Source organism: Entelurus aequoreus, linkage group LG01, assembly GCF_033978785.1.
Source record: "Entelurus aequoreus isolate RoL-2023_Sb linkage group LG01, RoL_Eaeq_v1.1, whole genome shotgun sequence".
Taxonomy (NCBI): Eukaryota; Metazoa; Chordata; class Actinopteri; order Syngnathiformes; family Syngnathidae; genus Entelurus; species Entelurus aequoreus.
This window is the reverse complement of record NC_084731.1, coordinates 98,977,341-99,049,429: the sequence shown is the minus strand read 5'-3', so window position 1 is coordinate 99,049,429 and position 72,089 is coordinate 98,977,341. Positions and strand designations below refer to the sequence as shown.

At 39.9% G+C, this 72,089-nt stretch overlaps 2 protein-coding genes across 9 annotated transcripts in view; both read left to right on the top strand.

The window, feature by feature from the left end:
* Nucleotides 1-7,656, top strand: part of LOC133660024 (nck-associated protein 5-like) — a 254,191-nt gene extending 246,535 nt beyond the window's left edge. For 7 of the 8 annotated variants that reach the window (XM_062063058.1, XM_062063050.1, XM_062063084.1 and 4 more), the window contains 2 exons: nucleotides 536-708; nucleotides 6,803-7,656. In XM_062063058.1, the coding sequence (XP_061919042.1) occupies nucleotides 536-708; nucleotides 6,803-7,057 (428 nt within the window). In that variant the 3' untranslated portion in view covers nucleotides 7,058-7,656. The remainder of the gene's footprint in view (nucleotides 1-535; nucleotides 709-6,802) is intronic. The other variant, XM_062063066.1, reaches the window with a different exon arrangement.
* Nucleotides 7,657-35,525: 27,869 nt separating this feature from the next.
* On the top strand, nucleotides 35,526-59,784 carry LOC133645647 (ly6/PLAUR domain-containing protein 1-like). Its single transcript, XM_062040494.1, has 3 exons — nucleotides 35,526-35,624; nucleotides 56,559-56,693; nucleotides 59,127-59,784. The coding sequence occupies exons 1-3, from the start codon at nucleotides 35,573-35,575 to the stop codon at nucleotides 59,345-59,347; spliced, it is 408 nt and encodes a 135-aa protein (XP_061896478.1). The 5' UTR covers nucleotides 35,526-35,572; the 3' UTR covers nucleotides 59,348-59,784.
* Nucleotides 59,785-72,089: the final 12,305 nt, after the last annotated feature.

Sequence of the window (72,089 nt, the reverse complement as noted above, 5' to 3'; positions counted from 1 at the left end):
TAAATATGTACATAAAGTGTTGTAATTATATTGTAAAATGGATGGATGGATGGATGGACGTTTAAAACAAAACTGTTATTATTAATTAGTAAGTATACATTTTTTGAGCCTTTTTAGAGAAAATCATATCATTGTAGTAAATTATGCAAATTGCTCGATGATGTCATGGTGACCACGCCCCCCGCCACAGGTATCTTGACAGTTTATGGGAAACACTGCATAGTAACTAATTAGATGACCATAGTAACTAGTCTATCATGCAAAAGCACAGATTCTAACCATTGAAATACTTTGTATAGTTGAAGACTTCCGGTCATTAGAAAACATGAGTGCACATCATAATGGCAGCTACACTTTCCATCTTAAAGATCTAAAAAAAATATTTGGGAATGTCCGACGGGCCAGATTGAAAAGCTTAACGGGCCGCATGTGGCCCCCGGGCCTTCATTTGCCCAGGTCTGGTCTATATTCTGTCTGCATGAAGTTATTCTGCAAAATGCAGACTGCATAGCTTCATAGTTTCCATCCCCCACAGCAGCCGAGCAGAGCGGGAAGACGCTGAGGAGCAGCAGCATGGACAGTTCCCTCTCCATCATGGACTTCTACCAGCATGAGATGTTCTCTCACCGGGAGAAGGACGGCAACAGGATCTGCGACTACAACCTGTTGCACAAAGACTCGCCCCTCCAGGCAGGAGACCGACTCAGTGTGAGTGCTTAAGCCCCCCCGAGTCTGTCTTTCGTGAGGAGATTTTCATAGCAAAAGCTGGCTAATTGCTTTCGATCGGCTCCCCATCTCGTGTCAGCGTGTATTTGCCTACCCATATTTAACAACGCCCAATGACAAATGAGGACCAGAGACCGTGAAATGGCCTCCAGCCGCTGCCACGGGACTACCCAGCTCCCCTCCGCTGCCCACATGCCGGATGCCTGACATAAAAATCTATATGGCGACGGGAAAAAAAAGAAAAAAAAGGCTCTGACTCAACACTCGTGTACATTTGAGTTTGTTCCGCGAGTTTTACTCTTGACCCTCCGCGAACTCAAAGGAAATGATTTGAAATCAAATCGATGGTATCGTCATTTTAGCCGGACAGAGCAGTGATGTGGGCATTTTCAAGTGATCGCTGAAAGTGCAGTGCCAGTATTATTTTTATTTATTTTTATCGTAAAACCCACAAATACACTGCAAAAAGTCAGTGTTCAAAAACAAGAAAACAAAAAACAAAAATTAGGGGTATCGTATTTTTCGGAGTATAAGTCGCTCCGGAGTATAAGTCGCACCGGCCGAAAATGCACAATAAAGAAGGAAAAAAACATATATAAGTCGCTCTGGAGTATAAGTCGCACCGGCCGAAAATGCATAATAAAAAAGGGAAAAAACATATATAAGTCACTCTGGAGTATAAGTCGCACCGGCCGAAAATGCATAATAAAGAAGGAAAAAAACAAATATAAGTCGCTCTGGAGTATAAGTCGCACAGGCCGAAAATGCATAATAAAGAAGGGAAAAAACATATAAAAGTCGCTCCAAAGTATAAGTCGCACCGGCCGAAAATGCATAATAAAAAAGGAAACAAACATATATAAGTCGCTCCGGAGTATAAGACACAACGGCCGAAAATGCATAATAAAGAAGGGAAAAAACATATAAAAGTCGCTCCAAAGTATAAGACGCACCGGCCGAAAATGCATAATAAAGAAGGGAAAAAACATATATAAGTCGCTCCAAAGTATAAGTCGCACAGGCCGAAAATGCATAATAAAGAAGGGAAAAAACATATATAAGTCGCTCCAAAGTATAAGTCGCACAGGCCGAAAATGCATAATAAAGAAGGAAAAAAACATATATAAGTCGCACTGGAGTATAAGTCGCACCGGCCGAAAATGCATAATAAAGAAGGAAAAAAACATATATAAGTCACTCTGGAGTATGAGTCGCACCGGCCGAAAATGCATAATAAAGAAGGGAAAAAAATATATAAGTCGCTTCAAAGTATAAGTCGCACAGGCCTAAAATGCATAATAAAGAAGGAAAAAAACATATATAAGTCGCTCCAAAGTATAAGTCGCACAGGCCGAAAATGCATAATAAAGAAGGAAAAAAACATATATAAGTCGCACCGGAGTATAAGTCGCACCAACCGAAAATGCATAATAAAGAAGAAAAAAAAACATATATAAGTCGCTCTGGAGTATAAGTCGCACCGGCCGAAAATGCATAATAAAGAAGGAAAAAAACATATATAAGTCACTCTGGAGTATGAGTCGCACCGGCCGAAAATGCATAATAAAGAAGGAAAAAAACATATATAAGTCGCACTGGAGTATAAGTCGCACCGGCCGAAAATGCATAATAAAGAAGGAAAAAAACATATATAAGTCACTCTGGAGTATGAGTCGCACCGGCCGAAAATGCATAATAAAGAAGGGAAAAAAATATATAAGTCGCTTCAAAGTATAAGTCGCACAGGCCTAAAATGCATAATAAAGAAGGAAAAAAACATATATAAGTCGCTCCAAAGTATAAGTCGCACAGGCCGAAAATGCATAATAAAGAAGGAAAAAAACATATATAAGTCGCACCGGAGTATAAGTCGCACCAACCGAAAATGCATAATAAAGAAGAAAAAAAAACATATATAAGTCGCTCTGGAGTATAAGTCGCACCGGCCGAAAATGCATAATAAAGAAGGAAAAAAACATATATAAGTTGCACTGGAGTATAAGTCGCACCGGCCGAAAATGCATAATAAAGAAGGAAAAAAACATATATAAGTCACACTGGAGTATAAGTCGCACCGGCCGAAAATGCATAATAAAGAAAGAAAAAAACATATATAAGTCGCTCCGGAGTATAAGTCGCACCGGCCGAAAATGCATAATAAAGAAGAAAAAAAACAGGTATAAGTCGCTCTGGAGTATAAGTCGCACCGGCCGAAAATGCACAATAAAGAAGGAAAAAAACATATATAAGTCGCTCCGAAGTATAAGTCGCACCGGCCGAAAAAGCATAATAAAGAAGGAAAAAAACATATATAATTCGCTCTGGAGTATAAGTCGCACCGGCCGAAAATGCATAATAAAGAAGGAAAAAAACATATATAAGTCGCACTGGAGTATAAGTCGCATTTTTTGGGTAAATGTATTTGATAAAAGCCAACAGCAAGAATAGACATTTGAAAGGCAATTTAAAATGTCTAAAGAATAGTGAACAACAGGCTGAATAAGTGTACGTTATATGAGGCATAAATAACCAACTGGTATGTTAACGTAACATATTATGGTAAGAGTCATTCAAATAACTATAACATATAAAACACTCTAACATCAAATCTGCTTAGTGAGAAGAATGATCTTATCAGACAGAAAATAAGCAAATATCACCCTTATTTGAGATATTTCATCTTACTTAGATTTCACTTTTTGCAGTGCACATATAGAATAGTTGGCGAATGTGTTGTCCCGATACCAATATTTTGGTACCGGTGCTAAAATTATTTCGGTACTTTTCGATACTTTTCTAAATAAAACTGTGTTTTGGTAGCATCTACATCCCAAATCACAATATTTTTGAGCAAAATTTGAAATAATTTAAAAAAATGGTTGCAGGTTGTAGTAATACAACTAAAGCGGGTGTCAGCCTGCATACTAGTGTTGTCCCAATTGCAATATTTTGGTACCGGTACCGGTATCACAATTATTTTGATACTTTTTGGTACTTTTCGATATTTTTCTAAATGTCACACCAAAAAATTGCATCATTGGCTTTATTTTAACAAAACAAATCTTAGGGTACATGAAACATATGTTTCTTATTGCAAGTTTGTCCTTAAATAAAATAGTGAACATACTAGACAAGTTGTCTTTTAGTAGTAAGTAAACAAACAAAGGCTCCTAATTTAGCTGCTGACATATGCAGTAACATATTGTGTCATTTATACACCTATTATTTTGTGTCGTCATCCGAAGTCCGGATCATGTTTTTATTATGTTCTGTTAATTTAGTTCCTGTTTTTTGTGCACTCTTGTTTGTTTTGGTTGCCATGGTGGCATATGATTTTCACCTGCCGCTGGTGTTCAGACGCTCACCTGGCTCTAATCAAGAGACTATTTAAACCGCCTTTGCCAGTCAGTCGTCCTGGCGTCATTGCTCGTTTCAGGTCTGATTCTATAGTTATGCTAGTTATTGGTTTCATGCCACAGTTTCATGTTGTTCCATGCCATAGTTCATGTTAGTGGTTTCATGCCACAGTTTCCTAGTTGTTCCATGCCATAGTTATGTTAGTTGTTTGTTTCTTGCTATGCTATAGTTTATGCTAGTTGTTTGCTTCACGCTATTGTCACGCAACCCTCTACGTAAGTCTTGTTTAATTCATGCCACAGTTTGTGCCTCTTATTTTGTAGTTAGATTAATACATATGTTCCTACCTGCTACCCTTGTCCGGGAAAGTTCGTTTGCATCCCGGGAGAACAAACTTCTTAGCAAGCTGCGACCCCCCCCCCCTCCCGTCTTGACATTTTGTCAACATTATTAAGGACAAGTGGTAGGAAATGAATTATTAATCTACTTGTTAATTTACTGTTAATATTTGCTTACTTTCTCTTTTAACATGTTCTATCTACACTTCTGTTAAAATGTAATAATCACTTATTCTTCTGTTGTTTGGATGCTTTGCATTAGTTTTGGATGATACCACAAGTTTGGGTAACAATCCGATACCAAGTCGTTACAGGATCATACATTGGTCATATTCAAAGTCCTCATGTGTTCAGGGACATACTTCCTGGGTTTATAAACATAATATACATTTTTTAAAAACAAAAGATGTGATGCCAAAAAATATTGATGTAATAATAGTAGTATCGACTAGATACACACTTGTACTTGGTATCATTACAGTGGATGTCAGGTGTAGATCCACCAATGGCGTTTGTTTACATTTTGAAGCCGGTGAGCTACGGTGTGTAGTGAAGCATTTTTAGCTATTCCTCGTCCTGCAGGGATGATACTTGTAAGAAACGTACTTTATTTGTCGCCACGGAGGGGAGGATTTAGAAGTAGCTAAAACTTTAGCCGCTAGCTAGCTAGCCATGTTTTGAAGCACCTCTTCCAGTGGGCGTTTCATTGTTATAACTTCACCTTTATCGTTAGTTTTTATGCCAAAATGCGTCCGTTCTCCCTTTTCTGTCTACACACTGTGTCTGTTTGTAAGTACTCTGTGACTGTGCGCTGCCGAACATGCTCCTCTGCCCGTAAAAACCAACGACCGGTACTTTTCAGAGGCGGTATAGTACCAAATATGATTCATTAGTATTGCAGTACTATATTAATACCGGTATACCGTACAACCCTAGTTGGTACAGATTCAAAAGTACGTAAAAGTGTAAAGGAAAAATCTCATTATTGCTAATCCAGCAAGGATTTGTCCAAATGGGAAATCACAAAAACGAACCAATAAGCAACCGGCGAGCAATGTTGCCGGACTTCTGTGCGGGGGTCCCCACCTGCTGCAGCTTCACTCCGGTGAGGCATCGCCCGTCCCTCGCACTTTGGGGAAAGTTTGGTGGCTGCTGTCAAAGCTCAGTAATTTGAGCACCTTTAATAACCTTCCACAAACACTCGGGAGAGCCATGCAAAGCTCAGTGGCTCCCATCAGAGCCCTCATGGCCTCCCATTCATCATCCTGACAGCACCTGACAGTCCCGCTAACAGCCGCGCCTTCCTCCCAGTCTCCATTTATAGGACCGTGTGTCATGCCTCAATTCCATGTGTGTTCTTTAGTGTCGCTCATCACCCGTCCTCCCTTTTTGACTCCTCAGTCTGACGTTTTTGTCCTGCTCATGCTCAACTTCTTGATGTTGGTACCTAGTAGAGATGCGCGGATAGGCAATTATTTCATCCGCAACCGCATCACAAAAGTCGTCATCCACCCGCCGTCCACCCGAACTAACATTTTATCAAAACCACAACCGCCCGCCACCCGTTGTTATATATCTAATATAGATGATGCAAGGCATTCCTGTTAAAGAAAGGAGACTGATCCAATGCAGCAGAGATATTCAATGCGTGCCACGCATTTATCGGCCGATAATATCGGCAGGCCGATATTATCGGCCGATAAATGCGTTAAAATGTAATATCGGAAATTATCGGTATCGTTTTTTTTTATTATCGGTATCGTTTTTTTTTGTTTTTTTGTTTTTTTAAATTAAATCAACATAAAAAACACAAGATACACTTACAATTAATGCACCAACCCAAAAAACCTCCCTCCTCATTCACACAAAAGGGTTGTTTCTTTCTGTTATTAATATTCTGCTTCCTACATTATATATCAATATATATCAATACAGTCTGCAAGGGATACAGTCCGTAAGCACACATGATTGTGCGTGCTGCTGCTCCACTAATAGTACTGACCTTTAACAGTTAATGTTACTCATTTTCATTCATTACTAGTTTCTATGTAACTGTTTTTATATTGTTTTACTTTCTTTTTTATTGAAGAAAATGTTTTTCATTTATTTATCTTATTTTATTTTATAATTTTTTTTTAAAAGCACCTTATCTTCACCATACCTGGTTGTCCAAATTAGACATAATAATGTGTTAATTCCACGACTGTATATATCGGTTGATATCAGTATCGGTAATTAAAGAGTTGGACAATATCGGAATATCGGATATCGGCAAAAAGCCATTATCGGACATCCCTAATATATAAGTACATATATATCGGTATGACTGAACAGGTGTAGAACCTTGGAGGATCTAAATGTGCTGGTATTTGCCAATGCAGGTGACCCTGGAGAAGAGCGTCGTCGGCGCCAACCAGCCGGGCGTTGTGGACGAAACCTCGGAATCCCTCAGCCATCTCAGTCACAGCATCGGAAAAGAGGCCATCGCTGACGGCGGAAGGCGCGATGCGGTGCAGCGTGAGCCTTCCTCCGGCAACCTCCACGGCAAGGCTCGCCCGGATCCAAAGGGCTCCCTCAGTGACTCGCTTTACGACAGCTTCTCGTCCTGCACCAGCCAGGGCTCCAACGACGTGTGACAGGGTTATTTTACACTAGTGATTATTTGGGTGTCCAAAGGGGTGGATTTACTGACTGCCGCCAGCGTTCCTGCCCGCGGCCTTGAAGAATCGAGTTTGATTTGAGGTGACTGCAGTCCTTGCCTCACTTCTTTCCATGAAGAGCTCAACAAAAAGCACTTAGAGGAGGAAAGCTAAAAAACCAGGATGATGGTCATTTGATGCTAGCAATACATCAATCATTGTGTTTGCACTGCTGTTGCTTCAGGTCTTCCCAGGAATATAATGTGTTGCTACAGTGGAACCCGCTGGAGTCCGTCGAACAACTCATCAAATCCCGGGCAGCATCTTCCCTTTATTTCTAAAAAGTCGACGTTGACATTCGTAATTCTTATCAACATAACATTGGCATTCATTTTAAATGTTAGTATTGTCTAAAAACACAAAAAATATATCAATAAATCAATCAATGAATGTTTATTTATATACGTCGATGTGAATGACTATGAGAAACCTTGGAGACCCACCTGAGGGCACCACAGACTGTGGATGCTTTTAAAAAAGGCTTAAAAACACTTCTTTTTTTAAAAAAAAAGCCTTTTTTTAGATATGTGCATACTAGTTTTAGCTATTTGGCTGTTCTAGTTTTTATTTTTTTAAATTTTTTTATTATCTTTTTAAATTTTTATTTAATTTTTTTTAATACACTGTAGCACTTTGAGGTTGTTTACTCAATGTAAAGTGCTTTTTACAAATAAAATCTATAATTATTATTATTATTATTATTATCATGACGCACATAATACATGAAATTAACTTGGTTAAATGAGAGTGTACAATATCGTAATGCCTGACAAAACACATCGCCACCAAAGTCAGGCCTTCAAAACAAAATAACTTAAGTCCACAAACAATACTCACGTCGCTACAATATGAGATGCTAATTGAAAATTACGCACAAGCGGAGGAAAATTATGTCATGTACAGATGTACTTTGTGGACGCCGTCTCTGCTCCACAGTAAGTCTTTGCTGTCGTCCAGCATTCTGTTTTTGTCAACAAGGGCATTGAGCTAAGCGGGTTCCACTGTAGGCTACAGTACACTTTATTTTGTATTTTTTTAAACGTGCTCTTTCAAAAGGCACGCATGCCTTGCTTAAAAGTGTCCAACATACTTGTGTTCATCCTTAAATACGTTGAAATGCTCGTCTTCCTGTTGAGCGATGAAAAAAGGGGGGAGTTATTTGTACTCCTTAAGCTCCTCTTTTGTCGCCAATGATCAGACTGTTAGTAGCTCAGGGAATAAACTGAACTCAAGTAGATTGTAGCAGTAAAAAAAAAAAAAGAAAAAAAGAAAAAACTGGTGCAGACACAGCATGACTTGTTTTCCATGGTTTTCCCCCACAATGCAATGTGGTCTCCTGCAGCCAACCTGAACCAAACCTCACGTCTCCTCTTAAATGTTGTATATTTTGTAAATAAAGGTGGTGTAAGTTAATATCAGAAGAGGCATTGCTGATTTATATATGCAAAAAAAAATAAAAAAAATAAAAAAAATACACACACTAAAACATGATTTTATTTCGCCAATCTTTTGAAAATGGCTTGTAACTTTTCTTATTGAATTCTTGGGGGATTCTTGTTTTAATAGAAATCTTTATTTTGATCGACGAAGAGAGAGAGAGAAAAAACAAAAAAAGATTTGTAATATTTTATTTTAAAAGACTTTTGATATTTAGGTGACGTTACGCCAAATTCCTACGTGGAACTTGGCCAGCCGGTGCTAATCAACACAGCATGACTGTGTGTCTCGATTTCTTTTCTACGAAACTGTTGATAGTGTACGAATAGAATGCGGAGTGTATTTTTCTAGATGTCCAATATTTATACCCGTGTTTTTTGTACCGTCGAGAGCGTAATGTGACTGTGATGCTTCACCTCGCTCCTTAAAACAGTTGCCAACAGTGTTACTTTTGGTAAATACGATTAATTATTATAATTATTCCTGTGTGCAATCATGTCTTGTTTCACTAATGCTCTATTTTGTGTAAGTATTTCTTTAATAAATATGAAAAAAAAGATGTCCTGTTGAAGCCAAATGTGTGTGTGTGAGATTGTCTGCCCAGGGAGAAAGTGGAAGAAGACCCCCCCCAAGGGCTTTGCCTTTAATCAGTTTCCTACTAACGATCTGTCAGCAGGAGACAGCCAAGTGTGCACGGGGATCTCCAAGTAAGCATTCCCATGATGCTTAATTATGCATCTTGAATAAATGCCATTAGTTTATCTCCGCCAGGGTGATTCTCCGCCATAATCCGCCCAATTTGCCACATTGATGTGGAGCTGCAACAGGGTATTCAGGCGCGCTCGTTTATTGCGGCCAATCGGTTCCAAGACTTACTGTACTAAACACATTTAATTGGAGTAGGATCATCATGAATAAATTGAATATTTTCTTAGTGAGAGCAGTGTTTTTCAACCACTAGATACAGTCTGGTGTGCCGTGGGAGATTATCTAATTTCACCTATTTGGGTTAAAAATATTTTTTGCAAACCCATCCATCCATCCATCCATCTTCTTCCGCTTATCCAAGGTCGGGTCGCGGGGGCAGCAGCCTAAGCAGGGAAGCCCAGACTTCCCTCTCCCCAGCCACTTCGTCCAGCTCCTCCCGGGGGATCCCGAGGCGTTCCCAGGCCAGCCGGGAGAGATAGTCTTCCCAACGTCTCCTGGGTCTTCCCCGTGGCCTCCTACCGGTCGGACGTGCCCGAAACACCTCCCTAGGGAGGCGTTCGGGTGGCATCCTGACCAGATGCCCAAACAATGTCATCTGGCTCCTCTCCATGTGGAGGAGCAGCGGCTTTACTTTGAGCTCCTCCTGGATGACAGAGCTTCTCACCCTATTTCTAAGGGAGAGCCCCGCCACCCGGCGGAGGAAACTCATTTCGGCCGCTTGTACCCGTGGTCTTGTCCTTTCGGTCATCACCCAAAGCTCATGACCATAGGGGAGATGGGAACGTAGATCGACCGGTAAATTTAGAGCTTTTCCTTGCGGCTCAGCTCCTTCTTCACCACAACGGATCGATACGCCTGTCGATCTCACGATCCACTCTTCCCTCACTCGTGAACAAGACTCCTTGGTACTTGAACTCCTCCACTTGGGGCAAGATCTCCTCCCCAACCCGGAGATGGCACTCCACCCTTTTCCGGGCGAGAACCATGGACTCGGACTTGGAGGTGCTGATTTCCATCCCAGTCGCTTCACACTCGGCTGCGAACCGATCCAGTGAGAGCTGAAGAGCCTGGCCAGATGAAGCCATCAGGACCACATCATCTGCAAATAGCAGAGACCTAATCCTGCAGCCACCAAACCGGATCCCCTCAACGCCCTGACTGCGCCTAGAAATTCTGTCCATAAAAGTTATGAACAGAATCGGTGACAAAGGGCAGCCTTGGCCGAGTCCAACCCTCACTGGAAACGGGTCCGACTTACTGCCGGCAATGCGGACCAAGCTCTGACACTGACTATACAGGGAGCGGACCGCCACAATTAGACAGTCCGTTACCCCATACTCTATGAGCACTCCCCACAGGACTTCCCGAGGGACACGGTCGAATGCCTTCTCGAAGTCCACAAAGCACATGTAGACTGGTTGGGCAAACTCCCATGCACCCTCAAGGACCCTGCCGAGAGTATAGAGCTGGTCCACACTTCTACGACCAGGACGAAAACTACACTTTTCCTCCTGAATCCGAGGTTCGACTATCCGGCATAGCCTCCTCTCCAGTACACCTGAATAGACCTTACCAGGAAGGCTGAGGAGTGTGATCCCACTATTCACAGATTATCCAATTTCACCTATTTGGGTTAAAAATATTTTTTGCAAACCAGTACTTATAATCCGCAAATTATGTGTTGTTGTTGAGTGTCGGTGCTGTCTAGATCTCGGCAGAGTAACCGTGTAATACTCTTCCATATCAGTAGGTGGCAGCCGGTAGCTAATTGCTTTGTAGATATCGGGAACACGTTGTGTGAGACGACGATGGTTTGTCGTGATCATAATATGCAGACGACAGCGGGAGGCACTGTGCAGGTAAAAAGATGTCTAATGCTTAAACTAAAAATAAACAAAAAGGTGAGTGCCCCTAAGAAAAGGCATTAAAGCTTAGGGATGGCTATGCAGAACAAAACTAAAACTGAGTTTTTCCTTGCCCTGATGTGGGATCTGAGCCGAGGATGTCGTTGTGGCTTGTGCAGCCCTTTGAGACACTTGTGATTTAGGGTTATATAAGTAAACATTGATTAATTGATTGATTGACTTCACTATTAATGGTGGTAAGCTACATTTGCAGCTACAGCTGATAGACTGATAGAAACGTGGTTGCCAATTTGCGCTAGTTGCTTCTTCGACCACCACCAAATGTTCATTCATATTCACACACCAGTGTTGTTTCCCCAATTTATGAATCAGTGCATTCATCATTACACTGGATAGCATACAACACATTGTTTCTGTGGGTGTGGGGTCTCCGGTCTTTACAAACCAAACAGTCCGGTTGCGATTGATTGAATGCCCTGAGATTAAAATGACCTAAACCAGGGGTCGGCAACCTTTACCACTCAAAGAGCCATTTTGGAAAGTTTCACAAATTAAAGAAAACAATGGGAGCCACAAAAACATTTTGAAAATTTAAAATGAAAAACACTGCATACAAAGCTTAAATTGCTTTGCGCTATGTTTACCAGGGGTCTCTGACACACGCACCGGCATGCATCTTAATAAGGAAATGTAATGTTAGTGCGGCCCGCGACTTTTAATTGAATGGCGCTTGATAGCGTCTTTCTTGCCAACCCTCTCAATTTTCCGAGAGACTCCCAAATTTCAGGACGTGCTGGCACTGCTTTTAGCGCCCTCTACAGCCTGCCCAAACAGCGTACCTGCTTGGCCACATGTTGAATGTAGCTTTTGCTTGATCACGTAAGTGCCAGCAAGGCATACTTGTTCAACAGCCACACAGCTTACACTGACGGTAGTCGTACAAAAACAACTTTAACACACTGTTACGTTACAAATATGCGCCACACTTTGAACCCACACCAAAAAAGAATGACAAACCCATTTCTGGAGAACATCTGCACTGTAACACAACATAAACACAACAAAACAAATACCCAGAATCCCATGCAGCACTAACTCTTCCGCTCAACCGACGCACGGAGAGGGGGGGTTGATGTGTGGGGGGGTTTGGTGGTAGCGGGGGTGTATAATGTAGACCGGAAGAGTTAGGGCTGCATAGGATTCTGGGTATTTGTTGTGTTGTGTTACGGTGCGGATGTTCTCCAGGAATGTTTTTGTCATTCTTTTTTGGTGTGGGTTCACAGTGTGGCGCATATTTGTAACGTAACAGTGTTAAAGTTAACTTTTTAACTTTAACTTATACGGCCACCGTCAGTGTAAGCTGTGTGGCTGTTGAACAAGTACGCCTTGCTGTCGCCTACGTGTGCAAGTAAAAGCAACATATAACATGTGGCCGGGCTGGCACGCTGTTTGTAAATGCTATAGAGGACAATTAATGCAGTGCCATTAGGGCACGCCCTTGATTAAGTAATTAGAGTGAAAATAGGATAATATTTACCCTGGGAGACTTCTAGGAGAGGCAGTCTGCTGGGAAAATCGGGGGGGTCGTTGGAAAACCTGGAGGGTCGGCAAGTATGCAGCTGAGCCGCATCAGAGTGGTCAAAGAGCCGCATGCGGCTCCGGAGCTGTGGGTTGCCGACCCCTGACCTAAACGAATGAGAACATTCACAGACATGCTTAAAGTTGAATGGATTTGTAAAAAGACTGAGACAAAGTCCAAGTTAATTGTGTTCTTCATGGTGTTTTTGAAACTGCACCAATTGTTTTCCTCAGAATTTTCAACTAACTTGAAGTGTTTTACCAAGAGGACTATTTGTAATGTGTGCATTTTCAGAATGTGCTGGTTTATTCTTGGCCAAAGTAAGACAAAGAAAATAATCTGAAGTTGTCTTAAATTTTAATGCCATGGATTTACCAGCCTGGGCCGCGTGGGAATGGATTTTTCTCCGTGCGCTGCCCCTGAGCTTAAATGAGTTTGACACCTCTGGTCCAGAGTCCCATTAGGCTGCTGTTTATTTACCTGAATCAGGGCAGATTTGGAAAGTTTTAGAGGCAAATATAAAAGCGATCATGAAATAAATATTTCAAATTGAACAAAGTGGATTTTTACATTCTTAAGAAAAATATATATTTTTTAAATTTAAAGCATGTATCTTCATCAAGAGGGCATTTCTTGCTACTACCTCACTTTGTTTGATACTTACGGTGTTTAGAGAAGAAAAAATTGGAGGCACATCATGTCTTTACATCTGAAGGGTCCGCAAATTTAGCAATAATCAGTGAAAAACAAAGTTGGGTTTATTATTGATTGACATAACGAGTGCTGTGCTGCCAATGAAAAATCTTTGCAGTTGATTTCCTGCTACAAATATTAGTCTGTCATCTACAATTCTAGACTACTGCAACGCACTTCTTGTCGGGATCCATCCAGAAGCTGCAATACATACAGAATAGTGCTGCTAGGATCCTGATGAGTGCGGAAATATGACCATATCACACCAACTCTCAAATCCCTTCACTGGCTTCCTGTTCCCCTCAGGATTGAATTCAAAGTCTCCCTACTAACCCACCAGTGCCTCCATGGAAATGCCCCCCTCTACCTCAAAGAACTACTCAACCCCAAATCCTCCACACGACCCCTCCGCTCCGGACAGGCTAACCTCCTCCAACCTCCGAGGACAAAACTACGAACAATGGGAGACCGGGCTTTCTGCTCCGCCGCTCCCAGTCTGTGGAACGCTCTCCCTGACTGCTTGAGGGCACCACAGACTGTGGATGCTTTTAAAAAAGGCTTAAAAACCCTTATTTTTAAAAAAGTCTTTTTTTAGATGTATGCATACTAGTTTTAGCTATTTGGCTGTTCTAGTTTTGATTTGTATTTATTTTTTATTATCTTTTAATTTTTTAATTTTTATTTTTTTTTAATACACTGTAGCACTTTGAGGTTGTTTACTCAATGTAAAGTGCTTTTTACAAATGAAATCTATTATTATAATTATAATTCATGTCAATTATAATTCATGTCTGCAGTTTTTATGTTTTGAAGTTGATATTTTGTGTCATTATATAGTTATAAATGTTTGCAAGCAATATCAAGATTCATTATATGTTGTTAAGCCTACCAGAGATTTATTCATCTAGTTTATTAATACTATTAAGGATATTTTATTGATGCTATCAAATAACACCAGACGTTATAATGTGGTCAACCGTGTCAAATAAAGCACTTGGCTTTCCAGAACAACAACAACCAAGTTTTTAGTTTCTGCTGTGAAAATCAAGAAGGTAAAGACGGTGGATTGTACCAACAATTACAATATTTTCGAGTAGGACTTAACATGGCGTTTATTTGCACAACCAGGTCGTCGTATTTATATTTAGGCATAGCAACCTCAAAAGAACACAATGTGGTGTCTTGTCCTTTCTTTACATTTAGTTCTGCTCCCAAACACTACTAATATAGTACAGAATAAACTTGATTGCATCACAGAAAGTTTCTCAAACAGATCCAATGATCAAACAAACATTTTACAAAGTGATCGCTGCAGACACAAGCGTGGTCCGATTGTACTCCACAAGGTGATAAAAGTGATATTTTTAAGAGCCATTTCCTTCGTCGCACTTTTGTTTTTTTCCTTTATGAACTGCTTCTTTCTGCCCACGTACAGTACGCAGAGAGCTTCATGGAATGGCTTTCCATGGCCGAGCAGCTGCATCTAAGCCATACATCACCAAGTCCAATGCAAAGCGGTGTTGTAAAGCATGTCGCAACTGGACTCTAGAGCAGTGGAGACGCGTTCTTTGGACTGATGAATCGCGCTTTTACATCTGGCAATCTGATGGACCAGTCTGAGTTTGGAGGTTGCCATGGGAACGGTACATTTCGGACTGCAGGATGGCCAAATACTTTTGGCAATATAATGTATATACAGTCGTGGTCAAAAGTTTACATACACTTGTAAAGAACATCATTTAATGGCTGTCTTTAGTTTCCAATAATTTTTACAACTCTTATTTTTTGTGATAGAGTGATTGGAGCACATACTTGTTGGTCACAAAAAAAACATTCATGAAATTTGGTTCTTTTATGAATTTATTATGTGTAACGCTAGCATGGGCTAGGCGGGTTAAGAATGTAAACCGTGTAACAGAAGATGGTTCGTCTAGGAGCCTGTGGTATGAAAGATGACGACAACTAGTTATTTTGGTTTTGACTGCATTAAATGTATTTAACAAGAATATAAATGCCACAGATGACACAATAGGAAAAAATAAAAAAAATGCCCAAAACAAAAATACAAGATGCAGTCCTGCTGCTTTCTCGGAACCAGTTCACAGTTCAGTTCAAAAAAGTACGCAAACGCTTTCGCGTCAGTCCAAAAGTTCAGTTCAAAAACAAAAGTAATCCAAAAGGTTCGCCGCGGAGGAGAAAAAAAAATGCTTGTCCTACCGCGTAGTTGTTTAGCTCGTCATTTGTTGAGTTGAGTTTGAAGGTGGATAGGGAGCTCAGGTTGTTTGGGTCAACGGGTATTCCTTCCCGTAAAAAAAACCTGACCTGAGTAATCGAGGGCAAAAACAACATACCATGAATGGCCCGATAATTAATCGAACATGGCAGCTCTAATTATGAAGTTTGCAAAGTGTGAGAATGAGAAGATTTTGCGAGTTGCTTCTCAAGCGCGTCTCACAGCACCGCAGGTACGGGAGGGGTTGGTGAAGTGAGCAGCACTTCCTTAAAAGGAAGCGAGCGGCAGGAAGTAACCCTCCACAATAAAAGTATTTGCACTGTATGCATGTTTTCAATGGGAATTTTAAATATGGGTTCCGGGTTTCCCCCCTATACTCATGTACGGCCTCGTACATGGAGGTGGCTTACGGCCATACTACCCTGAGCACGCCTGATCTCGTCAGATCTCGGAAGCTAAGCCGGGTTGGGACTGGTTAGTACTTGGATGGGAGACACACTAATGTCATTGTGTTAAAACTTTCAGACTTGTTCGCAGTCAACTCCTATTAGGATCATTACTCTGTTATCACGACACGTCGGATATCCTTGTGAAGCATTTTCCTGCTCCTTTATTGGTGACGGGGGTGGAAGATATCGTGAGCAGCAAGTTCGCCTGAGAGAAAGGCGAGACATGGTAGCTAGTCAACCGCGGTACCATCTTAATGATCAGGCGGTAAGGGATGCTCGGGGAGATGCTGGGCCAGTCGGAATCCGTCATGGTCCTTGCGCTAATGCAAGTGTCATCGGGCGTTTGGGCGGAGGTGGTGGACCATCTCGCTCCCTACTGGCGCTGGTCGATACACCTCCGTTCACTCGAGGTGCAATGGCTAACCATGAGCTCACCTATGAAGGGTTGATGGTCGCCAGCGCTATTTGTAGTCTAGTGCATTCGAAGGCTGACCAGCGGAGGCAGTTGCTGATTCTGGAGACTATGGCACCGTGTCTCACTGAGGATCGGATGTATACGCAAGAGGAGGCTCGTGCAGAGCTCGACCGCCTGCTCGGCCCTGAAGGTGATCTCAGACTCGCTCGCTGGTTCGTAACCTCGGGGCGAGCTCTTGATGTGGCTGTCTGGGATGTCGCAACAGGGATATGGGGCGAAGGCAAAGACCTGGAGGCAAAACTTGAGCATATATGGCAAGCTGTAGGGAGTGACAAAGCTCAGATTAGGGACAAAGTCTTGTACTCTGTTCTGTTATGCATTGTGTCATTCTCCCTCAGGGGAGACATTTCACAGAAAAAATTGGCAAAATTCCAAGCTGACATGGCCCAAGTGACGCCGTGTGTGACCAATATGACTCACGAGGACATTCGCATGACCTGGGCGAACTTCGGGCATCTCGTCGATCATAACAGCATCGGGATAGTTCTGGCTCACTGGGCTGACTGTCTTCCGGGAGGGTGTGTGAGGCTCAGGGTATGCCTAGAACAGGCAGCTGGATCAGGGATGGTATGTCTCGATACGATTGCAGAAGCAATAAGACTTCATCCTGACTTCCCTTGGTTTATAGTCATCAGGCTGTATCGCGGTGAGTGGGCAGCAGCCCATCAGGCACTCCAGATTGTAGCCGGAAATCCTCACTACGGGTACACGGGGCTAGTTAAGTCCACACTTTACAAACGCCTGGCCGGTTTTTGCTCTCAGCTCCTGATTGCAGACGGCGAGCATGACACCCTTAGAGACTACAAAGGGTTCAAACACGACGCAAAGTCTGAGGTTCAGGTAAAATAAATGATCGCCTCGTATATGGGGCACGGAGCGGGGCAGGAGATTGACACAACAAGTGACGCGACTGATGAAGAACTAGCGATGTTAAACGGGATCAAGGTCCTCTGCCAGACTGCAATATGAACTATCAAAATATACTGATGAGTGCCATGAGCAGCTATCCGAGCTTTCCCTGGTTCCTCGTTCGGAGGAGTTAAAGATCGGAGTTTGACAGTCTTTCAACCAATCATCATACACCTTAGCCGATAATAAGCTCTCTCATTTCCTCTGTCATATCCGCTTATAGATTAGGGTCTTGGTTAGAGACCAGCGGCGAGTGGGACCAACCACTGTATTCTTATATTAACATCGTGCCTTGTTCTATCGTTCAAACTGACGAAGAGGTCGCTTGGAGAGACCTCATGCTTGATTTTGCGTCTGAGATGCCGGACCCATTTTCCGGAAAGGCAGAATAAACGGAGGTTACTAATACAATTGTGTTAAAAAAAAAAAGAAAAAAAAAAAGCATGCATTCCACCGAGCCCCTGACAATCCGTGCTGGGCGAACTGTAGTGCTGGATGCTTTTGCTGTGTGTCCATTCCTGCAAGGCGAGAAAGAAGTTGTGATTCAACACCCAGCTTCGTTTACCCTCCCTGGTGGTCATCGGATGCCAGCTTGTGTCTTATTTCCAAAATCTTCAGCACTGCTCTGTAACCAAAGGGAACCGGATGGAATTTGGGTCGTTTATGACTATGAAGGTCATACACAGTGTCCAAAGTGTTTGTGCCAATGAGAACAGGCGGCTGTGAAAATCGCAGGTCAGGGACAACAAGGGCAAGAGTGTTAATGTCCATCTCCTCACCGACAAACTCTGCCGGGAATGTTATGCCAAGCTCTATATATCCAATATAAGGCACACTCTGTCCGTTGGCGCCCTCTACCTCAAGGAGGTAGGGTTTTACTCCATGGTCTTGAAAGGTTTTACTTCATGATCTGCAAGGTAGGTGTTGTAAAACGAGTGCGAAACTGTTGTGACCTGAGATCCTGTGTCAAAGAGGCAATGGAATTTGGCTCCTCGGATTTTGATCACTCCAGTGCTTCTGGTGCCAACCAAGCCTTTTGGTATTGAGGCTTGAAAAGTTGAGTGCCTGCTGTGGGGACAACGATCGGTGGCAGCTCCCACTTGTCCCCCCGAGGAAGCTGCATGCAGTTTAACGGCTTACGGCTCTCCCCGGATTGTTGCTTGAGCTTGACCTGTCTCCTCTTGTTCTCCACTAAAGCGGGGTTTGGATTGTTTGGACAGTTTGGGGAAATGTGTCCATCTTGCCCGCATTTGAAGCAAAACCAAGGTTTTGGCGCATTGCTATTTCTTGGTTTCTGCTTGTTCTGGTTGTGATCTGTTCTGTCAGTGTTCTGTGTTTTTCTAGACAACAGAGCGGACATCTGCTCTTGAAGCTTTACCATTTGCTTTCTCAAATCATCAATGGCATTTGCATCTGCAGAATGGCCACACGAACATCGAATAGCGCTCTGAGTCTGTAGATTGACACGATGTTTAACTGAGGAAATGTGTTTTTTCATGAGAGTATCTTTGGTGTACTGTCTGTCTTCTTTAGTTCTGAGCATGAAGAGTAAATTGGCAAAGGAGGGCGGCTGATCCTTGTTCTGTTCCAATTGCAACTTGTTTATCACAGTATTGTCCCAGCAGCCCCTGCAAAACTGCTTCAACAGGTGTTTGTCTGCGTCGCCTACCGGAATGCCACCTCGTTTTGTCACGCCAATGATTGTTAATTGGAGTCTCTGCAAACATGAAGATGGTCTTTCTCCATGGTCTTGGAACGTATTTAAGAACTTGGCAAATAGTTATTCTCCATCCTCAACAGTAGCGTACGCGGAGTGAAGAATCCGCAGGAATGTGGCAGGCAGGGCGTTTGGTTCCAAATGTTTGACTAAATCAGCAGCAGGGGAAAGGAGACTTTCGATTATGCGTCTGGTTATGTGCAAAGGAGCAAGACTAGGATCAGCACTTAACAACTCCATCTGTGTTTTCCAGGCTTCATAGTCTGCTTCATGAGGGGGTTTCGGGACTTTTCCTGAGAACGTGCGCAGCCGTAATGGAGACAGTAACTGAGTGTTAACATCATCCCTGCGTACAATAAGCTCGACTACAAGTCTTTGGACTTCGGGAGGGGTCAACTCCTGACCAGACAGTGAAATCCTTGGCGCTGTCGGTGGGTTAGAAGGGCCTCCACAAGATTAACCCGATGTTAAAACAGAACTAGCTATTTATTGATTAGCAATTGCCGAATCATGTAGCATTAGCTTAATGCTAAAAAGCCAGGTTACTATCACATTCTGTAACAGACAAATAATTTCATGTAGGCTAACGTTACCTAGGGGGGTGGCGTAATGTTGTAACAAATAATATTTCTATTAAATAGGCTTTACTTTGCATTTTAATTAACGTGGGATTATTTTTTGTATTCAGAAATAATAGTACCAACTTTTATTTATTTATTTATTTTTTCTCCAACATTTGTGGCACTGGCGTGGCGCCCCCTGATGGACAGCGCCCTTAGCATTTGCCTATACGGCCTATGCCACGGGCCGGCCCTGGGAACACCCAACTGTGCCAAGACCCAACCTCCGGGCTGATGATTTTAGGTTGTCCTGAAGAATTTGGACGTAATCCTCCTTTTTCATTGTCCCATTTACTCTCTGTAAAGGACCAGTTCCATTGGCAGCAAAACAGGCCCAGAGCATAATACTACCACCACCATGCTTGACAGTAGGTATGGTGTTCCTGGGATTAAAGGCCTCACCTTTTATTCATCCAAACATTTTCCTGCATGGGTATTCTGGCCAAACAGCTCAATTTTTGCTTCATCTGACATCACGTGGACAAAGATAAGACCTTCAGGAGGAAAGTTCTGTGGTCAGATGAAACAAAAATGTATCATCTTTCAAGCGCTTTTTTTTATCATCTTTAAAATCCTATTTAAAAAAAAAAAAGACGTGTTCTTGTGTCTCGTAATGATTGTGAACAATGGGCAAAAATGCAAAAAGAGTGCAGTTCCCTTTTAAACTTCATGTCAGGCGGAACAAAGTCACTGGAACAAATCAATGGGATTTGAGAACAAGCTGGATCTGTGAAGGTGATAAAAAAGCATGAAAGAGGCGCCAAGAAGATGCAGCTTGCACTTGAAGGGAGAGAAAAAAGCAGGTATGGACAAAGACATGAATAGAACTATAAGATAGACTCCTATATAAACACAAATGATAAGACATACTGTATGACTCAGAAAATAATTAGGATCATTTATTCATTCCTAACATTAAGGAATGTAAATATTATGCAGAGGCTCACTTTAATGCCTCAATAGGTCCAGTGATGGACAAAGCAATCTTACAAAAATAACTTAAGCTCTCTTAGCAAAAGCTTCAAAATAAATGCTGCAACAGAAACTTGGTTGAAGGGAACAAATATCAACGCATTTCAAATTAAAGGCCATGAACTGTATGTTGTAAACAGAGCCAACATGCGAACCAATCTACTACTGTAGTACAGGACCAACCAGATATATTTTTATAAGAAATACATCAATAGGAGCCCTAAATCCGGGGTGTCAAACTCATTTTAGATGGGGGGCCACATGGAGAAAAATCTACTCCCAAGTGGGCCGGACTGTTAAAATCACGGCACAATAACTTAAAAATGAAGACAAATTCAAATTGTTTTCTTTGTTAAATAGTAGAAGAAGCACATTCGGAAAATGTACAAATCATTTATTGATTATTGACTATTTTATTGATTATGGGACAAGCAGTAGAAAATGGATGGATGGCAATTTTTCATTGATTGATTGATTGATTGATTGAGACTTTTATTAGTAGGTTGCACAGTGAAGTACATATTCCGTACAATTGACCACTAAATGGTAACACCCCAATAAGTTTTTCAACTTGTTTAAGTCGGGGTCCACTTAAATTGATTCATGATACAGATATATACTATCATATATACTATCATCATAATACAGTCATCACACAAGATAATCACATTGAATTATTTACATTATTTACAATCAGGGGTGTGGAGGGGGGGGAGGATATGGACATCAAGTAGTGGACATAGAGAGAGAGAGAGAGAGAGAGAGAGAGAGAGAGAGAGAGAGAGAGAGAGAGAGAGAGAGAGAGAGAGAGAGAGAGAGAGAGAGAGAGAGAGAGAGAGAGAGAGAGAGAGAGAGAGATTGGAAGGCATAAGAAAAAGAAAAAGTATCTGCATTTGATTGTTTACATTTGATTATTAGCAATCCGGGGAGGGTGTTAGTTTAGGGTTGTAGCTGCCTGGAGGTGAACTTTTATTGCGGTTTTGAAGGAGGATAGAGATGCCCTTTATTTTATACCTGTTGGGAGCACATTCCGCATTGATGTGGCATAGAAAGAGAATGAGTTAAGACCTTTGTTAGTTCGGAATCTGGGTTTAACGTGGTTAGTGGAGCTCCCCCTGGTGTTGTGGTTATGGCGGTCATTTACGTTAAGGAAGTAGTTTGACATGTACTTCGGTATCAGGGAGGTGTAGCGGATTTTATAGACTAGGCTCAGTGCAAGTTGTTTAACTCTGTCCTCCACCTTGAGCCAGCACACTTTGGAGAAGTGGGTAGGAGTGAGGTGGGATCTGGGGTGGAGGTCTAGAAGTAATCTGACTAGCTTGTTCTGAGATGTTTGGAGTTTAGATTTGAGGGTTTTGGAGGTGCTAGGGTACCAGGAGGTGCATGCGTAATCGAAAAAGGGTTGAACGAGAGTTCCCGCCAGAATCCTCAAGGTGCTTTTGTTGACCAGAGAGGAGATTCTGTAGAGAAATCTCGTTCGTTGGTTAACCTTTTTGATTACCTTGGTTGCCATTTTATCACAGGAAAGGTTAGCCTCTAGAATGGAACCTAGGTAGGTGACCTCATCTTTCCTGGTGATAACAATGTCACCCACTTTTATGGTGAAGTCATTGACTTTCTTAAGGTTGATGTGGGACCCAAACAGGATGGATTCTGTTTTACCCAAGTGGGTGGATAGCTTGTTGTCAGCGAGCCAGGTGCAAGTTCTACAGAGCTCAGCACTGAGGATTCTCTCCACCTGTGACTTGTCCTTGCCGGATACCAGCAAGGCAGAGTTATCTGCAAACAAAAACAATTCACAGTCGCATGCCGATCATCACTTATTGTTTGTCTTTGGTACACTAATGTTTTATTTTTGCAAAAATATACATCTATTTTTATATTGCTCTTTTTATCTTTGGTCTGAACATAATTATGTAAACTTGAAGATATTCTTTTTTTTTGCTGTTGTTTGTTGTTGCTATTTTTGTATTACAACATTTTATTATTGTAATCTTTTTGTTTTGTGATTGTGATGTTACAGTGGCCACAACTATTAAATAGACTTGAATAAATCCTCTGCCTTGTTTTTAATGAATATTTAGGCCTACTACACTTCTGTATTAAAATTGTTGTTTTTATGGTGTTACTTGGAGAGCCATGTTTTTTCTGAGGTAAAAAAAAAAAAGAAAAAAAAAAGAGAACCAATTCTGGAGGCTATACTGATTCTACTACGTGTATGTTAAATAGTTTTGTCCAATCAGATGTCAGCGTCTTTGTGTTGATATGTCAGTGTAATCTTCCCAGGGTCTTCCTATTTATTAGTGCTTAACCGAGGAAGAGGAAGAAGTTTAACAAACTATCAATTCTAAATTTAAAAAATTAACTTCAGTAATAACTAGAACTTCATTAACAACTATAGCAGTCTTTTTCAACCTTTATTGAGCCAAGGCACATTTTGTGCGTTGAAAAAATCCGGATGCACACCAACAACAGAAATCATTAACAAACTAAACTCAGCTGACGGTAAAAAGTCGTTGTCGCAAATATTGGATATGATTTTAAACCATAACCACGGCATGCATCAATATAGCTCTTGTCTCAAAGTAGGTGTACTGTCACATGACCCCCTGACTTATTTTTAGTTTTTCTGTCTGTAGTGTTTTAGTTCTTGTCTTGCGCTCCTATTTTGGTGTTGTTTTCTGTTTTTTGGGGATTTTCCTGTAGCCGTTTCATGTCTTCCTTTGAGCGATATTTCCCGCATCTAGCAATTTAGTAATCAATAATATTTCAGTTGTTTGTATCCTTCTTTGTGGTGTTGCGTCTGACCAGCTCTTCCTCCCAGGGAATCTAAATTACTGGTCAATCCCAAGTTCTTTCAATGACATATATGCTGAGTAAGAAGGACCATCAAGACAGAATAGGAATATTATCAAGTTTTACTGATTAACCAATACATTCATATCGGCTATTCTAGTTGATCTAACACTCAAACGGAATAGCCCACTTCTTGCACACAAAGAAAGCCCCTACCTCTCCCTCTCGCAACACTGATAAGGAAGAATTTGGGGTTGTATTCACATTCCGATGGTTTAAGACACTAAACAGACCTCTGAAGACAAGAGAAACTGGTAGAATATACAAAGGTAAAGTAATAGCTGCTCTAAACATGGCTATATAAAAAGAAAGAACTCTTAAACAAAAATGCATTCTCCACAGTGGGGACATTGTTGATTGTCATGTCATGTTCGGATGTACATTGTGGACGCCGCAGTAAGTCTTTGCTGTCATCCAGCATTCTGTTTTTGTTGACTTTATAGCCAGTTCCATTTTAGTTTCGTTCTGAATAGCCTTCACTAAGCTTCGATGCCTTTTCTTAAGGGCACTCACCTTTTGTTTATTTTCGGTTTAAGCATTAGACACCTTTTTACCTGCACACTGCCTCCCACAAAGCAATAAGCTAAAGCTAATTGCTTTGTGGGAGGCAGTATGCAAAAAACGGTCATCTACTGGCAGCTACGGCTGCCAAACGAAAACCATAAAATTAAAGTAAAACATTGTAAACCAAATAATGATCAAAAACATTATTATTTACAGAAATTTTCATGAAACGTTTTGCGGAAAAATATCGAAATTTTACAGATGTTTACCAAATTATTAAGATCAACCACCTTTAATTAAGTGACGATGCAAACAGTTCTGCAGAAAAATAACTTTATTCTACAGTTGGATTGTTAGAATGGACATAGACTTTTATATAACAAGCTAAATATTTAATGAAAGATAATTACTGAATTTTACATGAATCTGAAAGTAATTTAGGAAAACAGAAAATGCTATGTATAATTAATTTGGTATTTTTCTGTGAAAAAAATAGAAAAATACATAGTTTGTCATTACTGGCATATTACTTAAAATAACAGGCGGATTGTTTATTTACAGATAACGTCTTGAATTCTACAGTTTTATAAACTATTTTTAAAAAATGGAAAAATTACAGTAGAAATTTAGAGTAAATTAACCATAAAAATAGGATTTTTTTTTTACAGTGTACCGGCTGCCACCTACTGATATGGAAGAGTATTACACGGTTACTTTGCCGCGCTCTAGACAGCACCGACACTCAACGACAACAACATCATTTGCAGACTATAATTACTGGTTTGCAAAAAATATTTTTAACCCAAATAGGTGAAATTAGATAATCTCCCACGGCACACCAGACTGTATCTCACAGTGGTTGAAAAACCCTGAACTAGACTGTGACCGCTCTCATTCATGCTTGCTTTCTTCATTTTGTTTTCCAGTAAATAAAGCAGGGGTCACCAACGCGGTGCCCGCGGGCACCAGGTAGCCCGTAAGGACCAGATGAGTAGCCCGCTGGCCTGTTCTAAAAATAGCTCAAATAGCAGCACTTACCAGTGAGCTGCCTCTATTTTTTTAATTGTATTTATTTACTAGCAAGCTGGTCTCGCTTTGCCCGACATTTTTAATTCTAAGAGAGACAAAACTCAAATAGAATTTGAAAATCCAAGAAAATATTTTAAAGACTTGGTCTTCACTTGTTTAAATAAATGCATTATTTTTTTTACTTTGCTTCTTATAACTTTCAGAAAGACAATTTTAGAGAAAAAATACAACCTTAAAAATGATTTTAGGATTTTTAAACACATATACCTTTTTACCTTTTAAATTCCTCCCTCTTCTTTCCTGACAATTTAAATCAATGTTCAAGTAAAAAAAATGTTTTATTGTAAAGAATAATAGATACATTTTAATTTAATTCTTCATTTTAGCTTCTGTTATTTCAACGAAGAATATTTGTGAAATATTTCTTCAAACTTATTATGATTAAAATTCAAAAAAATTATTCTGGCAAATCTAGAAAATCTGTAGAATCAAATTTGAATCTTATTTCAAAGTCTTTTGAATTTCTTTTAAAATGTTTGTTCTGGAAAATCTAGAAGAAATAATGATTTGTCTTTGTTAGAAATATAGCTTGGTCCAATTTGTTATATATTCTAATAAAGTGTAGATTGGATTTTAACCTATTTAAAACATGTCATCAAAATTCTAAAATTAATCTTAATCAGGAAAAATTGCTAATGATGTTCCATAAATTATTTTTTAAATTTTTTCAAAAAGATTCAAATTAGCTAGTTTTTCGCTTCTTTTTTTCGGTTGAATTTTGAATTTTAAAGAGTCGAAATTGAAGATAAACTATGTTTCAAAATTTAATTGTCATTTTTTTCGTGTTTTCTCCTCTTTTAAACCGTTCAATTAAGTGTGAATATCATTAATTATTAATAATAACATAGAGTTAAAGGTAAATTGAGCAAATTGGCTATTTCTGGCAATTTATTTAAGTGTGTATCAAACTGGTAGCCCTTCGCATTAATCACTACCCAAGAAGTAGCTCTTGCTTTCAAAAAGGTTGCTGACCCCGGAAATAAAAGGTACAATGTCTGTCTTCTCCGACATATAAATGTTGTTACAATGTTACATTCTCATGTTAAACAATGCCAAAGCGTCAAATTATAAGGCTCATTTTTTTGAGCGTGAGCTGTTTTTGAGTGGGGTTTTTTTTAATGGCGGGGGCATTTGTGATTTCACAGATTGGCAGATCTAAAAAAATGTGAGCATCCTTTTATGAGGCCGTCAGAGCTCACACTCCTTTGCATGTTAAGCAATGGCTCCAAGAGAATGTTTGTTTAGATGTGACGAGACCTTCACTCCGACTTGCTTTCCTATAAATGCAAGTACCAGAAAGAAGTGTCAAGGAAAATAAAAGCTTTGTAGAAGTCGCTGTCTTGCGGTTCCACAGATGCACGTCAAAGCAACCAAGCGCATAGAGTTTACAATAGGTTTTAATTAGGGATGTCCGATATTATCGGCCGATAAATGCGTTAAAATGTAATATCGGAAATTATTGGTATCGTTTTTTTTATTATCAGTATCGTTTTTTTTGTTGTTTTTTTTATTAAATCAACATAAAAAACACAAGATACACTTACAATTAATGCACCAACCCAAAAAACCTCCCTCCTCATTTACACAAAAGGGTTGTTTCTTTCTGTTATTACCGGTAATATTCTGGTTCCTACATTATATATCAATATATATCAATACAGTCTGCAAGGGATACAGTCCGTAAGCACACATGATTGTGCGTGCTGCTGCTCCACTAATAGTACTAACCTTTAACAGTTAATGTTACTCATTTTCATTAATTACTAGTTTCTATGTCACTGTTTTTATATTGTTTTACTTTCTTTTTTATTCAAGAAAATGTTTTTAATTTATTTCTTATTTTATTTTATAATTTTTTTTAAAAAGTACCTTATCTTCACCATACCTGGTTGTCCAAATTAGACATAATAATGTGTCAATTCCACGACTGTATATATCGGTTGATATTGGTATCGGTTGATATCGGTAATTAAAGAGTTGGACAATATCGGAATATCGGATATCTGCAAAAAGCCATTATCGGACATCCCTAGTTTTAATGTTTTTCAACACCACCATCAAATAATCTGCTTATTTTTGGACCTTCCAGTCTCCCTCCCAACTTCCTCTCCTTCCTCACTGTTAAAGACAACAGATGATTAGTTTAACACGTACCACCTGTGCCATCTAATCATCTGCCAGCTGTGTCTCGCCGTCAGTACATTGATTGATTTGATTGATTGATTGATTGAGACTTTTATAAGTAGATTGCACAGTACAGTACATATTCCGTACAATTGACCACTAAATGGTAACACCCCAATAAGTTTTTCAACTTGTTTAAGTCGGGGTCCACTCAAATCAATTCATGGTATTCACGCCCCCGTCTGATGGTGCTCTGTTTCAGCACCATAGACAGAGGCGTTGACTTTCACTCCTGCAATGCGCTGATCACAATCCCTTTCCACAAGCTTTTTCCCACGGAAAAAAAAAAAATGTTGACAATAATTTTACACAGCACTAGGTATAAACTGCTGCTGAAAATGTCAGGTTCAAGCACTGATGACATCTATTAATCAGACAAGAAGCAAGGAATCAATCAGAGACAGAGTTCAATTTAGCTCATGAGGAGAACGCATGGAGCTGAACACTTAGATAGATAGATAGATAGATAGATAGTACTTTATTGATTCCTTCAGGAGAGTTCCCTCAGGAAAATTTAAATTCCAGCAGCAGTGTACAAAATTGTAAAAAGTAAAAAGTAAATAATGGGGGTATAAATGGAGACAAAATAGAAAAATATTACAATAGAATAAAAATAAAAAGCAACGATGAGAATAAAAATATAACAGTAAAATAAGAATATAACAAGAGAAACTAGGCAGTAGTGACCATGTTATGAAAAAAGTATTTCACTGTTATTGTTTTGCATCCCCTGTCATCCTAGATAACATCTACGGCTGAGGCCACCCCTCAGACAAGAAGTCTTTGTCCTTGCACAGATTAGAAAAGTCCAACTTGAGCACAATAGCTAAATAACTAAAGCAACGGACTTTAAGCATACTAAAGTTAGTGTGATAATATATACATAAAAAATCGCAGCCATTCCAACATTACCTGGTTGTGTATCAGCTTCTTGCACTGTATATGACCAGAAAACATAAACATAAACATTTACATATATTTAAGATAGTGGGAAAAAAAAAATATATATATATGTTTAGCAGTTAAATTACCAAATGTTCTTAAATAAATTATTCTCTTCTTCCCCCCCATCAAAACAAGTAAGGCTCTGGCCACCCTGACTACACGTCCCTAGTGTAACGTTAGTGTATATGCGGCTAATGTAAAGTTTTTTAATCAGGCTGGGTTCTCTGCCGCAGACGTTTTTTCTACCTTGGTCGGCATTTTTGCACATTTCCCACAAGTGTACCTAGATAAATTGAAATATATAAGTGACAGGAATTTGCCAGTTATATGTAGAAACGGGTTGCTGTTAGAAACCCATCCTTTTCGTCTCACAGGTTGACAGGTATTAAAACAAGCTATGGCTACCACAATACCTCCTATTCAGGGACATTTTAAATAACAATATTTTCTGGACACTTAAAATTAGAGATGTCCGATAATATCGGTCTGCCGATATTATCGGCCGATAAATGCGTTAAAATGTAATATCGGAAATTATCGGTATGGTTTTTTTTATTATCAGTATCGTTTTTTGTTTTTTTATTAAATCCACATAAAAAACACAAGATACACTTACAATTAGTGCACCAACCCAAAAAACCTCCCTTCCCCATTTACACAAAAGGGTTGTTTCTTTCTGTTATTGATATTCTGGTTCCTACATTATATATCAATATATATCAATACAGTCTGCACGGGATACAGTCCGTAAGCACACATGATTGTGCGTGCTGCTGCTCCACTAATAATACTAACCTTTAACAGTTAATTTTACAAATTTCCATTAATTACTAGTTTCTATATAACTGTTTTTATATTGTTTTACTTTCTTTTTTATTCAAGAAAATGTTTTTAATTTATTTATCTTATTTTATTTCATTAATTTTTTTTTTTTTTTAAAGGACCTTATCTTCACCATACCTGGTTGTCCAAATTAGGCATAATAATGTGTTAATTCCACGACTGTATAAATCGGTTGATATCGGTATCGGTTGATATCGGTATCGGTAATTAAAGAGTTGGACAATATCGGAATATCGGATATCGGCAAAAAGCCATTATCGGACATCCCTACTTAAAATCCTTTTTTTCCCTCAAAACTCAACAGTACGCCTTGTAACCCGCCTAATGTACGGAATAATTCTGTTTTTTTTGCAATTTTTTGTGGTGCCCTTTATTTAGAAAAGTATCAAAAAGTACCAAAATAATTTTGGTACCTAGAAAAGTATCAAAAAGTACCAAAATAATTTTGGTACAGGTACCAAAATATTGGTATCGGGACAATACTAGTATGCAGGCTGACACCCGCTTTAGTTGTATTCATACTTGCCAACCCTCCCGTTTTTAGCGGGAGGGTTGGCCTCTCCCGATAACCTCCCGGCAGAGATTTTCTCCCGACAAACTCCCGGTATTCAGCCGGAGCTGGAGGCCACGCCCTTCCAGCTCAATGCGGACCTGAGTGGGGAGAGCCTGTTCTCACGTCCGCTTTCCCACAATATAAACAGCTTGCCTGCCCAATGACGTCATAACATCTAGGGCTCTTAGAGAGTAGAGTGCACAACTGCGCACACAACAAGGAGACGAAGCAGAAGAACGAGGAAATTACAGACATGGCGACGCCGTCGACGAGCAAGATGAAGAAATACGCTTGCAAGTTCCAGAACGGATGGAAACAAGCATTTCAGTTCATCCAGGACAGTTCGAAGGGAAGGTGTATGTTGCCTGTAAATTTTGTAGAACAGACTTCTCCATTGAACACGGTGGCCGAAATGATATACTCATCATGAACGGAGAAGTTAAACAGGACAATACTACCATCTACTGGATAGCCACCGGAACACTGAAATTCAAGTATTTATTTGATGTATATGTATAATAAAATAAATATATACATACATATATATATATATATATAGCTAGAATTCACTGAAAGTCAAGAATTTCATACATATATATAAATATAAATATATATATATACATATATATATATATATATATATATATATATATATATATATATATATATATATATATATATATATAATATATATATATATATATAATATATATATATATATATATATATATATATATATATTAGGGATGTCTGATAATGGCTTTTTGCCGATATCCGATATGCCGATATTGTCCAACTCTTTAATTACCGATACCGATATCAACCGATACCGATATCAACTGATGTGTACAGTCGTGGAATTAACACATTATTATGCCTAATTTGGACAACCAGGTATGGTGAAGATAAGGTACTTTTTAAAAAAATGAATCAAATAAAATAAGATAAATAAATTAAAAACATTTTCTTGAATAAAAAAGAAAGTAAAACAATATAAAAACAGTTACATAGAAACTAGTAATTAATGAAAATTTGTCAAATGAACTGTTAAAGGTTAGTACTATTAGTGGAGCAGCAGCACGCACAATCATGTGTGCTTACGGACTGTATCCCTTGCAGACTGTATTGATATATATTGATATATAATGTAGGAAGCAGAATATTAATAACAGAAAGAAACAACCCTTTTGTGTGAATGAGTGTAAATGGGGAGGGAGGTTTTTTGGGTTGGTGCACTAATTGTAAGTGTATCTTGTGTTTTTTATGTGGATTTAATTAAAAAAAAAAAAAAAAAAAAAAAAAAAAACGATACTGATAATTAAAAAAAACAATACAGATAATTTCCAATATTACATTTTAACGCATTTATCGGCCGATAATATCGGCAGACCGATATTATCGGACATCTCTAATATATATATATATATATATATATATATATATATATATATATATATATATATATATATATATATATATATATATATATATATATATATATATATATATATGAAATACTCGAGTTGGTGAATTCTAGCTGTAAATAACCACGCCCCCCGCCCCCAACCACACCCCCCCCCCCCCCCCCCCCCCCCCACCTCCCGATATTGAGGTCTCAAGGTTGGCAAGCATGGTTGCATTGCTACAACCTGCAACAATGCATTTGGCAGAAATTGTTGCTAATTATTTCAAATTTTGCTCAAAATATTGTGATTTGGGATGTAGATGCTACCAAAACACAGATTACGCAGTAGAAAATTACCGACGGGCTTACTGATGCAAGCCCGCCCGCATTTTGTTGCCAAAAGTTTGCATTTCAAAATGTGCCAAAACTTGTTACAAAACGTGACCGCTTTCATGTGGTGTGGACCGGCCCTGCAGAAGTGGAAGCCAGTAAAAAGTTCCAAAGTCTTTATTCACAAAATCTATGCAAAATACGAGCAGGAAGAAAAGGTAAGAAGTATGTGAGGTGAACCTATAGTTGCTGCCAGGAGTAGAATGACCAAAAGGGATAATCCGGCATCTTCCAGCTGCCACCTCTCAGCCTAAGTAGCTGATTGCTGATTAGTGCAGTCTGCCCTGTTGCTCCGCCGTGCCCATCTGCAGGGGAGAGAGAGAGAGAGAGAGACAGCAACCCAGACAAGAGCTGCAGGAGATAGTAAACATCGCTCTGTTCATTTTCTGTTTGCTTTGTCTACCAAGACATCATTTTAGGCCCAGAACTATAAATACATTTTGTTTTGGCCAGTTCTTAACTCCCCACACAAAAGTCTGACTCTGGGGTTATTTGCCAACCACCACAATTCAATGTGCTTTTTTATTGAAAGGTATAAGTGCCAGCACTTTGATAAAGAAGATGAGAAACGCTATTCCATTCAAGAAAGAATTTGTGGCAAAGTACAAAGGTGGTGTCCATGTGACTCTCCTAGTGTATAATATATTTGGTACCCGCTACCAAAATGTACTTTTCAGTACTTTTTGATACTTTTCTAAATAAAAGGGGACCACAAAAAATGTCATTATTGTCTTTATTTTAACAAAAAATCTTAGGGTACAATTAACATATGTTTCTTATTGCAATTTAGTCCTTAAATAAAATAGTGAACATACAAGACAACTTGTCTTTTAGTAGTAAGTAAACAAACAAAGACTCCTAATTCAGGGGTGTCCAAACTTTTTCCACTGAGGGCCGTACACGGACAAATTTAAGCATGCGGGGGCCATTTTGATATTTTTCATTTTCAAACCTTAACAAAATATATGGATTTTTTTTTTTTTTTTAACCTTTAGGGCTCCCGGGGACTATAAAGGGTCTCAGTCATTAAACTGTTAAAAATAAGTCAAATTATTATTATTATATGTTATTTAACGCTTACAATAAATCTCTATATCAACTTGAGGTTGATATAAAGTAAAAAAATTAAAAAAAAAGGTTTTCTGTCAAAGACAACTTTGTTTTTTATAGTAAAACTGAAATATGCAGCATTTAGTAATTTGAGCCTTAAAAGATCAATAATGCAGGACACCATTGATTTTAATTCTTTAATATTTTTGAGTAATCACAGTGAAAAGTTGAATAAAATCCTACTAAATATATTTGGGATCCAAAAGGTCCCCCACTCATAAAGTGATAAATTTTTATTAGGTTTTTTTTAACTTTTAACACTTAAATTACGAGATCAACTTCAGATATATCTGTCCATTTTACGTTTGAACTCTTACTTTGTTTGTTTTATGAAATAAAACTTTGATGTTTTTATATGGCAACCACACAATATATGCAATATTTTTTCCACATAAAACATTTTAAACTGATATTTTTTAAGTAATAATTCATTATAACATACATTTTTAGTCTTTTTTTTTTTTTAGCAATGGCAAAAAAAAGACAAAAAAAAGACCCAAAAAAAACAGCCTGCATGGCAGCTTTGTGTCATCATTGCAACTTTTTCTTGTTAGATTTCACCTCATTCCACTTTTTTTAAATGTTTTTTTAAATTTTTGCAATATTATCAATTTTGTAATCTTTGCAGAATGTGTGGCGGGCCGGTAAACAATTAGCTGCGGGCCGCAAATGGCCCCCGGGCCGCACTTTGGACACCCCTGTCCTAATTAGTTTGCTGACGTATGCAGTAACATGTTGTGTCATTTATTCATTCTGCACATGACGGCAACATGATTGCTTATGTCTGAATTAGTGTTGTCCCGATACCAATATTTTGCTACCGGTACCAAAATGTATTTTGGTACTTTTCGATAGATAGATAGATAGATAGATAGATAGATAGATAGATAGATAGATAGATAGATAGATAGATAGATAGATAGATAGATAGATAGATAGATAGATAGATAGATAGATAGATAGATATATAGATAGATAGATAGATAGATAGATAGATGGATAGGTCTTTATTGTCATTGCAACAAGTACAACAAAACTTTGTTTTCAGCACAAACACATTCAAGATTAGACAAACAAACAGTGCACAGGGTTACAGAACTGGAACGCTGATGGGTCGCCACAAGGCGCCCCGTAAAAGATGGGGAAAAGGGAAGGATGAGTAAAAAAATACAATCTAGACTGGGCTCCTAAGGGGGTCCAGTCTGGAGTGGGAAAACCCCTCCATAGCAAAGCACATATACATATTACAACATACGTCTCGAGATATCTAGCAACAGAGGGAAGGGAGTGCGGGGTCATGGTGGTGGCCGCAGCTCTCAGGCGCTGACCACCCTTTCATCACCCCTATGGATTTGCGTCGAGGGCGTTGGGTTGAGGGCGTGGGGGGGGGGGGTGTATATGTGGCATACATTTTTTTGGATGCATGTTTATGTGTAAGCCTGCAGTGTGTCTCTGGTACTTTGGCACTTTTCGGTACTTTTCTAAATAAAGGGGACCACAAAAAATGGCATTATTGGCTTTATTTTAGCAAAAAATCTTAGGGTACATCAAACATATGTTTCTTATTCGGGCGGTATAGCTCGGTTGGTAGAGCGGCCGTGCCAGCAACTTGAGGGTTGCAGGTTCGATCCCCGCTTCCGCCATCCTTAGTCACTGCCGTTGTGTCCTTGGGCAAGACACTTTACCCACCTGCTCCCAGTGCCACCCACACTGGTTTGAATGTAACTTAGATATTGGGTTTCACTATGTAAAGCGCTTTGAGTCACTTGAGAAAAAGCGCTATATAAATGTAATTCACTTCACTTCACACTTATTGCAAGTTTGTCCTTAAATAAAATAGTGAACATACTAGACAACTTGTCTTTTAGTAGTAAGTAAACAAACAAAGGCTCCTAATTTAGTCTGCTGACATATGCAGTAACATATTGTGTCATTTATCATTCTTTTATTTTGTCAACATTATTAAGGACAAGTGGTAGAAAATGAATTATTAATCTACTTGTTCATTTACTGTTAATATCTGCTTACTTTCTCTCTTAACATGTTCTATCTACACTTCTGTTATAATGTAATAATCACTTATTCTTCTGTTGTTTTGATACTTTACATTAGTTTTGGATGATACCACAAATTTAGACTTAGATTAATAATTCATTTTCTACCACTTGTCCTTAATAATTTTGACAAAATAGAATGATAAATGACACAATATGTTACTGCATACGTCAGCAGACTAATTAGGAGTCTTTGTTTGTTTACTTACTACTAAGTTGTCTTGTATGTTCAACTATTTTATTTACGGACTAAATTGCAATAATAAACATATGTTTAATGTACCCTAAGAGTATTTTGTTAAAATAAAGCCAATAATGCAATTTTTTGTGGTCCCCTTTATTTAGAAAAGTACCGAAATACTTTTGGTACCGGTACCGGTACCAAAATATTGGTATCGGGATACACACCCACTGGCAGAAATGTAGATGGTTTGACACCCCTGCTTTATAAAGTAAAAACTTGACTAAATATCACAGTAGAAGGAATGTTGTTGTTGTTGTTTACATCCTGTATGAAAACAACAAGATGACATAACTTTTTAGCACGACTTTTGTCATTTTTCTATTTTATATATATTTTTTTGCATTAGCGTGAGGGGCCCCCATGGCGCCAAGTTGCTAAGCGTCCAGTGCGTGCGCACGCAGCCCCTCTGTGCTGCAGAACCTCCCTCGCGCGCGCCGTCACATAAAGGCTCCCGCGCTCGTCAGTGTGCGCGCGCAGCGGAGGCGAAGACATTCCAGCGGGGCTCGTCAGGGATGCCGACGAGCGCGCACGTCTCTGCGCTCCTTTGGCGGCGCCGCGACCCGCGCGCACACGTCTGAGACAGAGTTCCCGCGGTCGGATGCGTTCCCGCCGGGAGACATGCGTCTGCTCGTGGTGGCGACTTTCTTTGGAGTCTTAATGGCGCTCGCAGGTGGGTACACACCACTTCACATATATGCATGCATTTCATTGTATTCACCACTTTATTTCTATTTAGCCACATTATTGCACTCATCTCACTATGGTCACAATTGTGGGGGAAAACAACTTTAAAGCACTTTTCTGATGATTTTAATCCAATTTGCATGACTTTATTCCTGAATCCTGTCTAACAGGCTGATAGCATCCTTTTGGAATGATGTTATTCTCTTTCTTCCGCCTTACCGGGATGAAAAGAAGTGCTTTATTTGTTTTTATCAGTGGGAATTCTCCCTTTTGGGTAATCGAATGCTATCTGTTAATGCTGATAAGCTGCATTTCGCCTCCCAGCGTGACACATTCTCTCTGACAAAAACAAATAAGAAGCTGTTTGCGTCCATAATCTGATTACCGACAGACTGATGGGGGCCGCTGGCTTGCTTTCTGCCGGGCTCGGTTATGTTTATCAGTTACAAAATTAATGGCTGCCACCTTTTTCCATAATTGCACAAGTGCGGGACGCGGCTGTGTTGGACTTGATTGAACGCCGCTTCCGTGATGGGTTCCAAATCCGAGGTACAAATTGCGATGTCATTGCCCCAATGCCCAGAAAGTGTGTCCACTGCGGTATGTGCACCGCATCTTCTGTTTGCATTGTGAATTCAACTTTACTGAGCGTTAAAAGGCGCCGCCGATATTGTTTTTACGGCCTTCCCTCGCCTCCCGGAGACAGCCGTCGTTATGTGCTCGGCGTCCTCCGGCCCGGTGCTCCGCCGCCCTCCAGCCAGAGGTGATGTCGAGCAGAGACTAGGACTCCATTAGTCTTGCTGGGGAGTTGCCGCGCTCTCGCAGGAAGACGGACCTTTGCAAACTTTCAGAACTGCATAGGCAAACAAAGACGTGAGCCACGCCAAAATAGTGGAGCGTGTATGGAGAGGTCAGGGTTCACGGGTGATGGCTGACGACATATTCCAGTCCCACTTTCGCACGGACTGATCGCCATTCAAAGGACTCGATTTCAAAGTCGCAGCATCAGAGGCGTCGCAGTTAATTGTCTTTTCAAACTCAGCCCAGCAAAATGGACATTGTTGTGTTTGTGTTACCCCAGAGACTAGACTAATGCTACCTCTATAGGTCCATCCATCCATCCATCTTCTACTGCTTATCCGAGGTGGGGTCGCGGGGGCAGCAGCCTGAGCAGGGAAGCCCAGACTTCCCTCTCCCCAGCCACTTCGTCCAGCTCCTGCCGGAGGATCCCGAGGCGTTCCCAGGCCAGCCGGGAGTCATAGTCTTTCCATGGTCTCCTGGCCCTAAACACCTCCCGCCTATCCTGACCAGATGCCCGAACCACCTCATCTGGCTCCTCTCCATGTGGAGGCTTTACTTTCTAGCCCCTCCCGGATGGCAGAGCTTCTCACCCTATCTCTAAGGGGGAGCCCCACCCGGCGGAGGAAACTCATTTGGGCCGCTTGTACCCGTGATCTTGTCCTTTCGGTCATAACCCAAAGTTCATGACCATAGGTGAGGATGGGAATGTAGATCCATCCAGCCATCCATCCATCCATTTTCTACCGCTTATTCCCTTTGGGGTCGCGGGGGGCGCTGGAGCCTATCTCAGCTACAATCGGGCGGAAGGCGGGGTACACCCTGGACAAGTCGCCACCTCATCGCAGGGCCAACACAGATAGACAGACAACATTCACACTCACATTCACACACTAGGGCCAATTTAGTGTTGCCAATCAACCTATCCCGAGGTGCATGTCTTTGGAGGTGGGAGGAAGCCGGAGTACCCGGAGGGAACCCACGCAGTCACGGGGAGAACATGCAAACTCCACACAGAAAGATCCCGAGCCCGGGATTGAACCCAAGACTACTCAGGACCTTCGTATTGTGAGGCACATGCACTAACCCCTAAACCACCGTGTAGATCGACCGGTAAATTGAGAACTTTGCCTTCCGGCTCAGCTCCTTCTTCACCACAACGGATCGATACAGCGTCCGCATTACTAAAGACGCTGCACCGATCCGCCTGTCGATCTCACCATCCACTCTTCCCTCACTCGTGAACAAGACTCAGAGGTACTCGAACTCCTCCACATGGGGCAGGGTCTCTTCCCCAACCCGGGGATGGCACTCCAGAACCATGGACTCGGACTTGGAGGTGCTGATTCTCATGCCGGTCGCTTCACACTCGACTGCGAACCGATCCAGTGAGAGCTGAAGATCCTGGCGAGATGAAGCCATCAGGACCACATCATCTGCAAAAAGAAGGGACCTAATCCTGCAGCCACCGAACCGGATATCCTCAACACCCTGACTGTGCCTAGGAATTGAAACTCTATAGGTCCACGTTATTAAAATATTCTGGCGCGACTACTGCATTAAAGACAAGATGGCAGAAGATGTGATTGTCGGGCGTTCAACTTTTCTTCTTATTGGGTCTGCAGCTATCGATTATTTTCAATGGGTCGTCCTTAGACGGGTTGGCCAATGGAGATTCCAATATTCGCGGCTACCCATGCATCCGGCCAGTTCTGTAGAGTTCCACTCCTGCATCCTTCCTTAGTGCATCCACGTATGGTGGCGTGGGACGTCCTCTTGGTCAGCGCCCGTGTCTTGGCTCGCAGAGTCCTAGCTTTCTAGCAGGAAGTTATGAATGTCTGGCAGTGACCTGCAAGTTTAATCCTCCTGGATGCCACCTTGTCACTGAGCCTTGACAGACCCTCATACAGATGTGTGTTGGTCACATGATCATTCTGGTTGATGTTCAGAACCACACGCCGCATTCTGGTTCAGCATCCATCCAGGGACTTCCGAAGGTTCAGAATCCAAAGACGTGTTTTATGCCACTCCTTTGTCTCATTTTGTCCTCCAAACATTTAATGTTGTGCGTGAATGCGCAAAGGTGAGCTTTGTTGATGTTATTGAAAAATATATTATTTGTTTTAATAAGTTTTTCGTAGGACAAACCTGCGTAATTGTTAGAAATCCCACTGTTTATATGAAACATGCTTCACTGATGAGAGCATTTGGCGAGCGCCGTTTGGTCCTACTAATTTCAGCAGTCCTTGAACTCACTGTAGTTGGTTTACATGTTCAACTTTCTCCGACGCTGCCACAGAAAGACATGTTTTATGCCACCCCTTTGTCTCATTTTGTCCACCCAACGTTTTATGCTGTGCGTGAATGCACAAAGGTGAGCTTTGTTGACGTTATTGACTTGTGCGCAGTGCTAATCAGGCATATTTGGTCGACTTGAAATGTGAGACCCTATGACAGAGGTCCGCAACCCGCGGCTCTCGAGCTCCATGTGTCTCTTTAGCCCCACCCTAGTGGCTCTCTGGAGCTTTTTCAAAAAAAATTGTGAAAATTGAAAAAGATGAGGGGAAAAATTTATTATTTGTTTTAATAAGTTTTTCGTAGGACAAACCTGCCTAATTGTTAGAAATCCCACTTTTTATATGAAACATGCTTCACCGATGAGAGCATTTGGCGAGCGCCGTTTGGTCCTACTAATTTCAGCAGTCCTTGAACTCACTGTAGTTGGTTTACATGTTCTGCTTTCTCCGACGCTGCCACGGAAAGACGTGTTTTATGCCACTCCTTCTTCGTGTCATTTTGTCCACCAAACGTTTTATGCTGTGCGTGAATGCACAAAGGTGAGCTTTGTTGACGTTATTGACTTGTGCGCAGTGCTAATCAGGCATATTTGGTCGACTTGAAATGTGAGACCCTATGACGGAGGTCCGCAACCCGCGGCTCTCGAGCTCCATGTGTCTCTTTAGCCCCGCCCTAGTGGCTCTCTGGAGCTTTTTCAAAAAAAATTGTGAAATTGAAAAAGATGAGGGGAAAAATATATTATTTGTTTTAATACGTTTTTCGTAGGACAAACCTGCCTAATTGTTAGAAATCCCACTGTTTATATGAAACATGCTTCACCGATGAGAGTATTTGGCGAGCGCCGTTTGGTCCTACTAATTTCAGCAGTCCTTGAAGTCACTGTAGTTGGTTTACATGTGCAACTTTCTCCGACGCTGCCACAGAAAGACGTGTTTTATGCCACTCCTTCGTCTCATTTTGTCCACCCAACGTTTTATGCTGTGCGTGAATGCAAAAAGGTGATATTTGTTGATGTTATTGACTTGTGCGGAGTGCTAATCAGGCACATTTGGTGAGTGCATGACTGCAAGCTAATCAATGCTAACATGCTATTTATGCCATATTTGTAGGTATATTTGAGCTAATTTAATTTCCTTTACTTATGTCCTCTGTGTATTTAACTTACAAACCCCGTTTCCATATGAGTTGGGAAATTGTGTTAGATGTAAATATAAACGGAATACAATGATTTGCAAATCATTGTATTCCGTTTATATTTACATCTAACACAATTTCCCAACTCATATGGGAACGGGGTTTGTACATTTGCATGTGTTATGACATATCTGTATGTAACATTGGCTGCATTTCTGATAGTTGTTTGTGGGCCATGTTGTTCCAGACCACAGCAAACGTTACCCAGCTTGCAAAGATGGTAATAAATCCACTAGAAGAAGACAGCCTGCCGTTTCCTTAAATTTGGACACACACATCTATACCTTTGGCCATTCTGAGCCAGAAATTTTCAGGAGTTATCTCACCCTCTGAGAAGCCTCCGTTTTACTAATGTTTTCCAATGTTGTAAAAATGTGTAGAATAAATATTACATTTAAACATTTCTGTCAACAAAGATTTGCGTCAGCCTGCGACACATAGTCATTTTGATAGTAGGCTAATATAGCTAGTTTTGGACATTTACATCATGTGTTGCCTCCATCATAATACTTATTAAAAGGCTTTTTATGTTTTGGTCCAATATGGCTCTTTCAACATGTTGAGTTGCCGACCCCTGCCCTAAGAGGTCGTTTCCGTGGAAAAATCGTTCCCTTTATGTCGACGTGTGTTGTAGTATTGTTAACTTCCCCATTATCGCTCACATGCTTTTGCAAAACTAGGGCCTGTCAAAATCAATAACAACAAAAGAAGAAAGGGTTGAGGAAACAGGGAAAGGAAATTCCACTTACCTTTAAAGCTCCGGCAAAGGACCAAAGAGCCATTCGCCCTTTGGCGGTAGACTTCTCAGGGGTTCTTTCATCTCTAACTAACAAAATGCACCCTTTTTTAATTTTGCACAAATGGGGGTAAACAATGTCAGCAAACTGCCATACAGGTTCAAAGATATGTCATTAGCCATTCCTCTTATGTCTCTCATTGAAGTCACAAGTAAATGGCTAGTTTGGGTCATTAGGACCACCTATGTCAACAACCTTTTATATAAACAAGGTTTATCTATAACAGCCTGAATAGTAAAATTGTTTGTACCTGACAATTTTCGTCTACCTTGCCTGTGCAGCCTTCATCAGAGATGTCACATGATGTTGTTCTGACATCAGTGTTTCCCACACATTCATTTATTTGTGGCGGCCCGCCACGAAAGAATTACGTCCGCCACAAATTTAAAAAATTGATTTTATTTTATTTATATATATTTTTTTTGTCCTGTCCAGCTTCTCAGGCAAATCATATAGTAGATGTAGATGCCCATATAGGCTGTTCAGATTTACTTTACAAAAGAGAAGTGTAGGTTAGTTCTTTTATTGCCTTATTTGTATTTGACCACTACTGTTTTCTGTTTATTTGTTACTGACTGTGGCAGGACACCTCTGCCTCTGTTTCACTTTATGTTGCTGGTAAATAATATGGTTGTAGTAGTAGGCTAAAGTTAAAATATTTACTATGCACTAATTAAAGGGGCAGAGCTTTAAGAAACATTTTAGCTTTTATATTTTATAAGATATATTTTTTGTAAGAACCACAATTAATAAATATATTTCAGTGAATAGCTTATTGTTCAAATCTGTATATAAATATGTACATAAAGTGTTGTAATTATATTGTAAAATGGATGGACGTTTAAAACAAAACTGTTATTATTAATTAGTAAGTATACATTTTTTTAGCCTTTTTAGAGAAAATCATATCATTGTAGTAAATTATACAAATTATTCGTTGATGTCATGGTGACCACGCCCGTAGCCACGCCCATAGCCACGCCCCCACCGCCACAGGTATCTTGGCAGTTTATGGGAAACACTGGACATTGTCTTTGATGAGTTATATGGGTCAGGTACAAACAATTTTACGATTCAGGCTTTTACGGACGGACCTTGTTTATATAAATGTATTATCAATCGGCCAAATTAACCTCCTCACTATATTACGTCAACAACTGCTTATGTCGATGTGAGTCATCCGATTCGAGGGTTGTCGACTTAAAACAGGCTCCAATGTAGCTGACTGTTTACATCTTACAAACCTTTTTTAATGGACAGCAAATAGTCCAAACTAATTCACAAAATCCAAATTAATATCAAAACAGTACACAGAGTAGACCTTGTTATCACGCAGCTGAGAGGAAATAAAAAAAAACCAAAACCAGTGAAGTTGGCTCGTTGTGTAAATCGTAAATAAAAACAGAATACAAAGATTTGCAAATCATTTTCAACTTATATTCAATTGAATAGACTGCAAAGTGTTGCGTCGACCAGCTCTTCCTCCCAGGGAATCTAAGTCATACTTGCCAACCTTGAGACCTCCGATACCGGGAGGTGGGGGGTGGGGGGCGTGGTCGGGGGCGGGTCGGGGGCGTGGTTGGGGCGTGGTTAAGAGGGGAATATATTTAAGCTAGAATTCACCAACTCAAGTATTTCATATTTCATATATATATATATATATATATATATATATATATATATATATATATATATATATATATATATATATATATATATATATATATATATATATATATATATATATATATATATATATATATATATATATATATATATATATATATATATATATATATATATATATATATGTATATGTATGAAATACTTGACTTTCAGTGAATTCTAGCTATATGTATATATATTTATTTTATTATACATATACATAAATGAAATACTTTAATTTCAGTGTTCTGGAGGCTATCCAGTAGATGGCAGTATTGTCCTGTTTAAGAGTGTCACAACATTGCTGTTTACGGCAGAAGAACTGCTTTACGGTAGACTAAACGTGACTGCTGTTGTTGTGTGTTGTTACCGCGCTGGGAGGACGTTAATGAAACTGCCTAACAATAAACTCACATAAGAAACCAAGAACTCGCCCTCGATCATTCTACAGTTATGACGTCATTGGGCAGGCTAGCTGTTTATATTGTGGGAAAGCGGACGTGAGAACAGGCTGTCCCCACTCAGGTCCGCATTGAGCTGGAGGGGGCGTGGCCTCCAGCTCCGGCTGAATACTGGGAGTTTGTCGGGAGAAAATTTCTGCCGGGAAGTTATCGGGAGAGGCGCTGAATACCGGGAGTCTCCCGGTAAAAAACGGGAGGGTTGGCAAGTATGATCTAAGTTAATGATCAATCCCAAATTCTTTCGATGACATATATGTTGAGTAAGAAGGACCATCAAGACAGAATAGGAATATTTTCAAGTTTTACTAAAGCTTTAGGAGATCAGTTTAACCAATACATTCATATCGGCTACTCTAGATGATCTCTCATTCAAACGGAAAAGCCCACTCCTCGCACACAAAGAAAGCCCCGCCCCCTCTCCCCCTCGCAACACTGATAAGGAGAGAGACGTGGGGGCTGTCTTCGCATTCCAAGGTTAAGACACTAACCAGGCATCTGAAATGTCTAAAGAAACTGGTAGAATATACAAAGAAAAAGTACTAGCTACTCTAAACATGGCTATGTAAAAAGAAATAACTCTTAAACATAATATGCATCCTCCACAAAAGTTAAGATACTTAATGTTCGAACTGAGAAAGTTATTTTTATTTTTTGTAAAATGTGAATAGAAGTGAATTATATTTATATAGCGCTTTTCTCAAGTGACTTAAAGCGCTTTTACATAGTGAAACCCAATATCTAAGTTACATTTAAACCACTGTAATAATACTATAATAATAATAATTTTAGTCACCTATAACACAAAGTTTTGGTAATGTTATTTTTTTATTTTTTTTAAATATCAAAAATGGAACCCCCATACTAGACATTTTAGTATGCGGCCGTTGGTGGTAAACATTTAGACACTCCCGATCTACAATATTAAGAGTTTTCAAAATAAAAATGAAATCCACCTAAATGATAAACAAAGTTTAGCTAAGTAATTAGAAAATAAAATACTAACAATGGGAAACTGGGCTTTCTGTTCCGCCGCTCCCAGTGTGTGGAACGCTCTCCCTGACCACCTGAGGGCACCACAGACTGTGGATGCTTTTAAAAAAGGCTTAAAAACCCTTATTTAAAAAAAAAAAAAAAAGCCTTTTTTTTTAGATATATGCATACTAGTTTTAGCTATTTGGCTGTTCTAGTTTTGATTTGTATTTATTTTTTATTATCTTTTTATTTTTATTTAATTTTTGTATTTTTTGTATTTTTTTTTTTTTTTAATACACTGTAGCACTTTGAGGTTGTTTACCCAATGTAAAGTGCTTTTTACAAATAAAATATATTATTATTATTATTATTATTGTTAACCTATGAATTAAAACATCAAAACCATAATATGCATTGTTAAATGTGTAACTAAACATTAATACTGTATTTTTATACAGGCATATTTTTTACAAACATGGTTATGCAGTTAAACAGCCATATTATTATTATATGGGAACAACTAAATGTAAGAAAAGGACAGTATAAAAATCGGTATGTAATGAAAAAAGGCTAATATAATACACAATATCAGTTTTAAGCATTTTTAAATGAATACTTTGACTTCTCAGTATGTGGCCCTTGGTGGAAACAGTTTGGACACCCCTTGACCAAAGTATCAAAACTATGGATATGTTAATTTGAGAAACGATATCAGAGCATAACGATCTGATCGATATTTAAGTGTTGATCCGCACATCACTACAATAAGCTCTTTATGTGAGGCACCAACTAGCTTAATGTATACAGATACAAAAATATTATCAGGCAATCAATAGTATTTCAATTTCAAATATATGTCCGATTGTGCCAAATGAAATGCAAATCTATGCCACCATAACACCAAATGAGTATAATATGTACAATAATTGCAAATAATCATTAACTTAGAATTTAATGGCGGCAACACATTGCAAAAAGGTTGTCACAGGGGCATTTTTACCACTGTGTTACATGGCCTTTCCTTTTAACAACACTCGGTAAACGTTTGGGAACTGAGGAGACACATTTTTTGAAGCTTTTCAGGTGGAATTCTTTCCCATTCTCGCTTGATGTACAGCTTAAGTTGTTCAACAGTCCGGGGGTCTCCGTTGTGGTATTGTAAGCTTCACACATTTTCAATGGGAGACAGGTCTGGACTACAGGCAGGCCAGTCTAGTACCCGCACTCTTTTACTATGAAGCCACGCTGTTGTAACACGTGGCTTGGCATTGTCTTGCTGAAATAAGCAGGGGCGTCCATGAAAAATAAGTTGCTTGGATGGCACATATGTTGCTCTAAAAGCTGTATGTACCTTTCAGCATTAATGGTGCCTTCACAGATGTGTAAGTTACCCATGAGTAACACAGCTGTCAAATCCATACGTTTATACTTTTGCGGAGACTAGTGTGCTCTTGCTCTCTATTGCTCTTTAGGTATTATTACACCCCCATACCATCACAGATGCTGGCTTTTGGTGGGAATCATTTTTGGTGATTCAACCCCCAATTCCAACCCTTGATGCTGATTGCCAAGCAGGGAGGTAATGGGTCTCATTTGTATAGTCTTTGGTATGACTCGGCCGGGGTAACCTACCCATCTCAGGGCGGAAACTCTAACCACTAGGCCACTGAGTAGAGCTAGCCCCCTAAAACGGATAATGCCCACGCCAGAGGCCATCGTGGAGGCGCACAGAGCTCAATGACCACTCGGACCGCCGCACCGGCCACCATTAACCAGCTTTTTTTTGTTTCACTTATGTGGAGTCTAATGACATGCGTCAAAGAACGTGCAAAGACGGCGACGAGTGTGGACGCTTGCACATCACGATGCTCGTCCACGTCGTCACATTAGCGTGACTAATGGCTCGCCACCGTGTTAAAAAGAGACTCGCGACAATTTTTTTCCGTACATTGCCAACACTTCTCAACATTGCTCCCCCTTTGGAATTCAAGCACCCTCGGCATCTGTGCATCTGTATGAATCGAGGGAAAGCGGGAATTTGATTGCCTGTTGAAGGACTCATTCATGAGAGTAAAATGGTTAAACTACTGTTTCAAACTACAAACAATGGTTAGTTCAAACACGGGTGTCCAATTGATGAAGTGTGGGCCCTGAAAAAAAGACAAACATAGATAAATAGAACTAAAGGCATCATGTAATGGGAAAAATATTATTCTAATACTAATTATAAAACAAAGATTTGTCTTCAAATACATGGATAATGTTTATTTTGCCATTTTATTAGACTATTTCATTACAGACTAGATGAGGCAATTCCTGGAGGAATGGCGTGTGAATGCTCCAATGCTGAAGTTGAAGTGAAATGCTGACAGAATGTAGTATGAATGTGAGAATAGTTTGAATGGTTTGAATGTTGAAGAGTTTGAATTTCCAGGAAAACCGGAATTTGGTTTGGAACTCGGGGAAAGTGTTAGTTTGAATGTCCAGAATGAGTGGAATGTGTTGATGTTGGAATGGTTTGAATCATAATATTTTATTAGAGCGTATCAAAACACGTATTGGTATGTCAGACTTAGCCTTGTCTTGGTTTAACTCTTATCTTACTGACAGGATGCAGTGTGTCTCCCATAACAATGTGACCTCGGACTATGTCAAGGTAACGTGCGGAGTTCCCCAGGGTTCGGTTCTTGGCCCTGCACTCTTTAGTATTTACATGCTGCCGCTAGGTGACATCATACGCAAGTACGGTGTTAGCTTTCACTGTTATGCTGATGACACTCAACTCTACATGCCCCTAAAGCTGACCAACACGCCGGATTGTAGTCAGCTGGAGGCGTGTCTTAATGAAATTAAACAATGGATGTCCGCTAACTTTTTGCAACTCAACGCTAAGAAAACGGAAATGCTGATTATCGGTCCTGCTAGACACCAACATCTATTTAATAATACCACCTTAACATTTGACAACCAAACAATTAAACAAGGAGACTCGGTAAAGAATCTGGGTATTATCTTCCACCCAACTCTCTCGTTTGAGTCACACATTAAGAGTGTTACTAAAACGGCCTTCTTTCATCTCCGTAATATCGCTAAAATTCGTTCCATCTTGTCCACTAGCGACGCTGAGATCATTATTCATGCGTTCGTTACATCTCGTCTCGATTACTGTAACGTATTATTTTCGGGCCTCCCTATGTCTAGCATTAAAAGATTACAGTTGGTACAAAATGCGGCTGCAAGGCTTTTGACAAAAACAAGAAAGTTTGATCATATTACGCCTATACTGGCTCACTTGCACTGGCTTCCTGTGCACTTAAGATGCGACTTTAAGGTTTTACTACTTACGTATAAAATATTACACGGTTTAGCTCCAGCCTATCTCGCCGATTGTATTGTACCATATGTCCCGACAAGAAATCTGCGTTCAAAGAACTCCGGCTTATTAGTGATTCCCAGAGCCAAAAAAAAGTCTGCGGGCTATAGAGCGTTTTCTATTCGGGCTCCAGTACTCTGGAATGCCCTCCTGGTAACAGTTAGAGATGCTACCTCAGTAGAAGCATTTAAGTCCCATCTTAAAACTCATTTGTATAATCTAGCCTTTAAATAGACCCCCCTTTTTTAGACCAGTTGATCTGCCGTTTCTTTTCTTCTCTCCTCTTCTCCCCTGTCCCTTGCGAGGGGGAGTTGCATAGGTCCGGTGGCCATGGATGAAGTGCTGGCTGTCCAGAGCCGGGACCCCGGGTGGACCACTAGCCTGTGCATCGGTTGGGGACATCTCTGCGCTGCTGACCCGTCTCCGCTCGGGATGGTTTCCTGTTGGCCCCGCTGTGGACTGGACTCCCGCTGATGTGTTGGATCCACTGTGGACTGGACTTTCACAATATTATGTCAGACCCACTCGACATCCGTTGCTTTCGGTCTCCCCTAGAGGGGGGGGGGGGGGGGTTACCCACATATGCGGTCCTCTCCAAGGTTTCTCATAGTCATTCACCGACGTCCCACTGGGGTGAGTTTTTCCTTGCCCGTATGTGGGCTCTGTACCGAGGATGTCGTTGTGGCTTGTACAGCCCTTTGAGACACTTGTGATTTAGGGCTATATAAATAAACATTGATTGATTGATTGATTGATTGATTGATTGAATGGGTTGAAAAATGTGGGAAATGTGCAACTTGGAATAATGTCCCATTCATTTCAATAAGAACTTCCTGGAAATTTTGGAATTTGGGGAAAAGCGTTTTTTTTTAAATTATTATTATTATTATTAGGAGCATGAATGAGCTGAATTGGTTGGTGTTGGAATTGTTCAAATCGGTCAAGAAATAGTAGTAACAGTTTTTTAATTGAGAAACGGTATTATGGAATTCCTGGAATTTAGGGTCAAACGGGAATGTTTCTAGTTCCTAAACCAACATTTGTCCTGACTAATAAAAACATTTTGACGGTGGAACAGTTGAAATGGGATGAAAAATGTAAAAGGAGTAGTCAAACGAAAAAGGTTGGAAATAGGGTTAGAAAAAAAACTGGAATTCCTGGAAATCTGTTGAACGTGGAAAAGTTCAAAAGGTAGTTTGAATGTCTAGGATGAGTTGAATGTGTTATGGTTTGAATTGGTTGAAAAATGTGGGAATTGTGTAAGTTTGAAAAAGGGACAATTCATTTTGAATGGGGAAAATGTCCCTGAAAACTGGGAATTCTTGTGAATTCGGGAATGTTTTTAAATTGTTGAAACAGAGCACACAATTTTAAACAGGCTGAATATTTTGGAGTTGGAACAATTTGAATAGGTTGAAAGATGTGGGAAATGTGCAACTTGGAAAAATGTCCCATTCATTTCAATGAGAACTTCCTGGAAAGTTGGGAATTTTTTATAATTTTTTTTATTAGGAGCATGAATGTCCTGAATGAGCTGAATTGGTTGGTGTTGGAATTGTTTAAATCGGTCAATAAATGTTGAAGTAGTAACAGTTTTTTAATTTAGAAATGGTATTATGGAATTCCTGGAATTTCAAGAAAACCGGGAATATTTCTAGTTCCTGACTGAGAAAAATTGTTTGACAGTGGAACAGTTGAAATGGGATGAAAAATGTAAAAGGAGTAGTCAAACGAAAAAGGTTGGAAATAGGGTTAGAAAATAACCAGGAATTCCTGGAAATTTGTTGAACGTGGAAAAGTGGTAGTTTGAATGCCTAGGTTGAGTTGAATGTGTTGTAGGTGAAATTGTTTGAATCGTTTGAAAAATGTGGGAATTGTGGAAATTTGAAAAATGGACAATTCATTTTGAATGGGGAAAATGTCCCTGAAAACTGGGAATTCTTGGAAATCCGGGAATTTTTTAAAATTGTTGAAAGGGAGCACACCATTTTTGAACAGGCTGAATATTTTGGAGGTGGAACAATTTGAATAGGTTGAAAGATGTGGGAAATGTGCAACTTGGAAACATGTACCATTCATTTCAATGGGAAGTTCTTTGGAAATTTGGAAATTTGGGGAAAAGCTTGTTTTAAATTATTATTATTATTAGGAGCATGAATGTCCTGAATGAGCTGAATTGGTTGGTGTTGGAATTGTTTAAATCGGTCAAGAAATGTTGACGCAGTAACAGTTTTTAAATTTAGAAATGGTATTATGGAATTTCGGGAATTTCGGGAAAACCAGGAATGTTTCGAGTTCCTGACTAAGGAAAATGTTTTGACGGTGGAACAGTTGAAATGGGATGAAAAATGTAAAAGGAGTAGTCAAACAAAAAAGGTTAGAAAATATCCAGGAATTCCTGGAAATGTTGGAAATAGGGTTAGAAAATAACCAGGAATTCCTGGAAATTTGTTGAACGTGGAAAAATGGTAGTTTGAATGCCTAGGATGAGTTGAATGTGTTGAAGGTGAAATTGTTTGAATTGTTTGAAAAATGTGGGAATTGTGGAAGTTTGAACAATGGACAATTCATTTTGAATGGGGAAAATGTCCCTAAAAATTGGGAATTCTTGGAAATCTGGGAATGTTTTTACATTTTTGAAATTGCACGTGGCGACTTGTCCAGGGTGTACCCCGCCTTCCGCCCGATTGTAGCTGATTGTAGCGCCCCCCGCGACCCCGAAGGGAATAAGCGGTAGAAAATGGATGGATGGACACACAATTTTGAACAGGCTGATTATTTTGGAGTTGGAACAATTTGAATAGGTTGAAAGATGTGGGAAATGTGCAACTTGGAAAAATGTCCCATTCATTTTTATGGGAACTTCCTGGAAATTTGGGAAATTTGGGAAAATCTTTTTTTATTTTTATTATTATTATTATTATTATTATTATTATTATTATTATTATTAGGAGCATGAATGTCCTGAATGAGCTGAATTGGTTGGTGTTGGAATTGTTTAAATCGGTCAATAAATGTTGACGCAGTAACAGTTTTTTAATTTAGAAATGGTATTATGGAATTTCGGGAATTTCGGGAAAACCAGGAATGTTTCGAGTTCCTGACTAAGAAAAATGTTTTGACGGTGGAACAGTTGAAATGGGATGAAAAATGTAAAAGGAGTAGTCAAACAAAAAAGGTTAGAAAATATCCAGGAACTCCTGGAAATGTGGAAAAATAATAGTTTGAATGTCTAGGATGAGTTGAATGTGTTGAAGGTGGAATGGTTTGAATCGGTTAAAAAATGTGGGAATTGTGGAAGTTTGAAAAAAGGACAATTCATTTTTAATTGGGAAAATGTCCCTGAAAACTGGGAATTCTTGGAAATCCGGGAATTTTTTTTAAATTGCTGAAAGAGAGCACACCATCTTGAACAGGCTGAATATTTTGGAGGTGGAACAATTTGAATAGGTTGAAAGATGTGGGAAATGTGCAACTTGGAAAAATGTCCCATTCATTTCAATGGGAACTTCCTGGAAATTTGGGAATTTGGGGGAAAAGCGTTTATTTATTTCTTAAATTATTATTAGAAGTATGAATGTCCTGAATGAGCTGAATTGGTTGGTGTTGGAATTGTTTAAATTGGTCAATAAATGTTGAAGTAGTAACAGTTTTTTAATTTAGAAATGGTATTATGGAATTCCTGGAATTTCGAGAAAACCGGGAATATTTCTAGTTCCTGACTGAGAATTTTTTTTTGACAGTGGAACAGTTGAAATGGGAGGAAAAATGTAAAAGGAGTAGTCAAACGAAAAAGGTTGGAAATAGGGTTAGAAAATAACCAGGAATTCCTGGAAATTGGTAGTTTGAATGCCTGGGATGAGTTGAATGTGTTGTAGGTGAAATTGTTTGAATCGTTTGAAAAATGTGGGAATTGTGGAAATTTGAAAAATGGACAATTCATTTTGAATGGGGAAAATGTCCCTAAAAATTGGGAATTCTTGGAAATCCGGCAATTTTTTTAAATTGTTGAAAGAGAGTACACCATTTTGAACAGTCTACATATTTTGGAGGTGGAACAATTTGAATAGGTTGAAAGATGTGGTAAATGTGCAACTTGGAAAAAGGTCCCATTCATTTCAATGGGAACTTCCTGGAAATTTGGGAATTTAGGGAAAAGCTTTTTTTCAAATTATTATCATTAGGAGCATGAATGTCCTGAATGAGCTGAATTGGTTGGTGTTGGAATTGTTTAAATCGGTCAAGAAATGTTGAAGTAGTAACAGTTTTTTAATTTAGAAATGGTATTATGGAATTCCTGGAATTTCGAGAAAACCGGGAATATTTTTATTTCCTGACTGAGAAATTTTTTTTGACAGTGGAACAGTTGAAATGGGATGAAAAATGTAAAAGGAGTAGTCAAACGAAAAAGGTTGGAAATAGGGTTAGAAAATAACCAGGAATTCCTGGAAATTTGTTGAACGTGGAAAAGTGGTAGTTTGAATGCCTAGGATGAGTTGAATGTGTTGTAGGTGAAATTTTTTGAATCATTTGAAAAATGTGGGAATTGTGGAAATTTGAAAAATGGACAATTCATTTTGAATGGGGAAAATGTCCCTAAAAATGGGGAATTCTTGGAAATCCGGGAATTTTTTAAAATTGTTGAAAGGGAGCACACCATTTTTGAACAGGCTGAATATTTTGGAGGTGGAACAATTTGAATAGGTTGAAAGATGTGGGAAATGTGCAACTTAGAAAAATGTCCCATTCATTTTTATGGGAACTTCCTGGAAATTTGGGAAATTTGGGAAAATCTTTTTTTATTTTTATTATTATTATTATTATTATTATTATTATTATTATTATTATTATTATTAGGAGCATGAATGTCCTGAATGAGCTGAATTGGTTGGTGTTGGAATTGTTTAAATCGGTCAATAAATGTTGACGCAGTAACAGTTTTTTAATTTAGAAATGGTATTATGGAATTTCGGGAATTTCGGGAAAACCAGGAATGTTTCGAGTTCCTGACTAAGAAAAATGTTTTGACGGTGGAACAGTTGAAATGGGATGAAAAATGTAAAAGGAGTAGTCAAACAAAAAAGGTTAGAAAATATCCAGGAACTCCTGGAAATGTGGAAAAATAATAGTTTGAATGTCTAGGATGAGTTGAATGTGTTGAAGGTGGAATGGTTTGAATCGGTTAAAAAATGTGGGAATTGTGGAAGTTTGAAAAAAGGACAATTCATTTTTAATTGGGAAAATGTCCCTGAAAACTGGGAATTCTTGGAAATCCGGGAATTTTTTTTAAATTGTTGAAAGAGAGCACACCATCTTGAACAGGCTGAATATTTTGGAGGTGGAACAATTTGAATAGGTTGAAAGATGTGGGAAATGTGCAACTTGGAAAAATGTCCCATTCATTTCAATGGGAACTTCCTGGAAATTTGGGAATTTGGGGGAAAAGCGTTTATTTATTTCTTAAATTATTATTAGAAGTATGAATGTCCTGAATGAGCTGAATTGGTTGGTGTTGGAATTGTTTAAATCGGTCAATAAATGTTGAAGTAGTAACAGTTTTTTAATTTAGAAATGGTATTATGGAATTCCTGGAATTTCGAGAAAACCGGGAATATTTCTAGTTCCTGACTGAGAAAATGTTTTTGACAGTGGAACAGTTGAAATGGGATGAAAAATGTAAAAGGAGTAGTCAAACAAAAAAGGTTGGAAATAGGGTTAGAAAATAACCAGGAATTCCTGGAAATTGGTAGTTTGAATGCCTGGGATGAGTTGAATGTGTTGTAGGTGAAATTGTTTGAATCATTTGAAAAATGTGGGAATTGTGGAAATTTGAAAAATGGACAATTCATTTTGAATGGGGAAAATGTCCCTAAAAATGGGGAATTCTTGGAAATCCGGGAATTTTTTTAAATTGTTGAAAGAGAGTACACCATTTTGAACAGTCTACATATTTTGGAGTTGGAACAATTTGAATAGGTGGAAAGATGTGGTAAATGTGCAACTTGGAAAAAGGTCCCTTTCATTTCAATGGGAACTTCCTGGAAATTTGGGAATTTAGGGAAAAGCTTTTTTTTAAATGATTATCATTAGGAGCATGAATGTCCTGAATGAGTTGAATTGGTTGGTGTTGGAATTGTTTAAATCGGTCAATAAATGTTGACGCAGTAACAGTTTTTAAATTTGGAAATGGTGTTATGGAATTCCTGGAATCTCGGGAAAACCGGGAATGTTTTGCAGTTCCTAAACCAACTTGGTTTTTTGACCTAACTAAGAAAAATGTTGAAATGGGACACCTCGGTCTCCTTGGACGTATCCTCGCTCATCCATGCGGACTGGACACTGGCCGAGAGTTGGTGGGCGGCCGAGGGTGGAGTCGGCTCTCTTGGTTGCTTTGTTGGGTCTGCTCCCCACCCCAGCAGACGGGGCCCAGGCTTAGACTGATTTTACCTATTTCTAACCTTTTTTGTAGGGGGCGCCGGAAGTGGGCAGACCCGTCAGCATACATGCCAACCCTCCCGATTTTTCTGTGAGACTTCAGAATTTCAGTGCCCCTCTCGAAAATCTCCCGGGGCAACCATTCTCCCGAATTTCTCCTGGACACCAATATTATGGGCATGGCGTGATGGCACTGCCTTTAGCGTCCTCTACAACCTGTCGACGCGTCCGCTTTTTCACCATACAAAAAGCGTGCCGGCCCAATCACATGTTGTATGCGGCTTCTCCATACACACGAAAGTGACTGCAATGCATACTTGGTCAACAGCCATACAGGTCACACTGAGGGTTGCCGTATAAACAACTTTAACACTGTTACAAATATGCGCCACACTGTGAACCCACACCAAACAAGAATGACAAACACATTTCGGGAGAACATCCGCACCGTAACACAACATAAACACAACAGAACAAATACCCAGAATCCCTTGCATCCCTAACTCTTCCGGGCTACAATATACACCCCCGCTACCACCATTTGATTTCAACAAAGGACCACCTCAATGTGTCCATAAAGTATGCGCTGCATGTAAGAAATGTCCACGCTCGTTTCACTCTTGATACATTTCATCTTTGTCGTGAAAAAGGGAGCTCGTCACACTGCAAAAACTGAAATCTAAGTAAGGGTGATATTTGCTTATTTTCTGTCTGATAAGATACTTCTTCTCACTAAGCAGATTTGATGTTAGAGTGTTTTACTTGTTTTAAGTGTTTTGGTCCTAAATGATGTCAGTAAGATATTACAGCTTGTTGCTGAGATTTGATGAGCTATATTGAGTAAAACATGCTTGAAACTAGAATATCAACTGTTGCAAAGCTGTGTCATCAACACTCACGAGTATAAAACTACTTTTTTAAAGTCATCATTTCTTACTTCAAGCATGAAAAAAATAATAATGATGCCGAGCGCTTATCATTATGTCAAGATAATGGCACTAGCATTTGCTTCATTTAAGAATATTTTTCAACATATTGAGCAAAAAGGTTTCTTTTTTTTCTACCAAGAAAAGTGCACTTGTTATTAGTGAGAATATACTTATTTTAAGCTATTTTTGGGTTAGCTAATTTGACTTGTTTTGGAAAGTCTTGAAAAGCCAAATTTTCTTGTTCTATCGGCAGATAATTTTGCTTAGTTCAAGTAAAATACCCCTCATTTTTATTTATATTTTTGTTTTTTTTGAACACTGACTTTTTGCAGTGCAGGTTTTTGTGCGTATAAGCAAACTTGACACATGAGGCCCCTTGTCTGTCAGAGAATAACCCCTCTAGATTTTTTTTATATATAACATCTTGTGACAATCTTGACACCTTTTCCGGTTTTATTGCACACTTTGAGTATGTCACATGAAAGTTCCTCTCCGGTAGCAGTGGACATTCCTCCCTCTCACATTTAAAAGCACTCAGACACACAGAGGACATAAAAAAAGACCGGGAAAAAAAAGCAATAGAAAAAAGTTCAGTCATATTTCTAAACCAGTTAGTTTTGTTTTTCATGTTCTTTTACAAATGTTTTGTTTTTCCCACAAAGTCCAAAACATCACACTGCAAAAAGTCAGTGTTCAAAAACAAGAAAAAAAAAATACAAAAATGAGGGGTATTTTATTTGAACTAAGCAAAATTATCTGCCAATAGAACAAGAACATGTTGGCTTGTCAAGACTTTCCAAAACAAGTCAAATTAGCTAACCTCAACGAACCCAAAAATAGCTTCAAATAAGTATATTCTCACTAATAACAAGTGCACTTTTCTTGGTAGGAAAAAAAAAGAGACCTTTTTGCTCAATATGTTGAAAAATATTCTTAAATGAAGTAAATGCTAGTGCCATTATCTTGACATAATGATATGCACTCGGCATTACATTTCTTGAAAGCAGCAAACTTATACTAAAAACTAGAGATGTCTGATAATATCGTCCTGCCGATATTATCGTCCGATATATGCGTTAAATGTAATATCGGAAATTATCGGTATCGTTTTTTTTATTATCGGTATTGTTTTTTTTTTTTTTTTTTTTTTTTTTTATTAAATCAACATAAAAAACACAAGATACACTTACAATTAGTGCACCAACCCAAAAAACCTCCCTCCCCCATTTACACTCATTCACAAAAAAGGGTTGTTTCTTTCTGTTATTAATATTCTGCTTCCTACATTATATATCAATATATATCAATACAGTCTGCAAGGAATACAGTCCGTAAGCACACATGATTGTGCGTGCTGCTGCTCCACTAATAGTACTAACCTTTAACAGTTAATTTTACTCATTTTCATTAATTACTAGTTTCTATGTAACTGATTTTATATTGTTTTACTTTCTTTTTTATTCAAAAAAATGTTTTTAATTTATTTATCTTATTTTATTTTATTAATTTTAAAAAAAAAAGACCTTATCTTCACCATACCTGGTTGTCCAAATTAGGCATAATAATGTGTTAATTCCACAACTGTATATATCAGTATCGGTATCGGTTGATATCGGTATCTGTAATTAAAGAGTTGGACAATATCGGACATCCCTACTTGTGAGTGTTGATGACACAGCTTTGCAACAGTTGATAGTCTAGTTTCAAGCATGTTTTACTCAATATAGCTCATCAAATCTCAGCAACAAGCTGTAATATCTTACTGACATCATTTAGGAGCAAAACACTTAAAACAAGTAAAACACTCTAACATAAAATCTGCTTAGTGAGAAGAATTATCTTATCAGACAGAAAATAAGCAAATATCACCCTTATTGGAGATATTTCATCTTACTTAGATTTCACTTTTTGCAGTGCACCTGCACGTGCCAATTATGCAAATTAGACGATGACGTAATCCACCACATGTTTTTTTTCTTTTTTCCCCCCGACTTGTAGGAGACGCCCTACAGATCCAGTGCTACCAGTGCGAGGAAATGAAGCACAACGACTGCTCCACGCCCGAGTACGTTGTCAACTGCACCGTCAATGTGCAGGACATGTGCCAGAAGGAGGTGCTGGTCAGACCTGATGGTGAGTGACTCTTTCCGCCACACCCTGTTGACATGGCAACAGCCTTAACCATCTTATTTGTTTGCTCGGTCTAACTCCTGCTTCTTTCTCAAAATGACCTAACTGCGGTGCATTCGATGAACTGTGTGTACCAATGGTGTCCATTTAGGGGCCCCTAAATGGACACCATTGGTACAGAAACATTGTCACTTTCCGATTAACAGCTGTTTATTATTATCATTTTACAATTAAAGTTTGTCTTAGTCAATTCAATTCAATTATTAATTAAATGACTAAATGTCTATTCTACATTTAATAGAATTTTACTAGAGATGTCCGATAATGGCTTTTTTGCCCATATCCGATATTCCGATTTTGTCCAACTCTTAATTACCGACTCCGATATCAACCGATACTGATATATACAGTCGTGCAATTAACACATTATTGTGCCTAATTTAGTTGTGATGCCCCGCTGGATGCATTAAACAATGTAACAAGGTTTTCCAAAATAAATCAACTCAAGTTATGTAAAAAAAATGCCAACATGGCACTGCCATATTTATTATTGAAGTCACAAAGTGCATTATTTTTTTTAACATGCCTCAAAACAGCAGCTTGGAATTTGGGACATGCTCTCCCTGAGAGAGCATGAGGAGGTTGAAGTGGGCGGGGTTGGGGGTAGCGGGGTGGGGGGGGGTGTATATTGTAGTGTCCCGGAAGAGTTAGTGCTGCAAGGGGTTCCGGGTATTTGTTCTGTTGTGTTTATGTTGTGTTGTGGTGAGGATGTTCTCCCGAAAAGTGTTTGTCATTCTTGTTTGGTGTGGGTTCACAGTGTGGCGCATATTTGTAACAGTGTTGAAGTTGTTTATACGGTCACCCTCAGTGTGACCTGTATGGCTGTTGACCAAGTATGCCTTGCATTCACTTGTGTGTGTGAAAAGTCGTAGATATTATGTGACTGGGCCGGCACGCAAAGGCAGTGCCTTTAAGGGTTATTGGCGCTCTGTACTTCTCCCTACGTCCGTGTACACAGCGGCCTTTTAAAAAGTCATACATTTTGCTTTTTGAAACCGATACCGATAATTTCCGATATCACATTTTAAAGCATTTATCGGCCGATAATATCGGTAGTCCGATATTATCGGACACCTCTAAATTTTAAATAAATTAATGACACATTCAGTAACATATTAATGTATACAATCCTAAATCTAATTAATTAAGGATACATTTAAGTGATTAAAAAAAATGATGTAGTTATCCATGTATTTTTTTCCCATTTGGCTGTCCATACTGTTGGCATTGTCTTTATTGTAAACATTGCCTATAAATCGAAATGTTTGCGTTAAAGTGGCCCTGCACTGCAAAAAGTCAGTGTTCAAAAACAAGAAAAAAATTGAACTAAGCAAAATTATCTGCCAATAGAACAAGAAAATGTGGCTTGTCAAGACTTTCCAAAACAAGTCAAATTAGCTAACTTCAATGAACCCAAAAATAGCTTAAAATAAGTATATTCTCACTAATAACAAGTGCACTTTTCTTGGTAGAAAAAAAAAAATAGACCTTTTTGCTCAATATTTTTAAAAATATTCTTAAATGAAGTACATGCTAGTGCCATTATCTTGACATAATGATATGCGCTCGGCATTACATTTCTTGAAACCAGCAAACTTATACTAAAAACTAATTTATTGTTCTTAATGGAAAGGCAACAAGGCAAGCGCTTGTTACTCTCGGGGTCTCCTAGCCGCTCAGGCAAATCATATGGTCTAAAAATGCATTTTTCCATGGATAACATGACATCATTGCGCCAAGTGCGTGCTCTTTCAGTCAATTAGTGTGCATATATACATCCTTTCCCCCAGCCCAAATTTTAAAATTGAAGAATTCATCTGAATGTGCATGAACTATTTCTGTTGAAAATAGTTTGAAATATTAAATGTTTAAATATTAACTGCCCGTTTACTGTACTGTGCCAACTGTACTACTATATGAGTACGTGTTTTCTATTGTTTCATTGAAAATAAAACTGTTGTTATAATTATGAGACCCAATTGTGTCAAAATCATGTTTTTTTTTTCATGCTTGAAATAAGAAATTATTATTTTAAAAAAGTAGTTTTGTACTTGTGAGTGTTGATGACACAGCTTTGCAACACTTGATATTCTAGTTTCAAGCATGTTTTACTCAATATAGCTCATCAAATCTCAGCAACAAGCTGTAATATCTTACTGAGATCATTTAGGACCAAAACCCTTAAAACAAGTAAAACACTCTAACATAAAATCTGCTTAGTGAGAAGAATGATCTTATCAGACAGAAAATAAGCAAATATCACCCTTATTTGTCATATTTCATCTTACTTAGATTTCACTTTTTGCAGCGTGCAGAAGAAACGTCGGTGGTCCAAAAGGAGGAAAATGAATCCTCAAACTTTGTCATTCTTTGCAGGGATTCATTACCGGAAATCATGCGCGTCCTCCGGGGCTTGTCTCATCGCCTCCTCCGGTTATCAGCAGTTCTGCACCGGGCGGCTGAACTCGGTGTGCATTTACTGCTGCAACACGCCACTCTGCAACGGACGCAAGAAGAAGCGACCCGCTTCGTCTGCGGCAACACCCGACCCCCAGATGAGCGTTTTTCTCGCCCTACTTTTGCTGTCTCTGACATAGATGCTGCCCCTGCATCTCCTGCACACCACTAGTTGTTTCCTTTGAACCATCGTAACAACCTTCATTCCCACCTGACTCTAGCACACGCTCTCTCAATCCCATTCTGTTTTGGAACCGGAATCCCTCAACACTTTTTTTGCTTTTTTTTGTGAGTTGGACTGTGCGGTCCGTGGGGGTTTTGGTCAGGTCCTTCTACCGTATGCCTTAATAGCTCCTATACTATAAATTGCAGAAGTTGTCTTGCCTTTTGTTTCACGAGTAGTCAACGTGCACTTTTTCACCGCAAAGTGTGCATCATATTTTCCCCAGAGTGGACAATGCCTGTCAATGTGCATCGACACCATGTGAGAATTAGACTTTCAAAAAGCATTTAAAGGCCTACTGAAATGAAATTGTCTTATTTAAACAGGAATAGCAGATCCATTCTATGTGTCATACTTGATCATTTTGCGATATTGCCATATTTTTGCTGAAAGGATTTAGTAGAGAAAATCGACGATAAAGTTTGCAACTTTTGCTCGCTGATAAAAAAAAGCCTTGCCTGTACCGGAAGTAGCGTGACGTCACCGGTTGAAGGACTCCTCACATTTCCCCATTGTTTACACCAGCAGCGAGAGCGATTCGGACCGAGAAAGCGACGATTACCCCATTAATTTGAGCCAGGATGAAAGATTTGTGGATGAGGAAAGTGAGAGTGAACGATTAGAGTGCAGTGCAGGACGCATCTTTTTTCGCTCTGATCGTAACTTAGGTACAAGCTGGCTCATTGGATTCCACACTCTCTCCTTTTTCTATTGTGGATCACGGATTTGTATTTCAAACCACCTCGGATACTATATCCTCTTGAAAATGACAGTCGAGAACGCGAAATGGACATTCACAGTGACTTTTATCTCCACGACAATACATCGGCGAAGCACTTTAGCTACGGAGCTAACGTGATAGCATCGTGCTTAACTGCAGATAGAAACAGAAGAAATAAACCCCTGACTGGAAGGATAGACAGAAGATCAACAATACTACCAAACACTGGACCTGTAACCACACGGTTAATGCTGTGCCACCTGGCGAAGCCTAGCAATACTGTTGCTAACGACGCCATTGAAGCTAACTTAGCTACGGGACCTCGACAGAGCTATGCTAAAAACATTAGCTATCCACCTACGCCAGCCGTCATCTGCTCATCAACACCCGTGCTCACCTGCGTTCCAGCGATCGACGGCGCGACGAAGGACTTCACCACGATGATCGGTGCGGTCGGCGGCCCGGAGACGGAGGAAGTCAACCCAGACTGGTGAGGACAGCGTCACGGCGGCGGACTGCGTTGTAGCAGTGGTTAGAGTGTCCGCCCTGAGATCGGTAGGTTGGAGTTCAAATCCCAGCCGAGTCATACCAAAGACTATAAAAATGGGACCCGTTTCCCTCCCTGCTTGGCACTCAGCATCAAGGGTTGGAGTTGGGGGTTAAATCACCAAAATGATTCCCGGGCGCGGCACCGCTGCTGCCCACTGCTCCCCAAGGGGATGGGTCAAATGCAGAGGACAAATTTCACCACATCTAGTGTGTGTGTGACAATCATTGGTACTTTAATCTTTAATCTTTCGACGACACCCCGGCCACCGGCAAGAAACATATATTTCCCCAAAGTTAGGTACGTGACATGCACACAGCGCCACGCACGTACGGGCAAGCGATCAAATATTTGGAAGCCAAAGCTGTACTCACGGTAGCGCGTCTGCTATCCAACTCAAAGTCCTCCTGGTTGTGTTGCTGCAGCCAGCCGCTAATACACCGATCCCACCTACAGCTTTCTTCTTTGCAGTCTCCATTGTTCATTGAACAAATTGCAAAAGATTCACCAACACAGATGTCCAGAATACTGTGGAATTATGTGGTGAAAACAGAGGACTTAAGCTGGCCACAATGCTATTCCAAAATGTCCGCTTCAACCCGTGACGTCACGCGCAAACGTCATCATGCCGAAACATTTTCAGCCGGAAGTTTCCCTGGAAATTTAAAATGGCACTTTATAAGTTAACCCGGCCGTATTGGCATGTGTTGCAATATTATTGATTGATTGATTGATTGAGACTTTTATTGGTAGGTTGCACAGTGAAGTACATATTCCGTACAATTGACCACTAAATGGTAACACCCCAATAAGTTTTTCAACTTGTTTAAGTCGGGGTCCACTTAAATTGATTCATGATACAGATATATACTATCATATATACTATCATCATAATACAGTCATCACACAAGATAATCACATTGAATTATTTACATTATTTACAATCAGGGGTGTGGAGGGGGGGGGGGGGGTATGGACATCAAGTAGTGGACATAGAGAGAGAGAGAGAGAGAGAGAGAGAGAGAGAGAGAGAGAGAGAGAGAGAGAGAGAGAGAGAGAGAGAGAGAGAGAGAGAGAGAGAGAGAGATCAGAAGGCATAAGAAAAAGAAAAAGTATCTGCATTTGATTGTTTACATTTGATGATTAGCAATCCGGGGAGGGTGTTAGTTTAGGGTTGTAGCTGCCTGGAGGTGAACTTTTATTGCGGTTTTGAAGGAGGATAGAGATGCCTTTTCTTTCATACCTGTTGGGAGTGCATTCCACATTGATGTGGCATAGAAAGAGAATGAGTTAAGACCTTTGTTAGTTCGGAATCTGGGTTTAACGTGGTTAGTGGAGCCCCCCCTGGTGTTGTGGTTATGGCGGTCATTTACGTTAAGGAAGTAGTTTGACATGTACTTCGGTATCAGGGAGGTGTAGCGGATTTTATAGACTAGGCTCAGTGCAAGTTGTTTAACTCTGTCCTCCACCTTGAGCCAGCCCACTTTAGAGAAGTGGGTAGGAGTGAGGTGGGATCTGGGGTGGAGGTCTAGAAGTAACCTGACTAGCTTGTTCTGAGATGTTTGGAGTTTAGATTTGAGGGTTTTGGAGGTGCTAGGGTACCAGGAGGTGCATGCGTAATGGAAAAAGGGTTGAACGAGAGTTCCCGCCAGAATCCTCAAGGTGCTTTTGTTGACCAGAGAGGAAATTTTGTAGAGAAATCTCGTTCGTTGGTTAACCTTTCTGATTACCTTGGTTGCCATTTTGTCACAGGAAAGGTTAGCCTCTAGAATGGAACCTAGGTAGGTGACCTCATCTTTCCTGGTGATAACACTGTCACCTACTTTTATGTTGAAGTCATTGACTCTCTTAAGTTTGATGTGGGACCCAAACAGCAAGATTTCCTCATTGATATATAAACTATCAGACTGCGTGGTCGCTAGTAGTGGCTTTCAGTAGACCTTTAAATTGTACTTTGTAGTAACAGAAGGACAAAAGGCAAAATGGAACTGCTTTAGGGTGTGGTTACATTAGGCTTCAAATGGGCAGATTAGTGCATGATCCGAAGTTGCATAACAGAGAGGAACCCGTTTATATTGGCACCCTAAATGGCACATCTACTTTGGACAGCAAATATTTTAAAAGACTCAACTATTAAATATTAAAAATCACATAATAAACGACTTTTTTCAGTTTGTCGACATAATTTTCCTCTATTTGTTCATATTTTTTGTTTAGATTCTTCTTTTTTCTTGCTACAATACAGTAATTATCTTGCATGTCTTGGCTATCATAACAGTATAATGCCATCCATGCATCTTCTTCCGCTTATCCGAGGTCGGGTCGCAGGGGCAGCAGCCTAAGCAGGGAAGCCCAGACTTTCCTCTCCCCAGCCACTTCGTCCAGCTCTTCCCGGGGGATCCCGAGGCGTTCCCAGACCAACGTGTCCTAGGTCTTCCCTGTGGCCTCCTACCGGTCGGACGTGCCCTAAACACCTCCCTAGGGAGGCGTTCGGGTGGCCGGAGGGTGTGTTCCTACTATCGTGGAATCACACTCCTCAGCCTACCCAGTAAGGTCTATTCAGGTGTACTGGAGAGGAGGCCACGCCGGATAGTCGAACCTCGGATTCAGGAGGAACGGTGTGGTTTTCGTCCTGGTCGTGGAACTGTGGACCAGCTCTATACTCTCGGCAGGGTCCTTGAGGGTGCATGGGAGTTTGCCCAACCAGTCTACATGTGCTTTGTGGACTTGGAGAAGGCAATCGACCGTGTACCCCGGGAAGTCCTGTGGGGAGTGCTCAGAGAGTATGGGGTATCGGACTGTCTGATTGTGGCGGTCCGCTCCCTGTATGATCAGTGTCAGAGCTTGGTCCGCATTGCCGGCAGTAAGTCGGACACATTTCCAGTGAGGGTTGGACTCCTTTGTCACAGATTCTGTTCATAACTTTTATGGACAGAATTTCTAGGCGCATTTAAGGCGTTGAGGGGATCCGGTTTGGTGGCTGCAGGATTAGGTCTCTGCTTTTTGCAGATGATGTGGTCCTGATGGCTTCATCCGGCCAGGATCTTCAGCTCTCACTGGATCGGTTCGCAGCCGAGTGTGAAGCGACTGGGACGAGAATCAGCACCTCCAAGTCCGAGTCCATGGTTCTCGCCCGAAAAAGGGTGGAGTGCCATCTCCGGGTTGGGGAGGAGACCCTGCCCCAAGTGGAGGAGTTCAAGTACCTCGGAGTCTTGTTCACGAGTGAGGGAAGAGTGGATCGTGAGATCGACAGGCGGATCGGTGCGGCGTCTTCAGTAATGCGGACGCTGTATCGATCCGTTGTGGTGAAGAAGGAGCTGAGCCGGAAGGCAAAGCTCTCAATTTACCGGTCGATCTACGTTCCCATCCTCACCTATGGTCATGAGCTTTGGGTTATGACCGAAAGGACAAGATCACGGGTACAAACGGCCGAAATGAGTTTCCTCCGACCCTATCTCTAAGGGGCTCTCCCTTAGAGATAGGGTGAGAAGCTCTGCCATTCAGGAGGAGCTCAAAGTAAAGCCGCTGCTCCTCCACATCGAGAGGAGCCAGATGAGGTGGTTCGGGCATCTGGTCAGGATGCCACCCGAACGCCTCCCTAGGGAGGTGTTTAGGGCACGTCCGACTGGTAGGAGGCCACGGGGAAGACCCAGGACACGTTGGGAAGACTATGTCTCCCAGCTGGCCTGGGAACGCCTCGGCATCCCCCGGGAAGAGCTGGACGAAGTGACTGGGGTGAGGAAAGTCTCGACCCGACCTCGGATAAGCAGAAGAAGATGGATAGATGGATGGATGGATATTAAAAATCACATAATAAAGGACTTTTTTCAGTTTGTCGACATCATTTTCCTCTGTCTGTTCATATTTTTTGTTGAGATTCTTCTTTTTTCTTGCTACAATACAGTAACTATCTTGCATGTCTTGGCTACCATAACAATATAATACAATTTTTTTATTTTTTTCCCTGTTGTCATTTCATGCGTCTTGGTGGCAAAGATGATGTTAACAATATTATGATACGTCTCAACATAAACGGTCCGATTTTTCCTTTTTTTCCATTTATGTCGACAAAAGCGGTTGACGATGTACTGTATGTCGACCTAAGCAAGCACTTAAGTACACGATGGACCGGGACTTGATCGATGAATCAATCAAAGTTGATTTGTTTAGCCCGTAATCACAAGTGTCTCAAAGGGCTGCACAAGCCACAACGACATCCCACATGATAGAGTTGAGTTGTTGACATTAGCGGGTCCCCTTTGTATTTCACAATAAAAGCTTTTAAAAGGGGCATATTATGATTTTTTTTTCTCAATTTAAAACATTTCCTTGTGGTCTACATCAGTGGTCCCCAACCTTTTTGTAGCTGCGGACCGGTCAACGCTTGAAAATTAGTCCCACGGACCGGGTTTTTTTTTTTTTTTTTTTTTTTTTTTTTTCATAAAGAAATACAATCATGTGTGTTTACGGACCGTATCCCTGCAGACTGTATTGATCTATATTGATATATAATCTATATATTGTGTTTTTTATGTTGATTTAATAATAAAAAAATAAAAATTTTATTTATTTTTTTTAAATTAATTTTTTGTAATTTCTTGTGCGACCCCGGGCCGCGGCCCGGTGGTTGGGGACCACTGGTCTACATAACATGTGATGGTGGTTATTTGGTTAAAAGTTTGCATACAATAGGTTTTACAGACCATCTTCAAGCAGCTTTCTGACAGTCTCTTCAGGATGCGGGGGTCTTGTTTACGTGCCTCCACTTTGACTGCGTCAACTCCCCGTCAGACATGGGCGGTATAGCTCGGTTGGTAGAGCGGCCGTGCCAGCAACTTGAGGGTTGCAGGTTCGATCCCCGCTTCCGCCATCCTAGTCACTGCCGTTGTGTCCTTGGGCAAGACACTTTACCCACCTGCTCCCAGTGCCACCCACACTGGTTTAAATGTAACTTAGATATTGGGTTTCACAATGTAAAGCGCTTTGAGTCACTTGAGAAAAAGCGCTATATAAATGTAATTCACTTCACTTCACAAGTTGTAGTTTATAGCACTTCCATATGGAATATACTGACATATAAATTTGGACTGTACGCTAATTTTGTATTAGAAATGGCAACAGCGGAGGATGCATGAAACTTTACCATATAACAGGGGTGTCCAAACTTTTTCCACTGAGGGCCGCACACGGAAAAATTAAAGCATGTGGGGGGCCATTTTGATATTTTTCATTTTCAAACCATAACAAAATATATGGATTTTTTATTTATTTTACCTTTAGGGGTCCCGGGGACAATAAAGGGTCTCAGTCATTAAAATGTTAAAAATAAGTCACATTATTATTTTTTTTTAAATTATTTAATGTTACAGTAAATCTCTATATCAACTTCAAGTTGATATAAATTAATACAAATTAAAAAAAAATGTTTTATGGCTTTTCTGTCAAAAACAACTTAGTTTTTTTTATAGTAAAACTGAAATATGCAGTATTTAGTAATTAGAGCCCTAAAAGATCAATAATGCAGGACACCATTGATTTTAATTATTTCATATTTTTGAGTAATCACAGTGAAAATAAAAATAAAAAATCACTAAATATATTTGGGATCCAAAAGTGCCCCGCTCATAAAGTGATACATTTTTATTAGGTTTTTCTTTTACTTTCAACACTTAAATTACGAGATCAACTTCAGATATATCTGTCCATTTTATGCTGGAACTATCATTTTGTTGGTTTTATGCGCTTTTGTCAAAGAAAACGTTGATGTTTTTATATGGCTACTACACAATATACGCAATATTTACCACATAAAACATTTTCAAGTGAAATATTTGAAGTAATTGGAGCCCTGAAAATAATTCATTATAACATGGATTTTTTTGTCATTATTTTTTTTTTTTGAGCAATGGCAAAAAAAAGAAAAATAAAGAAAGACAAAAGAAAAGAAAAAACAGCCTGCATGGCAGCTTTTGTGTCAACATTGCAACTTTTTCTCATTAGATTTCACCTCATTCCACTTTTTTTAATGTTATTTTTTATTTTTTCAATAGTATTTCCAGAATGTGTGGCGGGCCGGTAAACAATTAGCTGCGGGCCGCACTTTGGACACCCCTGCCATATAAGGAAAGCACTGATGTCACCAATTGGAAAAACATCACAAATTTGGCAAATTCCTAGCGGCTCGTTTGGAGGAAGTATGAAGGAAGACAAGATTGTTGGTTTTTTTTGTTGTTTTAAATATCTCTGCAATGCCTCCATGGTTTGATTTCAAATTTCCAGGACTTATGCAGATCCCCAATAAACAAAAACAGCAACCAATATGTAAGAAAAGTTGTTTTGGCATAATAGGTCCCCTTTAAATGTCACTGTCATGCTTGCTTTGATTATGTGTTTCTTCAGTAATTCCAATAACAAATCATTATTTGTGTAGAAGCTTTAATGTTACCATACATTTTAAGTACATTATGGTATTCTGTGACGAGTGAAATTATTCTGCTGTTTTGCAATGTAAATAAAAATATTGTGTTGACTCAGCATGGTGTGTTTGTCTGCCAGTTGCGTGCAGTTTTTTTTTTTTTCACAATGTGCAACCTTTCCAGGGGTTGGATGCTTTTTTTTTTGGGACATAACAAACCAAAAATACTCTTCATCTACAAAATTCAAAGAGAAAAAAACGTTTGAATTTGTAATTAAAAAATATTGTAAAAAATTAAAAAATTATTAGTATACCGGATTAAAAGAAAATCAAAAAAGAACCTTGTTGTGTGTCGGAAAAGGAGCAGATAGGAGTTAGGCTCATAATGTCCTGCCTGTCACTCAGATGTAATAATGTGGTTATTGATCAACAATACAATACATAAACATCTGGGGCCGTACTTATCAAGCTTCTCAGAATTACTCCTAAGAAGTCTGCTAAGAGTTGACTTAAGAGTAAATAAATTCTTCGCTGAAAGCTGCACTTAAAAGTTAGTTATCAAGCGTCTTACTCACACTTTCAGCGAAGTGTAGGACTGAATCTTAAGTGTCACACTCAGAGCTGAATTACGACATTACTATGTGCCGTAAACGCAATTTTAGGTGACGTCATTTCTGTGTCCATAGAAATGACCAATCACGGAAGGGAATCCGTTGTCTAAGAATAAAGAAATATCTTGGAAATATTTAAGTGGACAATGGGAGTGTATATTTTGACAATAAACTACAAAATAATACAAAACAAACTAGTCCCCGCCCGCACTCACGCTACCGCTCCCTCTCTTCTCTCGCCCACACACTCACTGACGTCACTCACCTCACGGCCACACACATACGCTACTGTCATAACATTTTCTTTCCAATTCATTAATTAGGCAACTAATTTGAAACTGGTGTGGGTGGCTCTATATATACTAGCCCACTGCAGACACATGCAGAAATCAACATGGAATCGAAAAGTATTAAATCTGTGACAAAAATAATACCCGCTCTGTCTAAACAATACCGTTTGATCAGCTGCTCGTCATCAAACAAATCCAGAACATCGTTCCGCTCCCTGAACGTTGGCGCACGTCTCTCTCGCCTCAGTGCCATCCCCTGCTGGCAACTCCTAACCTCTTAGGACACCTCTGAAGGTCTCTTAAATATCGTGGAGAGTAGGAGTGATTCTTAGACTTAAGAACGTTGATAAAAAGCTTTTATTCTTAAGTTTGAGAGTAGGACTAAATTTTGCAAATTCTCAGGACTTAAGTGTAAAATGGCACTCTAAGAAGCTTGATAAGTACGGCCCCTGGTATGCAGGTGAAACTCAAACATTTTAATATTGTGCAAAGGATTGTTTATTCCAGTAATTAGATTTACAAGGTGAAACTAGGCTCACGACATGCTACTCAATACATCTTTTGATATAATTATGCTGATTATGGTTTACAGCTTATGTAAACCTCCCAGAAGATTTGGGGTTTTCAAAAACTGTGAGCCATGATCATCAAAATTATAATAAAAAAAAGGCTTGACATACACTACCGTTCAAAAGTTTGTGGAATAGCCTTCATTTCTAAGAACAAGAATAGACTGTCGAGTTTCAGATGAAAGTTCTCTTTTTCTGGCCATTTTGAGCGTTTAATTGAGCCCACAAATGTGATGCTCCAGAAACTCAATCTGCTCAAAGGAAGGTCAGTTTTGTAGCTTCTGTAACGAGCTAAACTGTTTTCACATGTGTGAACATGATTGCACAAGGGTTTTCTAATCGTCAATTAGCCTTCTGAGCCAATGAGCAAACACATTGTACCATTAGAACACTGGAGTGATAGTTGCTGGAAATGGGCCTCTATACACCTATGTAGATATTGCACCAAAAACCAGACATTTGCAGCTAGAATAGTCATTTACCCCATTAGCGATGTATAGAGTCAGGGCCGGCCCGTGGCATAGGCCGTATAGGCAAATGCTAAGGGCGCCGTCCATCAGGGGGCGCCACGCCAGTGCCACAAATGTTGGAGAAAAAAAAAAAAAAAAGTTGGTACTATTATTTCTAAATACAAAAAATAATCAGACGTTAATTAAAATGCAAAGTAAAGCCTATTTAATATAAATATTATTTGTTACAACATTACGTTAGGTAATTACAGTACTCCCACCTTACATTCCTCAGGGACATTTGTATTAGATCTTTTAAGCAGGTGTTTTTTGTTTACATTGTTATTGCCTTCTGGTTAGCTAATGTTTGCCCTGCAGGTAATAGTCACTTTTCCACCCCTTTATATATTAGGTATAGTTGTAAGCCTAGTTGTTAAAGTGCACATTATTAGTGTTAATTAAGCAATATCACATGAGAGGGAATGCTGTTTTTTAATTTGAGCACTGCTGCGATTCGGTTAAAGATAATCATAACATAACATTCTCATATAATATGTTAATTTGCTTTCTTTAAGTAAAAAAAAAGGTCAAAGACAAAGCTATTCGGTTTTTTGGGAGTATATACACTTCACTGCCGATGTGGGGGGGGAAGGGGGGGGCGCCACCTAAAATCTTGCCTAGGGCGCCAGATTGGTTAGGGCCAGGCCTGTATAGAGTGTATTTCTTTAAAGTTAAGAATAGTTTAAAGTTATCTTCATTGAAAAGTACAGTGCTTTTCCTTCAAAAATAAGGACATTTCAATGTGACCCCAAACTTTTGAACGGTAGTGTATCTTACTTTGCATGTATTAGGGTTAGGGTTAGGGTTGGGGTTAGGGTTGGGGTTAGGGTTGGGGTTAGGGTTAGGGTTAGGGTTAGGGTTGGGGTTAGGGTTAGGTTTGGGGTTAGGGTTAGGGTTAGGGTTGGGGTTAGGGTTAGGGTTAGGGTTGGGGTTAGGGTTGGGGTTAGGGTTAGGGTTAGGGTTAGGGTTAGGGTTAGGGTTAGGTTTAGAGTTAGGGTTAGGGTTAGGCATAAAGAAAAAGAGTTGGTTAGGGTTAGGCATAGAGAAAGAGAGTTGGTTAGGGTTAGGGCTAAGGGTGGGGGTGGGGCGATAGAAAAGAGCGGAAAAAAAAAGGGGGGTTAGGGTTAGGGTTAGGGTTAAGGTTAGGGTTAGGGTTAGGGTTGGGGTTAGGGTTAGGGTTAGGGTTAGGGTTAGGGTTAGGGTTAGGGTTAGGGTTAGGGTTAGGGTTAGGTATATCGCAAATTATTTTCACATGTGAAGTTAGGGTTAGGGTTAGGGTTAGGGTTAGGGTTAGGGTTAGGGTTAGGTATATCGCAAATTATTTTCACATGTAAAGTTAAATTGCTGGGGATAGGTTGATTGGCAACACAAAGGGTTAGGGTTAGGGTTAGGGTTAGGGTTAGGGTTAGGGTTAGGTATATCGCAAATTATTTTCACATGTGAAGTTAAATTGCTGGGGATAGGTTGATTGGCAACACTAAGGGTTAGGGTTAGGGTTAGGGTTGGGGTTAGGGTTAGGGTTAGGGTTAGGGTCGGGGTTAGGTTTTTGGGGGATTAAGAAAGAAAGAGCGATAGAGAGAAAGAGAGAGAGAGAGAGAGAGAGAGGGGGAGGGGTTTGTGCTCGGTCCATCAACTCCCCGCCAAGGCGACGCCCCGCCAGACGCAGAACCCACCGGAAGTCCCCAAAGGAGGCCAACCAGATAACACCCACAAAGTCAGACATTTTGCACCCCATTTAGACATCCCCCCGATATATGGGTCATGTGTGGTGGGCCCGCCCATTTATGGAACCAACGTGTCAGCCCGTCAGTGGGGGACTTCCAAGTCACCGCACTGACATCTGTGGCTGGCTGGACCACGATGGGCGTGAGCGAGCTGTAGTCAGGAGGAACGGTGCGCTCAGGACTCGGTCGTCTCATCCTCTCCATCTCAGGTCGCCTGCAGGTGGGGTTAGGGTTAGGGTTAGGGTTAGGGTTAGGTTTATGGTAAGGATTTAGGGTTAGGGTTAGGGTTAGGGTTAGGGTTAGGGTTGGGGTTAGGGTTAGGGTTAGGGTTGGGGTTGGGGTTAGGGTTAGGGTTAGGGTTAGGGTTAGGGTTAGGGTTAGGGTTGGGGTTAGGGTTAGGGTTAGGGTTAGGGTTGGGGTTAGGGTTAGGGTTAGGGTTAGGGTTAGGGTTAGGGTTAGGGTTAGGGTCGGGGTTAGGGTTAGGGTAAGGGTTAGGGTTAGGGTTAGGGTTAGGGTTAGGGTTAGGGTTAGGGTTAGGGTTAGGGTTAGGGTTAGGGTTAGGGTTAGGGTTAGGTATATCGCAAATTATTTTCACATGTGAAGTTAAATTGCTGGGGATAGGTTGATTGGCAACACTAAGGGTTAGGGTTAGGGTTAGGGTTAGGGTTAGGGTTGGGGTTAGGGTTAGGGTTGGGGTTAGGGTTAGGGTTAGGATTAGGGTTAGGGTTAGGGTTAGGGTTAGGGTTGGGGTTAGGGTTAGGGTTAGGGTTAGGGTTAGGGTCGGGGTTAGGGTTAGGGTTAGGGTTAGGGTTAGGGTTAGGTATATCGCAAATTATTTTCACATGTGAAGTTAAATTGCTGGGGATAGGGTTAGGGATAGGGTTAGGGTTAGGGTTAGGGTTAGGTATATCGCAAATTATTTTCACATGTGAAGTTAAATTGCTGGGGATAGGGTTAGGGTTAGGGTTAGGGTTAGGGTTAGGGTTAGGGTTAGGGTTAGGTATATCGCAAATTATTTTCACATGTGAAGTTAAATTGCTGGGGATAGGTTGATTGGCAACACTAAATGGTCCCTAGTGTGTGAATGTGAGTGTGAATGTTGTCTGTCTATCTGTGTTGGCCCTGTGATGAGGTGGCGACTTGTCCAGGGTGTACATCACCTTCCGCCCGATTGTAGCTGACATAGGCTCCAGAAAATCTGTAGAATCAAATTTAAATCTTATTTCAAAGTCTTTTGAATTTATTTTAAAATTTTTGTTCTGGAAAATCTAGA

Excerpts from the sequence above, each read along its gene's own strand:
- LOC133645647 (XM_062040494.1), top strand. The coding sequence starts at position 35,573 with ATGCGTCTGCTCGTGGTGGCGACTTTCTTTGGAGTCTTAATGGCGCTC. Across the intron at positions 35,625-56,558 it reads AGTCTTAATGGCGCTCGCAG|GAGACGCCCTACAGATCCAG; the intron begins GTGGGTACACAC and ends CCCGACTTGTAG. Across the intron at positions 56,694-59,126 it reads GGTGCTGGTCAGACCTGATG|GGATTCATTACCGGAAATCA; the intron begins GTGAGTGACTCT and ends CATTCTTTGCAG.